General features: G+C 46.8%; 1 protein-coding gene across 1 annotated transcript; it reads left to right on the top strand.

Moving 5' to 3' along the window:
• The first annotated feature begins 31,675 nt into the window (after positions 1–31,675).
• Positions 31,676–67,960, top strand: LOC140076487 (inter-alpha-trypsin inhibitor-like). Its single transcript, XM_072123014.1, has 4 exons — positions 31,676–31,748; positions 32,289–32,456; positions 60,193–60,366; positions 67,885–67,960. Exons 1-4 carry the CDS (start codon positions 31,676–31,678, stop codon positions 67,890–67,892), a joined length of 423 nt encoding a protein of 140 aa, XP_071979115.1. The 3' UTR covers positions 67,893–67,960.
• The last annotated feature ends 4,129 nt before the right edge of the window (positions 67,961–72,089 follow it).

Here is a 72,089-nt window from a genome sequence, read left to right as displayed (position 1 = left end):
CAGCACATGCCTCTAGTATATATGTATCCAGCATGCTGTTCCCCAATATATAGATAGTCCCCAGCAAATGCCCATAGTATATATGTATCCAGCATGCTGTTCCAATATATATAGATAGTCCCCAGCACATGCCCCTAGTATATATGTATCCAGCATGCTGCTCCCCAATATATATATAGTCCCCAGCACATGCCCCTAGTATATATGTATCCAGCATGCTGTTCCACAATATATCGATAGTCCCCAGCATATGCCCCTAGTATATATGTATCCAGCATGCTGTTCCACAATATATCGATAGTCCCCAGCACATGCCCCTAGTATATATGTATCCAGCATGCTGCTCCCCAATATATATATATATAGTCCCTAGCACATGCCCCTAGTATATATGTATCCAGCATGCTGCTCCCCAATACTTAGATAGTCCCCAGCACATGCCCCTAGTATATATGTATCCAGCATGCTGCTCCCCAATATATAGATAGTCCCCAGCATATGCCCCTAGTATATATGTATCCAGCATGCTGCTCCCCAATATATAGATAGTCCCCAGCACATGCCCCTAGTATATATGTATCCAGCGTGCTGTTCCCCAATATATCGATAGTCCCCAGCACATGCCCCTAGTATATATGTATCCAGTATGCTGCTCCCCAATTGATAGATAGTCCCCAGCACATGCCCCTAGTATATATGTATCCAGTATGCTGCTCCCCAATATATAGATAGTCCCCAGCAAATGCCCCTAGTATATATGTATCCAGCATGCTGCTCCCCAATATATAGATAGTCCCCAGCAAATGCCTCTAGTATATATGTATCCAGCATGCTGTTCCCCAATATATATAGATAGTCCCCAGCACATGCCCCTAGTATATATGTATCCAGCATGCTGCTCCCCAATATATATATATATATATAGTCCCTAGCACATGCCCCTAGTATATATGTATCCAGCATGCTGTTCCACAATATATCGATAGTCCCCAGCACATGCCCCTAGTATATATGTATCCAGCATGCTGTTCCCCAATATATCGATAGTCCCCAGCACATGCCCCTAGTATATATGTATCCAGTATGCTGCTCCCCAATTGATAGATAGTCCCCAGCACATGCCCCTAGTATATATGTATCCAGTATGCTGCTCCCCAATATATAGATAGTCCCCAGCAAATGCCCCTAGTATATATGTATCCAGCATGCTGCTCCCCAATATATAGATAGTCCCCAGCAAATGCCTCTAGTATATATGTATCCAGCATGCTGTTCCCCAATATATAGATAGTCCCCAGCACATGCCCCTAGTATATATGTATCCAGCATGCTGTTCCACAATATATAGATTATCCCCAGCACATGCCCCTAGTATATATGTATCCAGCATGCTGCTCCACAATATATACATAGTCCCCAGCACATGCCTCTAGTATATATGTATCCAGCATGCTGTTCCCCAATATATAGATAGTCCCCAGCACATGCCTCTAGTATATATGTATCCAGCATGCTGTTCCCCAATATATCGATAGTCCCCAGCACATGCCCCTAGTATATATGTATCCAGCATGCTTTTCCACAATATATAGATAGCCCCCAGCACATGCCTCTAGTATATCTGTATCCAGCATGCTGCTCCCCAATATATAGATAGTCCCCAGCACATGCCCCTAGTATATATGTATCCAGCATGCTGCTCCCCAATATATAGATAGTCCCCAGCAAATGCCTCTAGTATATATGTATCCAGCATGCTGTTCCCCAATATATATAGATAGTCCCCAGCACATGCCCCTAGTATATATGTATCCAGCATGCTGTTCCACAAAATATAGATAGTCCCCAGCACATGCCTCTAGTATATATGTATCCAGCATGCTGTTCCCCAATATATAGATAGTCCCCAGCAAATGCCCATAGTATATATGTATCCAGCATGCTGTTCCAATATATATAGATAGTCCCCAGCACATGCCCCTAGTATATATGTATCCAGCATGCTGCTCCCCAATATATATATAGACCCCAGCACATGCCCCTAGTATATATGTATCCAGCATGCTGTTCCACAATATATCGATAGTCCCCAGCATATGCCCCTAGTATATATGTATCCAGCATGCTGTTCCACAATATATCGATAGTCCCCAGCACATGCCCCTAGTATATATGTATCCAGCATGCTGCTCCCCAATATATATATATATAATCCCTAGCACATGCCCCTAGTATATATGTATCCAGCATGCTGCTCCCCAATACTTAGATAGTCCCCAGCACATGCCCCTAGTATATATGTATCCAGCATGCTGCTCCCCAATATATAGATAGTCCCCAGCATATGCCCCTAGTATATATGTATCCAGCATGCTGCTCCCCAATATATAGATAGTCCCCAGCACATGCCCCTAGTATATATGTATCCAGCATGCTGTTCCCCAATATATCGATAGTCCCCAGCACATGCCCCTAGTATATATGTATCCAGTATGCTGCTCCCCAATTGATAGATAGTCCCCAGCACATGCCCCTAGTATATATGTATCCAGTATGCTGCTCCCCAATATATAGATAGTCCCCAGCACATGCCCCTAGTATATATGTATCCAGCATGCTGCTCCCCAATATATAGATAGTCCCCAGCAAATGCCTCTAGTATATATGTATCCAGCATGCTGTTCCCCAATATATATAGATAGTCCCGAGCACATGCCCCTAGTATATATGTATCCAGCATACTGCTCCCCAATATATAGATAGTCCCCAGCACATGCCCCTAGTATATATGTATCCAGCATGCTGCTCCCCAATATATATATATATAGTCCCTAGCACATGCCCCTAGTATATATGTATCCAGCATGCTGTTCCACAATATATCGATAGTCCCCAGCATATGCCCCTAGTATATATGTATCCAGCATGCTGCTCCCCAATATATAGATAGTCCCCAGCACATGCCCCTAGTATATATGTATCCAGCATGCTGTTCCACAATATATAGATAGTCCCCAGCACATGCCTCTAGTATATACGTATCCAGCATGCTGCTCCACAATATATATATAGTCCCCAGCAAATGCCCCTAGTATATATGTATCCAGCATGCTGCTCCCCAATATATAGATAGTCCCCAGCATATGCCCCTAGTATATATGTATCCAGCATGCTGTTCCACAATATATAGATAGTCCCCAGCACATTCCCATAGTATATATGTATCCAGCATGCTGTTCCACAATATATAGATAGTCCCCAGCACATGCCCCTAGTATATATGTATCCAGCATGCTATTCCCCAATATATAGATAGTCCCCAGCAAATGCCCATAGTATATATGTATCCAGCATGCTGTTCCAATATATATAGATAGTCCCCAGCACATGCCCCTAGTATATATGTATCCAGCATGCTGCTCCCCAATATATATATAGTCCCTAGCACATGCCCCTAGTATATATGTATCCAGCATGCTGTTCCACAATATATCGATAGTCCCCAGCATATGCCCCTAGTATATATGTATCCAGCATGCTGTTCCACAATATATCGATAGTCCCCAGCACATGCCCCTAGTATATATGTATCCAGCATGCTGCTCCCCAATATATATATATAGTCTCTAGCACATGCCCCTAGTATATATGTATCCAGCATGCTGTTCCACAATATATCGATAGTCCCCAGCATATGCCCCTAGTATATATGTATCCAGCATGCTGTTCCACAATATATCGATAGTCCCCAGCACATGCCCCTAGTATATATGTATCCAGTATGCTGCTCCCCAATAGATAGATAGTCCCCAGCACATACCCCTAGTATATATGTATCCAGTATGCTGTTCCACAATATATAGATAGTCCCTAGCACATGCCTCTAGTATATATGTATCCAGCATGCTGTTCCCCAATATATAGATAGTCCCCAGCACATGCCCCTAGTATATATGTATCCAGCATGCTGTTCCACAATATATAGATAGTCCCCAGCACATGCCCCTAGTATATATGTATCCAGCATGCTGCTCCACAATATATAGATAGTCCCCAGCACATTCCCCTAGTATATATGTATCCAGGATGCTGTTCCCCAATATATAGATAGTCCCCAGCACATGCCTCTTTTATATATGTATCCAGCATGCTGTTCCACAATATATAGATAGTCCCTAGCACGTGCCCCTAGTATATATGTATCCAGCATGCTGTTCCACAATATATCGATAGTCCCCAGCACATGCCCCTAGTATATATGTATCCAGCATGCTGCTCCCCAATATATAGATAGTCCCTAACACGTGCCCCTAGTATATATGTATCCAGCATGCTGTTCCACAATATATAGATAGTCCCCAGCACATGCCTCTAGTATATACGTATCCAGCATGCTGCTCCACAATATATATATAGTCCCTAGCACATGCCCCTAGTATATATGTATCCAGCATGCTGTTCCCCAATATATAGATAGTCCCCAGCACATGCCCCTAGTATATATGTATCCAGCATGCTGCTCCCCAATATATAGATAGTCCCCAGCATATGCCCCTAGTATATATGTATCCAGCATGCTGCTCCCCAATATATAGATAGTCCCCGGCACATGCCCCTAGTATATATGTATCCAGCATGCTGTTCCACAATATATAGATAGTCCCCAGCACATTCCCATAGTATATATGTATCCAGCATGCTGTTCCACAATATATAGATCGTCCCCAGCACATGCCCCTAGTATATATGTATCCAGCATGCTATTCCCCAATATATAGATAGTCCCCAGCAAATGCCCATAGTATATATGTATCCAGCATGCTGTTCCAATATATATAGATAGTCCCCAGCACATGCCCCTAGTATATATGTATCCAGCATGCTGCTCCCCAATATATATATAGTCCCTAGCACATGCCCCTAGTATATATGTATCCAGCATGCTGTTCCACAATATATCGATAGTCCCCAGCATATGCCCCTAGTATATATGTATCCAGCATGCTGTTCCACAATATATCGATAGTCCCCAGCACATGCCCCTAGTATATATGTATCCAGCATGCTGCTCCCCAATATATATATATAGTCTCTAGCACATGCCCCTAGTATATATGTATCCAGCATGCTGTTCCACAATATATCGATAGTCCCCAGCATATGCCCCTAGTATATATGTATCCAGCATGCTGTTCCCCAATATATCGATAGTCCCCAGCACATGCCCCTAGTATATATGTATCCAGTATGCTGCTCCCCAATTGATAGATAGTCCCCAGCACATGCCCCTAGTATATATGTATCCAGTATGCTGCTCCCCAATATATAGATAGTCCCCAGCACATGCCCCTAGTATATATGTATCCAGTATGCTGCTCCCCAATATATAGATAGTCCCCAGCAAATGCCCCTAGTATATATGTATCCAGCATGCTGCTCCCCAATATATAGATAGTCCCTAGCACATGCCCCTAGTATATATGTATCCAGCATGCTGTTCCACAATATATCGATAGTCCCCAGCATATGCCCCTAGTATATATGTATCCAGTATGCTGCTCCCCAATATATAGATAGTCCCCAGCAAATGCCCCTAGTATATATGTATCCAGCATGCTGCTCCCCAATATATAGATAGTCCCTAGCACATGCCCCTAGTATATATGTATCCAGCATGCTGTTTCACAATATATCGATAGTCCCCAGCATATGCCCCTAGTATATATGTATCAAGCATTCTGCTCCCCAATATATAGATAGTGCCCAGCACATGCCCCTAGTATATATGTATCCAGCATGCTGTTCCCCAATATATCGATAGTCCCCAGCACATGCCCCTAGTATATATGTATCCAGTATGCTGCTCCCCAATGGATAGATAGTCCCCAGCACATGCCCCTAGTATATATGTATCCAGTATGCTGCTCCCCAATATATAGATAGTCCCCAGCAAATGCCCCTAGTATATATGTATCCAGCATGCTGCTCCCCAATATATAGATAGTCCCCAGCAAATGCCTCTAGTATATATGTATCCAGCATGCTGTTCCCCAATATATAGATAGTCCCCAGCACATGCTCCTAGTATATATGTATCCAGCATGCTGCTCCACAATATATAGATAGTCCCCAGCACATGCCTCTAGTATATATGTATCCAGCATGCTGTTCCCCAATATATAGATAGTCCCTAGCACGTGCCCCTAATATATATGTATCCAGCATGCTGTTCCCCAATATATAGATAGTCCCTAGCACGTGCCCCTAGTATATATGTATCCAGCATGCTGCTCCCCAATACTTCGATAGTCCCCAGCACATGCCCCTAGTATATATGTATCCAGCATGCTGCTCCCCAGTATATAGATAGTCCACATCACATGCCCCTAGTATATATGTATCCAGCATGCTGTTCCCCAATATATAGATAGTCCCCAGCACATGCCCCTAGTATATATGTATCCAGCATGCTGCTCCCCAATATATAGATAGTCCCGAGCACATGCCCCTAGTATATATGTATCCAGCATGCTGCTCCCCAATATATAGATAGTCCCCAGCACATGCCCCTAGTATATATGTATCCAGCATGCTGCTCCCCAATATATAGATAGTCCCCAGCACTTGCCCCTAGTATATATGTATCCAGCATGCTGTTCCACAATATATAGATAGTCCCCAGCACATGCCTCTAGTATATATGTATCCAGCATGCTGCTCCCCAATATATAGATAGTCCCCAGCACTTGCCCCTAGTATATATGTATCCAGCATGCTGCTCCCCAATATATAGATAGTCCCCAGCACTTGCCCCTAGTATATATGTATCCAGCATGCTGTTCCCCAATATATAGATAGTCCCCAGCACATGCCTCTAGTATATACGTATCCAGCATGCTGTTCCCCAATATATAGATAGTCCCCAGCACATGCCCCTAGTATATATGTATCCAGCATGCTGCTCCCCAATATATAGATAGTCCCCAGCATATGCCCCTAGTATATATACATCCAGCATGCTGTTCCACAATATATAGATAGTCCCCAGCACATGCCTCTAGTATATATGTATCCAGCATGCTGTTCCCCAATATATAGATAGTCCCCAGCAAATGCCCATAGTATATATGTATCCAGCATGCTGCTCCCCAATATATAGATAGTCCCCAGCACATGCCCCTAGTATATATGTATCCAGCATGCTGCTCCCCAATATATAGATAGTCCCCAGCACATGCCCCTAGTATATATGTATCCAGCATGCTGCTCCCCAATATATAGATAGTCCCCAGCACATGCCCCTAGTATATATGTATCCAGCATGCTGCTCCCCAATATATAGATAGTCCCCAGCACATGCCCCTAGTATATATGTATCCAGCATGCTGCTCCCCAATATATAGATAGTCCCCAGCACATGCCCCTAGTATATATGTATCCAGCATGCTGTTCCACAATATATAGATAGTCCCCAGCACATGCCCCTAGTATATATGTATCCAGCATGCTGCTCCCCAATATACAGATAGTCCCCAGCACATGCCCCTAGTATATATGTATCCAGCATGCTGTTCCCCAATATATAGATAGTCCCCAGCACATGCCCCTAGTATATATGTATCCAGCATGCTGTTCCAATATATATAGATAGTCCCCAGCACATGCCCCTAGTATATATGTATCCAGCATGCTGCTCCCCAATATATATATAGTCCCTAGCACCTACCCCTAGTATATATGTATTCAGCATGCTGTTCCACAATATATCGATAGTCCCCAGCACATGCCCCTAGTATATATGTATCCAGTATGCTGCTCCCCAATAGATAGATAGTCCCCAGCACATACCCCTAGTATATATGTATCCAGTATGCTGTTCCACAATATATAGATAGTCCCTAGCACATGCCTCTAGTATATATGTATCCAGCATGCTGTTCCCCAATATATAGATAGTCCCCAGCACATGCCCCTAGTATATATGTATCCAGCATGCTGTTCCACAATATATAGATAGTCCCCAGCACATGCCCCTAGTATATATGTATCCAGCATGCTGTTCCACAATATATAGATAGTCCCCAGCACATGCCTCTTTTATATATGTATCCAGCATGCTGTTCCACAATATATAGATAGTCCCTAGCACGTGCCCCTAGTATATATGTATCCAGCATGCTGTTCCACAATATATAGATTGTCCCCAGCACATGCCCCTAGTATATATGTATCCAGCATGATGCTCCCCAATATATATATAGTCCCTAGCACATGCCCCTAGTATATATGTATCCAGCATGCTGTTCCACAATATATCGATAGTCCCCAGCATATGCCCCTAGTATATATGTATCCAGCATGCTGTTCCCCAATATATCGATAGTCCCCAGCACATGCCCCTAGTATATATGTATCGAGCATGCTGCTCCCCAATATATAGATAGTCCACATCACATGCCCCTAGTATATATGTATCCAGCATGCTGCTCCCCAATATATAGATAGTCCCCAGCATATGCCCCTAGTATATATGTATCCAGCATGCTGTTCCCCAATATATAGATAGTCCCCAGCACATGCCCCTAGTATATATGTATCCAGCATGCTGCTCCCCAATATATAGATAGTCCACATCACATGCCCCTAGTATATATGCATCCAGCATGCTGTTCCCCAATATATAGATAGTCCCCAGCACATGCTCCTAGTATATATGTATCCAGCATGCTGCTCCACAATATATAGATAGTCCCCAGCACATGCCCCTAGTATATATGTATCCAGCATGCTTTTCCACAATATATAGATAGTCCCCAGCACATGCCTCTAGTATATACGTATCCAGCATGCTTTTCCCCAATATATAGATAGTCCCTAGCACATGCCCCTAGTATATATGTATCCAGCATGCTGTTCCACAATATATAGATAGTCCCCAGCACATGCCCCTAGTATATATGTATCCAGCATGCTGCTCCCCAATATATAGATAGTCCCCAGCACATTCCCATAGTATATATGTATCCAGCATGCTGCTCCCCAATATATAGATAGTCCCTAACACGTGCCCCTAGTATATATGTATCCAGCATGCTGTTCCACAATATATAGATTGTCCCCAGCACATGCCCCTAGTATATATGTATCCAGCATGATGCTCCCCAATATATATATAGTCCCTAGCACATGCCCCTAGTATATATGTATCCAGCATGCTGTTCCCCAATATATCGATAGTCCCCAGCACATGCCCCTAGTATATATGTATCCAGCATGCTGCTCCCCAATATATAGATAGTCCCCAGCATATTCCCCTAGTATATATGTATCCAGCATGCTGCTCCCCAATATATAGATAGTCCCCAGCACATGCCCCTAGTATATATGTATCGAGCATGCTGCTCCCCAATATATAGATAGTCCCCAGCACATGCCCCTAGTATATATGTATCCAGCATGCTGCTCCCCAATATATAGATAGTCCCCAGCATATGCCCCTAGTATATATGTATCCAGCATGCTGCTCTCCAATATATCGATAGTCCCCAGCACATGCCCATAGTATATATGTATCCAGCATGCTGCTCCCCAATATATAGATAGTCCCCAGCATATGCCCCTAGTATATATGTATCCAGCATGCTTTTCCCCAATATATAGATAGTCCCCAGCACATGCCCCTAGTATATATGTACCCAGCATGCTGCTCCCCAATATATTGATAGTCCCCAGCACATGCCCCTAGTATATATGTATCCAGCATGCTGTTCCACAATATATAGATAGTCCCCAGCACATGCCCCTAGTATATATGTATCCAGCATGCTGTTCCACAATATATAGATAGTCCCCAGCACATGCCCCTAGTATATATGTATCCAGCATGCTGCTCCCCAATATATAGATAGTCCCCAGCACATTCCCATAGTATATATGTATCCAGCATGCTGTTCCACAATATATAGATAGTCCCCAGCACATGCCCCTAGTATATATGTATCCAGCATGCTGCTCCCCAATATATAGATAGTCCCTAACACGTGCCCCTAGTATATATGTATCCAGCATGCTGTTCCACAATATATAGATTGTCCCCAGCACATGCCCCTAGTATATATGTATCCAGCATGATGCTCCCCAATATATATATAGTCCCTAGCACATGCCCCTAGTATATATGTATCCAGCATGCTGTTCCACAATATATCGATAGTCCCCAGCATATGCCCCTAGTATATATGTATCCAGCATGCTGTTCCCCAATATATCGATAGTCCCCAGCACATGCCCCTAGTATATATGTATCGAGCATGCTGCTCCCCAATATATAGATAGTCCACATCACATGCCCCTAGTATATATGTATCCAGCATGCTGTTCCCCAATATATAGATAGTCCCCAGCACATGCCCCTAGTATATATGTATCCAGCATGCTGTTCCACAATATATAGATAGTCCCCAGCACATGCCCCTAGTATATATGTATCCAGCATGCTGCTCCCCAATATATAGATAGTCCCCAGCACATGCCCCTAGTATATATGTATCCAGCATGCTGCTCCCCAATATATAGATAGTCCCCAGCATATGCCCCTAGTATATATGTACCCAGCATGCTGCTCCCCAATATATAGATAGTCCCCAGCACATGCCCCTAGTATATATGGATCCAGCATGCTGTTCCACAATATATAGATAGTCCCCAGCACATGCCCATAGTATATATGTATCCAGCATGCTGTTTCCCAATATATAGTGTAGGGATCTTCCCGGGGGATGGTGTGTTAGGACACAGTTCACAGCAGACGTAGATGTATAAAAGATCAACTTGGCGTTTATTTTTAGCATAAACAGTCCAGCAAACATAAATACAGCAACACCGTGCTTTTAAAAGTTCAAACAAAAGACCTACCCGTCTGGGCGCTTACTAACAGGTTGTCTCACCTATCTAACACTCGTAAATACAGCGGCCGCATAGACAGGAAGATGCAGGGCTCCTCCAAACCCACATAGGCTGTTTCCTGGCTGATAGCCCAGACCTGAAAGCTTTGGAAAGCTTTTACCTTCACAGGCTGATTAGGAGCAGAGCTCACCTGATCCAAAACCCGAACTGGATCGAGGGGAGGGAGTGGCAAGTCCCACTACCAAACCTACCTGCCACTCCATGTAAATCCAGGCCCGGCAAGATTAAACAACAACTCAGCAGCATAATACTGCTGAGCAACAGATCAATCCTGGACTTACCATCTCACACTACGTAGCAACCTAGGTGAGATGTACACTCCCTCGAGCACTTCTCCAGTGAGATGTCTACATATCCCCCCCCTCTTTTTCAGACCGGAGGGCTGAGCATTTTGTCCCCACAGACAATGTACCCTTGACAGTGCATCAGCATTCGCCTGTAATTTCCCTGGTCTGTGTTCCACAGTGAAATTGAAATTTTGTAGGGACAGAAACCATCTAGTCACCCTTGCATTTTTCTCCTTGTTTAGTTTCATCCATGTTAGGGGGGCATGGTCTGTCACTAACTTGAATTTCCTGCCTAGCAAGTAATACTTCAGGGATTCTAGGGCCCACTTCACTGCCAGACATTCACGCTCCACAATAGCATAATTCTTCTCGGCCGGGGTTAACTTCCTACTCAAGTACATCACCGGATGCTCCTCACCATTCACCACCTGTGAGAGAACTGCACCTAACCCTGTGTTAGAGGCATCTGTCTGGACCAGAAATTCTCGCCTGAAATCGGGGGTAACTAGCACAGGTTGTTGGCACAGAGAAGACTTAAGGCTTTGGAAAGCCTTCTCGGCCTCTGGAGTCCACGTCACCATTGCTGACTTTCCGCCCTTTGTCAAGTCAGTTAGCGGGGCTGCAATTGAGGCAAAGTTCGGCACAAACCTACGGTAATAGCCCGTAATACCCAGGAAAGCTCTGACCTGTTTCTTTGACAGGGGTCTAGGCCAATTCTGTATTGCCTCAATTTTATTTAACTGTGGCTTAATCAAACCCCTCCCAATAATGTAACCCAGGTACTTGGCCTCTTCTAGGGCTAGTGCACACTTCTCGGCATTTATGGTCAACCCTGCATCACTTATGGCATTCAACACAACCTGTACCTTACAGAGGTGACTTTCCCAATCGGGACTAAAAATGACCACATCATCGAGGTAGGCAGCTGAATAATCACGATGTGGTCGCAGAATCAAGTCCATCAACCTCTGAAAAGTCGCAGGTGCTCCATGTAACCCGAATGGCATCACTACATACTGGAACAACCCCTCAGGGGTGGAGAATGCAGTTTTCTCTTTAGCCTCATCAGTAAGAGGAATCTGCCAGTAGCCCTTTGTGAGATCGAGGGTGGTTATGTACCTGGCATTACCCATCTTTTCAATCAGCTCATCTACCCTGGGCATAGGATAAGCATCGAACTTGGAGATCTCATTCAACCTTCTGAAATCGTTACAGAACCTCCAAGTTCCATTGGGCTTTGGGATTAGCACAATCGGACTGGACCATTCACTCTGTGAAACTTCAATCACTCCTAGGTCAAGCATACGTTTCACCTCAGCAGACACTGCCTCTCTGCGTGCTTCTGGTATCCTATAGGGCTTGAGGTTTACTCTGCTTCTAGGCCCAGTTTCAATGTGATGACGGATGAGGTGTGTACGCCCTGGAAGGTCAGAAAACTTGTCTTTGTTTTTCTGCAAAAACTCCTTAGCCTCCTGTTTCTGTGACCCTGATAGGGTATCACCAACCTTGACCGAAGGGATTGGTTGCGACAAATTATTACCAGGATTTGTTGCCACCAAGGATTCCCTGTCTTTCCAGGATTTGATCAAGTTTATGTGATAAACTTGGAAAGGCTTCCTTCTACCTGGTTGGTGCACCTTATAGTTTACCTCACTGACCTTTTCAACAATTTCATAGGGACCTTGCCACTTCGCTAGGAATTTACTCTCTATAGTGGGAACTAGTATGAGAACCCTGTCACCTGGGTTAAATGTCCTGATTCTCGCAGAACGGTTGTAAATTCTACTTTGGCTCTCTTGCGCCCTCTGGAGGTGTTCCCTTACTAGGGGCATTACAGTAGCTATACGGTCCTGCATTTGTGCTACATGCTCGATAACACTTTTGTATGGGGTGGACTCACTCTCCCATGTCTCCTTTGCAATATCTAATAGACCCCTAGGGTGACGACCATAGACCAACTCAAAGGGAGAGAACCCTGTGGACGCTTGGGGAACTTCCCTCACAGCAAACATCAGGTAAGGTAACAAGTGATCCCAATCACGACCATCTTTTTCTACCACTTTCTTCAACATATGTTTGAGGGTTTTATTAAACCTCTCCACCAATCCGTCTGTCTGGGGGTGATATACAGAGGTGCGTATAGGTGTGATTTTAAATAGCTTACATAGCTCCTTCATCACCTTAGACATAAAGGGCGTACCTTGGTCAGTCAGAATTTCTTTGGGGATCCCAGTCCTAGAGAACATATAAAACAGCTCCCGGGCAATTGTTTTAGATGCAGTGTTTCTTAAGGGCACAGCCTCAGGATAGCGGGTCGCATAGTCTAAGACAACCAAAATGTACTGGTGTCCTCTAGCCGATTTTACAATGGGACCCACTAAATCCATGGCAATACGCTCAAAAGGCACCTCTATAATGGGGAGCGACACCAAAGGACTACGAAAATGTGACACTGGGGCGCTAAGCTGACATGTGGGGCATGACTCGCAGTATTTTTTAATGTCATCATAAATTGCAGGCCAATAAAACCTCTGGAGGACTCTCTCCCGCGTTTTTTCAGTCCCCAAGTGTCCCCCAAGAACATGGTTATGTGCCATGTCAAGCACCTGACGCCGGTACGGCTTAGGGACCAGAAGCTGTTCCACAATTTCATCATTAATTTTAGTGACTCTATAGAAGAAATCATTAGTCACGGAAAAATGTGGAAATTTATTCTCAGCATCTGGTTCCTGAGGTACCCCATTCAAAACAGTAACCTGCTCTCTCGCATTTTTAAGAGTGGGATCCTGCAACTGTGCAGTCCCAAAATTAACCCTAGACACCTCTAAGTCTGGTATATTTTGCTCAGTGGGAGGAGCTTCCTCCTCCTCTCCAGCCAGGACCTGTAAAGGAAAAGCATCACTTTCATCCTGCACAGTTTTATCATTTACAGTGGGTAATGCAACAACCTTAGGGGTATTCTCACTCCTTTCGGGGGTTTTTCTTTTTCCCCATAAAGCCCAGAACAACGGAAAATCTCGTCCCAATATTACATTATGCATGAGGTTTTTAACCACACCCACTTCATACTGTACGGAGCCTAGTTCAGTCCCGACTTTAGCCAGCACTATAGGGTAAACTTTTGTATCACCATGTATGCAAACCACACTCATGTGTTTTTTTTGACCCAAAGTCCCCAGCCACCAGGCTGGCATGCACCAAGGTTACAAGGCTTCCTGAGTCCAGCAACGCCTTAACAGGGAAGTCATTAATGGTAATGTTGCAGACTTGCGGTTCAGTCTCTAGTCCAGGAACTGCAACACAAGATGGTTCCGCAAACAGCGACTGACGCCGGCTAGCGTCACACTCCATTGGCTCAGAGGTAAGGGGGCAATGGGCAGACACGTGTCCCACCTCATGGCATCTCCAGCACTTGATAGGGCCTGGTCTCCCTGGCAGGGAGTCCTTTTTAGGGCCACTTGGCCACCCGGGACCATCGCCAGTCTTTTGCCCCTGAGATACCTCTTGAGCCCTTTTCCCTCGATCAGCACCCCTCCACACTCCCCCAATCGATGGAAGTCTCTTACCAGGTGACGGCACAGACCTGGCACTCCGGGGAGGTGAAGAAGCTGCAGGAACATCACGGAGGTAGTCCTCAGTCGCTTGGAACCTCTCCACAAGGTTGACAAGTTCGTCTGCATTCTTAGGATCACCTTGTCCCACCCAGCGTTGCAGGTCAGCAGGCAGTGCTCGGAGGTAGCGATCCATCACGACCCTCTCTAGGATCTGTGCAGGAGTAGAGGTGTCTGGCTCCAACCACTTTCTTGCCAAATGGATCAGGTCATACATCTGGGACCTCGCAGATTTGTCCAGACTGTAGTTCCAGTTGCGTACCCTCCGGGCACGGACAGCAGCGGTAACTCCTAGTCGGGCAAGTATCTCTGCTTTTAGCCGAGTATAGTCCTTGATCTCCTGCTCACTGAGGTCATAGTAGGCCTTTTGAGGTTCACCTGTTAAATAGGGCGCAATGACCTCTGCCCACTCAGCAGCTGGTAGCTTCTCTCGCTCAGCCACACGCTCAAAGACAGTTAGGTAGGCCTCAACATCGTCCTCAGCAGTCATCTTTTGCAGCGCTCGCTGCACAGCCCGTCTCACATAAAAAGTCTCTGGAGCGGCTGCCACCGCTGGCTGTGGATTAGCCTCTGCAGACGCCTCTTGCTTAGCTATCAGGAGCTCGATGAGTTTCTGTTGTTGAGCCATTGCTTGTTCATGGCGCAGGTTAGCCGCTGTCTGAGCCTGCTGCTGTTGCAAATTCACTTGCATAAACTGCTTCCACATCTCCTCCATGGCGCTTGTCTGTTTTTGGAGTGAAGTAGCAGTCTTCACCCAGGACATAAGCAGCTGTAGCCAAGTTGATACACACCGTTGCCCCTAGCAACCGTTTTTGCCCGCTCCGCAGCACCAATTGTAGGGATCTTCCCGGGGGATGGTGTGTTAGGACACAGTTCACAGCAGACGTAGATGTATAAAAGATCAACTTGGCGTTTATTTTTAGCATAAACAGTCCAGCAAACATAAATACAGCAACACCGTGCTTTTAAAAGTTCAAACAAAAGACCTACCCGTCTGGGCGCTTACTAACAGGTTGTCTCACCTATCTAACACTCGTAAATACAGCGGCCGCATAGACAGGAAGATGCAGGGCTCCTCCAAACCCACATAGGCTGTTTCCTGGCTGATAGCCCAGACCTGAAAGCTTTGGAAAGCTTTTACCTTCACAGGCTGATTAGGAGCAGAGCTCACCTGATCCAAAACCCGAACTGGATCGAGGGGAGGGAGTGGCAAGTCCCACTACCAAACCTACCTGCCACTCCATGTAAATCCAGGCCCGGCAAGATTAAACAACAACTCAGCAGCATAATACTGCTGAGCAACAGATCAATCCTGGACTTACCATCTCACACTACGTAGCAACCTAGGTGAGATGTACACTCCCTCGAGCACTTCTCCAGTGAGATGTCTACAATAGATAGTCCCCAGCACATGCCCCTAGTATATATGTATCCAGCATGCTGTTCCAATATATATAGATAGTCCCCAGCACATGCCCATAGTATATATGTATCCAGCATGCTGTTCCAATATATATAGATAATCCCCAGCACATGCCCCTAGTATATATGTATCCAGCATGCTGTTCCACAATATATAGATAGTCCCCAGCACATGCCCATAGTATATATGTATCCAGCATGCTGTTCCACAATATATAGATAGTCCCCAGCACATGCCCCTAGTATATATGTATCCAGCATGCTGCTCCCCAATATATAGATAGTCCCTAGCACGTGCCCCTAGTATATATGTATCCAGCATGCAGTTCCACAATATATAGATTATCCCCAGCACATGCCCCTAGTATATATATGTATCCAGCATGCTGCTCCCCAATATATATATAGTCCCTATCACATGCCCCTAGTATATATGAATCCAGCATGCTGTTCCACAATATATCGATAGTCCCCAGCATATGCCCCTAGTATATATGTATCCAGCATGCTGTTCCCCAATATATCGATAGTCCCAAGCACATGCCCCTAGTATATATGTATCCAGTATGCTGCTCCCCAATAGATAGATAGTCCCCAGCACATACCCCTAGTATATATGTATCCAGTATGCTGCTCCCCAATATATAGATAGTCCCCAGCAAATGCCCCTAGTATATATGTATCCAGCATGCTGCTTCCCAATATATAGATAGTCCCCAGCACATGCTCCTAGTATATATGTATCCAGCATGCTGCTCCACAATATATAGATAGTCCCCAGCAAATGCCTCTAGTATATATGTATCCAGCATGCTGTTCCCCAATATATAGATAGTCCCCAGCACATGCTCCTAGTATATATGTATCCAGCATGCTGCTCCACAATATATAGATAGTCCCCAGCACATGCCCCTAGTATATATGTATCCAGCATGCTGTTCCCCAATATATCGATAGTCCCCAGCACATGTCCCTAGTATATATGTATCCAGCATGCTGTTCCCCAATATATAGATAGTCCCCAGCACATGCCCCTAGTATATATGTATCCAGCATGCTGTTCCACAATATATAGATAGTCCCCAGCACATGCCTCTTTTATATATGTATCCAGCATACTGTTCCACAATATATAGATAGTCCCTAGCACGTGCCCCTAGTATATATGTATCCAGCATGCTGTTCCCCAATATATAGATAGTCCCCAGCACATGCCCATAGTATATATGTATCCAGCACGCTGTTCCACAATATATAGATAGTCCCCAGCACATGCCCCTAGTATATATGTATCCAGCGTGCTGCTCCCCAATATATAGATAGTCCCTAGCACGTGCCCCTAGTATATATGTATCCAGCATGCTGTTCCACAATATATAGATTGTCCCCAGCACATGCCCCTAGTATATATGTATCCAGCATGATGCTCCCCAATATATATATAGTCCCTAGCACATGCTCCTAGTATATATGTATCCAGCATGCTGTTCCACAATATATCGATAGTCCCCAGCATATGCCCCTAGTATATATGTATCCAGCATGCTGTTCCCCAATATATCGATAGTCCCCAGCACATGCCCCTAGTATATATGTATCCAGCATGCTGCTCCCCAATATATAGATAGTCCCCAGCATATTCCCCTAGTATATATGTATCGAGCATGCTGCTCCCCAATATATAGATAGTCCACATCACATGCCCCTAGTATATATGTATCCAGCATGCTGTTCCCCAATATATAGATAGTCCCCAGCACATGCCCCTAGTATATATGTATCCAGCATGCTATTCCCCAATATATAGATAGTCCCCAGCACATGCCCCTAGTATATATGTATCCAGCATGCTGTTCCACAATATATAGATAGTCCCCAGCACATGCCTCTAGTACAGTGGTTCTCAACCTTTCTAATGCTGTGACCCCGCAATAGAGTTCCTCATGTTGTGGTGACCCCAAACCATGCAATTTGCAGTAAAAATACAATAAAATTGCGGCTCCGATGGCTTTAGGCGACCCCCGGTTTTGGTTGATCGACCCCCGCTGGGGTCCCGACCCACAGGTTGAGAACCACTGCTCTAGTATATACGTATCCAGCATGCTGTTCCCCAATATATAGATAGTCCCCAGCACATGCCCCTAGTATATATGTATCCAGCATTCTGTTCCACAATATATATATATAGTCCCCAGCACATGCCCCTAGTATATATGTATCCAGCATGCTGTTCCCCAATATATAGATAGTCCCCAGCATATGCCCCTAGTATACATGTATCCAGCATGCTGTTCCACAATATATAGATAGTCCCCAGCACATGCCCCTAGTATATATGTATCCAGCATGCTGTTCCACAATATATAGATAGTCCCCAGCACATGCCCCTAGTATATATGTATCCAGCATGCTGCTCCCCAATATATAGATAGTCCCCAGCACATGCCCCTAGTATATATGTATCCAGCATGCTGTTCCACAATATATAGATTGTCCCCAGCATATGCCCCTAGTATATATGTATCCATCATGCTGCTCCCCAATGTATAGATAGTCCCTAACACGTGCCCCTAGTATATATGTATCCAGCATGCTGTTCCACAATATATAGATAGTCCCCAGCACATGCTCCTAGTATATGTGTATCCAGCATGCTGCTCCCCAATATATAGATAGTCCCCAGCACATGCCCCTAGTATATATGTATCCAGCATGCTGCTCCCCAATATATAGATAGTCCCCAGCACATGCCTCTAGTATACATGTATCCAGCATGCTGCTCCCCAATATATAGATAGTCCCTAGCACGTGCCCCTAGTATATATGTATCCAGCATGTTGTTCCCCAATATATAGATAGTCCCCAGCACACTGCTCTCCGGTGAATAGGTAGCGCCAGCACACTGCTAGCTGGCATATAGGTAGCCCCAGAACACTGCTTTCTGGGTTATTGGTAGTCCTCGCACTCTGCTCTCTGGTGTATATCTATCCCCAGCACACTGATCTTTAGCCTATAGGTAGCCACAGCACACTGCTCTCTAGCGTATAGGTAGCCCCTGCACACTGCTCTCCAGGGTATAGGTAGCCCCAGCAAACTGCTCTACAGCATATAAGCAGCCCCTGCACACTGCTCTCCAGCATATAGCTAGCCCCTGCATTCTGCTCTCCAGCGTATAGCTAGCCCCTGCATACTGCTCTCCAGCGTATAGCTAGCCCCTGCATACTGCTCTCCTGCGTATAGCTAGCTCCTGCATACTGCTCTCCAGCGTATAGCTAGCTCCTGCATACTGCTCTCCAGCGTAAAGGTAGCCCCAGCACACTGCTGTCCAGCGTAAATGGAGCCACAGTACAATGCTCTCCAGCATATAGGTAGCCCCAGCGCACTGCTCTCCAGCGTATAGGTAGCCCCAGCGCACTGCTCTCCAGCTAGTCCCTAGCACGTGCCCCTAGTATATATGTATCCAGCATGTTGTTCCCCAATATATAGATAGTCCCCAGCACACTGCTCTCCGGTGAATAGGTAGCGCCAGCACACTGCTAGCTGGCATATAGGTAGCCCCAGAACACTGCTTTCTGGGTTATTGGTAGTCCTCGCACTCTGCTCTCTGGTGTATATCTATCCCCAGCACACTGATCTTTAGCCTATAGGTAGCCACAGCACACTGCTCTCTAGCGTATAGGTAGCCCCTGCACACTGCTCTCCAAGGTATAGGTAGCCCCAGCAAACTGCTCTACAGCATATAAGCAGCCCCTGCACACTGCTCTCCAGCATATAGCTAGCCCCTGCATTCTGCTCTCCAGCGTATAGCTAGCCCCTGCATACTGCTCTCCAGCGTATAGCTAGCCCCTGCATACTGCTCTCCTGCGTATAGCTAGCTCCTGCATACTGCTCTCCAGCGTATAGCTAGCTCCTGCATACTGCTCTCCAGCGTAAAGGTAGCCCCAGCACACTGCTGTCCAGCGTAAATGGAGCCACAGTACAATGCTCTCCAGCATATAGGTAGCCCCAGCGCACTGCTCTCCAGCGTATAGGTAGCCCCAGCGCACTGCTCTCCAGCGTATAGTTAGCCCCAGCACACTGCTCTCCAGCGTATAGGTAGCCCCAGCACACTGCTCTCCAACGTATAGGTAGCCCCAGCACAATACTCTCCAGAGTATAGGTAGCCCCAGCACACTGCTACTCGGTGTATAGCGAAGCCCCAGCACACTGCTCTGCAGCGAATAGGGAGCCACAGCACACTACTCTCCAGAGTATAGGTAGCCCCAGCGCACTGCTCTCCAGCATATAGGTTGCCCCAGCCCACTACTCAATGGAGCATAGGTTGCCCCAGCACACTACTCTATAGAATATAGGTAGCCCCAACACAATACTCTCCAGAGTATAAGTAGTGCCAGCACACTGCTCCCCAGCCTATAGCAAGCCCCTGCATACTGCTCTCCAGCGTAAAGGTAGCCCTAGCACACAGCTGTCCAGCATAAATGTAGCCACAGCACAATGCTCTCCAGCATATAGGTAGCTCCAGCACACTGCTCTCCTTCATATAGGTAGCCCCAGCACACTGCTCTCCAACATATAGGTAGCCCCAGCACACTACTCTCCAGAGTATAGGTGGCCCCAGCACACTATTCTCCAGCATATAGGTGGCCCCAGCACACTACTCTCCAGCATATAGGTGGCCCCAGCACACTACTCTCTAGAATATAGGTAGCCCCAAGACAATACTCTCCAGAGTATAAGTAGCGCCAGCACACTGCTCTCCAGCGTATAGCTAGCCACAGCATACTCCTCTCCAGTGTAAAGGTAGCCCTAGCACACAGCTGTCCAGCATAAGTGTAGCCACAGCACAATGCTCTCCAGCATATAGGTAGCCCCAGCACACTTCTCTCCATCATATAGTTAGCCCCAGCACACTGCTCTCCAACGTATAGGTAGCCGCAGCACACTACTCTTCAGAGTATAGGTGGCCCTGGCACACTACTCTCCAGCATATAAGTTGCCCCAGCACACTACTCTATATAGCATAGGTAGCCCCAGCACACTAATCTCTTGAATATAGGTAGCCCCAACACAATACTCTCCAGAGTATAAGTAGCGCCAGCACACTGCTCTCCAGCGTATAGGTAGCCCCACCACAGTGTTATCCGGTGTTATCCGGGTATCTGCAGTACACTGCTCTCCAGCGTATAGGTAGCCGTAGCACACTGCTCTCCAGCGTATAGGTAGCCGCAGCACACTGCTCTTCAGCGTATAGGTAGCCCCAGCACACTGCTCTCCAGCATATAGGTAGCCGTAGCACACTGCTCTCCAGCGTATAGGTAGCCGCAGCACACTGCTCTTCAGAGTATAGGTAGCCGCAGCACACTGCTCTCCAGTGTATAGGTAGCCGCAGCACACTGCTCTACAGCGTATAGGTAGCCGCAGCACACTGCTCTCCAGCATATATGTAGCCCCAACACACTGCTCTACAGAATATAGATAGCCCCAGCACACTGCTCTACAGCATATAGGTAGCCCCAGCACACTGCTATCCGGCGTATAGCTAGCCCCAGCACACTGCTCTCCAGCGAATAGGTAGCCCAGCACACTACTCTCCAGTGTATAGGTGGCCCCAGCACACTACTCTTGAGGGTATAGGTAGCCCCAGCACACTACTCTCCAGCATATAGGTAGCCCAGCACACTACTCTCCAGTGTATAGGTGGCCCTAGCGCACTACTCTCGAGGGTATAGGTAGCCCCAGCACACTACTCTCCAGCATATAGGTAGCCCAGCACACTACTCTCCAGTGTATAGGTGGCCCCAGCACACTACTCTCGAGGGTAAAGGTAGCCCCAGCACACTACTCTCCAGCGAATAGGTAGCCCAGCACACTACTCTCCAGTGTATAGGTAGCCCCAGCACACTACTCTCGAGGGTATAGGTAGCCCCAGCACACTACTCTCCAGCGAATAGGTAGCCCAGCACACTACTCTCCAGTGTATAGGTAGCCCCAGCACACTACTCTCCAGTGTATAGGTGGCCCCAGCACACTGCTCTCCAGTGTATAGTTGGCCCCAGCACACTGCTCTTCGGCGTATAGGTAGCCCCAGCACACTACTCTCCAGATTGTAGGTACCCCCAGCACCCTGCTCTCCAGTATAATAAATGCATTACTCACCTTCCAGGGCTCCTCTTCTTCTGCAGTAGCAAAGCCAGAGCCAGATTCTTGGCCTGCGCATACACTATGACATCATGAGGTGACCCACTTGGCTCTGCCTGCACTACTGATCCTCACTCCTTAGTGATCCTCCCTATATTCCTCATCTCTCTTCCAGCTTCCTGCCGCTTCCCTATAGACCAAGGTCCCTGCAAGAGGAGTGACCCTCGCTGGGCATTTGATCCCACTGAAGGGAAATGTATCACCTTCCAATATGGCGGCTGCAAAGGAAACCCTAACAACTTCTACACAGAGAAGGAATGTAACGATTACTGTGGAGAACCTACAAATGGTGAGTGCTGCTCCGCATATCCATCCGCTCCATGTCATTAAGCCATGAGATCCTGAACAGGTGTCACAATCTTCTATTCTTACTGCTTTTACATTACAGATTGGTAAGATGTGAGCGGAGGGATGTGGAAGGTGCTGCACATGGAAGATCTCATTCTCTATCATGAAATACGCCTCGAACTCTAATAAAAGTGTCTGTGAAATAACCACAGAGAAGTCACATGTTGTTTGGGCACTTATTAGACTTTTTCAACTTCTTTATTTGGGATCAAAATCATAATAAACAATGGGCACTCACTCATAGATCCAGGCACCGGGACTATGGGATCTTCTTATACTGAATTTCTGGTAATGAGCCTGAAGGGCTCTTGGGGGTGTTATCAGAGCCCCTCTTCTCCTGCTTCCTCAACAGTCCCCCTTCCCTCTGCCTGCTGTAATCTTACAAAGGGGGAAAAGTGAAGTATTCCTGCACAGTGTAACAGCCTGTGAAGATTCCCACAGTCAGGATGCCAGGACCGCCCGACAGAGAAAAATAAATGACCTCTATGTTATAGATGGGGTCATATGAGGAAGGTGGAGACTGAAAAATTAGGAGGAGCCGAGTCCACACTAGTGCTGTTGTAACCACTGCTCGGGACACGGAGAGGCCGCAGGTCGGGGCTCCCGCACTGCACTGCTGCAGCATGTGGATCACAGCGGGACACTGAATTGTGTATAGTAACAAGAACCTCAGCAAATACCTACAGAGGGGCATCCAGCACCCGAATCCATATCCGGGGAACAGCATCACATAAAGTGCAAGTGCCCCCTATCTACCATATTCTGTGTCAGCACTAAAGGTGTGCTCCACACTCTCTCTCCACACTCTCTCTCTCTTCACTCAGACCATGTGGTCTGGACTGCTGACAGGTGCAATATCCCTGCCAATGCATGGGCAGAGGAGTAGTTGCGAATAAGCCCCTTGTACCATCCAGTACACGTAGAGGTAATTGTGCAGCGGTAGATACTGCCTGGATAGGCAAGGGTTAATATTTGTTAATGTTTATCATCCAATGATGCTCCCTCTTTGTAACTGGAGTGTGATTGGAGAGTGAGATCACCTGATCAGGGATTAACTAAATCCTTAGTCAGTGTGGAGAGTTCCAGAACCTCCTGACAGGAGGAGGCGAGAGCTCTGTGTAGAGAGTACACCTGCTACTAGCCTAAAGTGAGAGACCTGGTATCAGTCCACCTTCAGGGCTGATGCTGAACAATACCCAGGACTAAAGCTGAAGCTTCCAACATTGGACACAGCTACATCCCAGCCTGCCCCTGCATCCAGGCCGGTGACCAAACTCCTGGGGTTCACTCTCCAAGAGCACTCCCAGTATCCGACATCTGTAAGGAATCGTTTGGCACGTTGCCTGTTGCTGTTGGTTCGAATAAAGAACTGTAAGTTATTTTTCCACAACGTTGCCTCCGTCTGGTCCCTGCTACGGTATTATCACCATCAAGGGCGCCCCATCTATCATCCAGGGACTCATACTACAGACACTCAGAGGTTGCCCCAGGGAGAACCAGTACATCAGCCTCACCCTCATCTAATTTCTTGCACACACCACCTGCTGGAGACCTGCCAGGCTGTAGGTCCCCATACCAAGCACCGTGACCACAGTGTGCCTAGGCCGCAACCGCCAGCCACTCCAGTATTCTGGGCCCTGGATGCCTCCAGGCACCGAGAAAAGGCTAGGCCCCGGTGGGGATGTTGCAAGTGGCGTCACGAACAGGATTTCTACTTCTGTGCCTTATGCTGGCACGATAGGCTGTCCTTTATTGAAAAACTACTGTGCTGCCTAACCCTGCTGCCATCCGGGTTTAGGACCAAGTGACTTTGTGCTTTTCAAACATTGACTGTGTTACATTGCTGCCACGTGCTGTCGAGCTCCACTCCAGCACTCCAGAGGTTAATCTCCGCAACAGAACTTTACAAGCTCTGCTACATCCGGCGCTGCAGCGCCTGAAGCGTTTACCTCAGGAGATTGTGGCGCAGCAAGTAATTCTAGCCCGCCAAAACCCACACTGGCGGGAAGTCAAGATGACTCAACAGGCTCCACCCCTGCAGATATGGGGCGAAACCTGCCTCAGAGCGCTGTGGCACAGGAGAAAATTCAGCCCACCACAGCTCCTGGCGGGAATTAATTAAACCCCGCCCTCTGGCGCGAGAGTTTCCCGCTCCACCTCAGCGCAGGAAGTGAACCGCTGACCGCCTCATGGACGCAGCCACCACCATAGCGAGACCGAGGCTTTTACGTCTCATTGAGGAACCGGAGTTCTCTGAGGTCTTTGAGACTCTGATCATCGTGGCAGCGGATCCCATCCGGAGGCCATTTGCGGCGCACCGGCTGCATCGAGGTATGACTCGGGCTTCCTTTATGGACACTTACTGGGACAGAGTGTGGCTCTCTACCTGCACTGAATACTTCCGATGCCGGACTTCTCTGCACCGGGTCCAGAATGGCGGACCATCCCCAGCAGACATCTTCTCCGGCGGGGGAATACGATTCCACCCCTACGGAGGACCCTCTCTACTATCGGTGTACTGGTTCAGTACGCTCCGGAGGGTTTCCGTTATTGTTTGGGGAATCTGCCGCAGCCAGCCAAAACGGCAGGGAACTCACTGGTATTCCCCTGGGCTCCCTCCTCCCTGGAAGCTATCTTAAAAGAGCCCAACACTCCTGTAGCCATTGCTGACCGTCCTGCGGAGTATCCAGGACCACCTGCTGAGAGGCTCAGGCTGTCCGGTGAGAATGTCCTGCTAGTTACAGAGGTCACCACCGGCACCGCAACAGCGCCCCCAACAGCTACAGGTCAGTCCAGGAACAACAATCCTTCAGCTGTCAGCAATGGAGAAGTTTATCATCCAATGATGTTCCCTCTTAACTAAACCCTTAGTCAGGGAGTAGTTAGAACACAGTGTGGAGAGTTCCAGAACCTCCTGACATGAGGAGGCGAGAGCTCTGTGTAGAGAGCACACCTGCTACTAGCCTAAAGTGAGAGACCTGGTATCAGTCCACCTTCAGGGCTGATACTGAACAATACCCAGGACTAAAGCTGAAGCTTCCAACATTGGACACAGCTACATCCCAGCCTGCCCCTGCATCCAGGCCGGTGACCAAACTCCTGGGGTTCACTCTCCAAGAGCACTCCTAGTATCCGACATCTGTAAGGAATCGTTTGGCATGTTGCCTGTTGGTTCGAATAAAGAACTGTAAGTTATTTTTCCACAACGTTGCCTCCGTTTGGTCCCTGCTACGGTATTATCACCATCAAGGGCGCCCCATCTATCATCCAGGGACTCATACTACAGACACTCAGAGGTTGCCCCAGGGAGAACCAGTACATCAGCCTCACCCTCATCTAATTTCTTGCCCACACCACCTGCTGGAGACCTGCCAGGCTGTAGGTCAGCCCTCCGGTCCCCATACCAAGCACCGTGAACACAGCATGCCCAGGCCGCAACCGCCAGCCACTCCAGTATTCTGGGCCTCCAGGCCCCAAGAAAAGGCCCCGGTGGGGGATGTTGCACAGGCAAAGACAGACTCTCTGCTCTGTGGAAAGACCATGAGGTCTGGACCATTTGCTCCCCCGGCACAGGGGTTTTATACTCCTGCAATGACATAATCTCACTAGAGACTTACTAGAGCAGTGGTGGCAAACCTATGACACGGGTGCCAGAGGTGGCACTCAGAGTGCTCTCTGTGGGCACTCAAGCTACCACCCTAGCACAGAGTTTACCAGACAGGACTCACAGAATCTAAATTGCAGTCCCAGGCAAGTCCAGATTTACTAATCTCAGTGCTATTTTAACCCTTGAGTTGCCAAGGCCATATCTCATTTGTCCCCACAGGAGGCACCTCAGTGGCCAAGACTGCATGAGATATGTCCTGGAATATAGGAGCCATAAATTTGGATCCCTGGCACCTAGAATCTCTTGGCTGCTTGGGACTGAAGGAAAAGCGTGAAAGTGTGGAGACGACCGGATAATCTTTGAAGGTTTTCCTGTTGGCCCCATGACTGTACACCCATGGGGCCCGTACAGCAGGACCCTGGAGAGAAGCTACAGCGATAGTCCGAATTTGCCTTCCTAATTTCAGTTACATCAGTGTCCTCAGGTGGCTGGTATGATTGAAAGGAAAACAAAAAAAAAAATTACAGCTTATATTGGCACTTTGTGATAAATGAGTGTATTTTGGTTGTAGTCTGGGCACTCAGTCTCTAAAAGGTTCGCCATCACTGTACTAGAGGGTTCATGACTCCCTCCGACAGCTCCTAACCTGGAGAGGGCGCTATTCGCAACTACCAGCGTACCCATGTATTGGCAGGAGTGTTGCACATCAGTGTAGCTACAGGTTCATAATGCATCAAATAAAATGGTACATTTCCTTTAAGTAAAACCTAAAATTAGACCACAGTCACAGAATGTAAACAGAACCTAAAATAATAACACAATGGGGCACATTTACTTACCCGGTCCCTGCGCGATCCCCAAGGTCAGTTGTGATTCACTAAGATCATGGGGCACATTTACTTACCCGGTCCATTTGCGTTCCAGCGGCGGCTTCTCTGACGAGCGTTCGGGTTTTCCGGCGATTCATGAAGGTCCTGCGCCCGATGTCCACCAGGTGGCGCTGCTGCGCCGAAGTCCGCCGAGGTGCCCTGGAGTTCATCGTCTTCATCGTGGTGCATGTGAGTATGGCCCGTGCAACCATTTTTTTTTTTTTAATGCTGCGGTTTTTCCGAATACGCCGGGTTTTCGTTCGGCCACACCCCCCGATTTCCGTCGCGTGCATGCCAGCGCCGATGCGCCACAATCCGATCACGTGCGCCAAAATCCCGGGGCAATTCAGGGAAAATCGGCGCAAATCGGAAATTTTCGGGTAACACGTTGGGAAAATGCGAATCGGGCCCTTAGTAAATGACCCCCATGTGTCCATTTTCCTGCATCTGACACTTCCCGCTCAGGTCCCCGGAGTTCACCTTCTTCTTCCAGGTGCATGTGAGTGCATTGTCTTGCGACACAATTTAAATTTGAAATCCCGCGCTCAGTCCGAATCAGTCGGGTTGTCCGACGGCCCGCCCCCCCGGCGATTGCGCCAAAATCCGATTGCGTACGACAAAAACCCATGTTAAATGCGGCACAAAACAGAAATAGTCGGGAAACCTGACGGAAATGCGGTCTGCAGTATTATACATTGGGGCAGATTTACACGGTCCCTACGTGATTCCAGAGTCGCTTCCCCGCTCAGGTCCCCTGGAGTTCACCATCTTCTTCCCGGTGCATGTAATTGTTTGGCTTGCGACGCAAATTTAAATGTTAAATCCTGTGCGTTGACCCAATCAGTCGGATCGTCCAACCGCCACTTCCCCGATTTGTGTCGTGTGAAAGCCGGCGCGATTACGACACAATTCCATCGTGTGCGACATAATTCCCGGCGCGATCCCCAAAAAGTCAGGAAACCAGATGAAAGTGAGGCCGCAGGACCCTTAGTAAATAAGCCCCAATGTGTATGTTTCCCTATCTAGACCTCAATCTGTACCTATTGTACTTTACTCATTACCAGGACTGTGTCATCTATATCCGGGGACAATCCTCTCCTTGTATGGAGACAATTGTTCCCATGTTTGTCTTTGTTTGTCATTCAGGTTCGTTCTGCCCCATCTCCCTGCTCCACTGTATTTCCATGTAAAGCAGAATCACAAGTCTAAAGCCCCTCACACAAGAGCGAATGAAGGCACTCTCCTGTGTGGGGTGATGTGTTTTCTAGATGACAGTATTGAGATTATAATCCACATTAAGACCGATTCGCGTTTTCCCGACGTGTTGCCCGAATATTTCCGATTTGCGCTGATTTTCCCTGTATTGCCCTGGGATTTTGGTGCACGCGATCGGATTGTGACGCATCGGCACTGGCATGCACGCGATGGAAATCGAGGGGCGTGGCTGAACGATAACCCGACGGATTTGGAAAAACCGCCGCATTTTAAAAACAAAAAAGTGACGCTGGACTCGCGCTTACCTTCACCAGGAATAGGGTGGTGAACTTCAGTGCATTCCGACGGGCCTCGGGGAACTTCAGCGCAGCAGCGCCACCTGGTGGATGTCGGAGGAACTACCTTAGTGAATCCCGGCCGGACCCGAATCCACCGTAGAGAACGCCGCTGGATCGCGAATGGACCGGGTAGGTAAATCTGCCCCAATGTCTAGATACTGGGAGGTCTTTCCTTTTTTGCAGATGGTGTATCTGTGTTGTGTGAATCGGATCCTAAAAATCCAATGTAGTTTCACCAACATACGCCGACCCGCATGGACATCTCAATCCATAGATAACATGATCGCTGTCGTGGGCATTTTTTAAAGCTTTTTTTCTGACTTGTGAATTCAGTGGGAGGAATATAGCAGGGGGTCAGGGGTGGGGTGCTGGGAGGCTGTACATATATATATTTATATCAATTAAATTCTAGATTCTGCATAAATCCATAAATACTGAATGTAATGGTTCATAAAATAGTCTTATTTTGGTGCCTCATTTTTAGTTTTCCCCAAGTCCCCACTTTGTCTACGACAGTCCCTGGTGCCATCTGTACAGTCACAGTGTAGTGTAGCATGACGGACACTGATTTATAACTGTCCCTGTGTGATAGGGTGTATAATCCAGCATCAGGCACCTCCGCTCCTCCCTGCACCCGCTGACGCCCTATTCCCAGCCTCTACTGGTCACTCATATTCTGAGGAGCAGCTGAAAACCTCCCATCCAGCTGCAGGGAATCAGACTCAGGTGAGTTCTCAATGTTCCTGTCCCCCCAGCAGGCCAGGAGGTCCCTCTTCTATCCAGGAACCTGCAGCACAATCTTAGAGAGTCTGCTTTTATTTAGGCGCCGGATACATTTACTAAGGTGCTTGCGCCAGGTTTCTGATGGACTTTGCACGTTCTGCTTGTGAATTTAAGAAGTGTCTGCCCCGCATATGTATCACACACAAGCCTTTTATGGAGCTGCACTAATTATCATGCGACACAAATTACAGCACTGAAGGAGGCGTCCGCTGCTCAGTCAGACCGTGCGCCACATTTATTATGCAGAGTCCCCCAGAATTGTGTTGCACTCCCCATGTTAAAGGTGCACCAAAAAAAAGAATGGTGCCCTCAGTGGGAGCAGTGCAGGACACTCAGCACTATACACAGGACACTGAACATTGGGGGTCATTTACTAAGGGCCCTTTTCGCATTTTCCCGACGTGTTACCCGAATATTTCCGATTTGCGCCGATTTTCCCTGAATTGCCCCGGGATTTCGGCGCATGCGATCGGATTGTGGCTCATCGGCACCGGCATGCACGCAACGGAAATCGGGGGGCGTGGCCGAATGAAAACCCGACGTATTCGGAAAAACCGGCGCATTTAAAAATTTAAAATGTGTCGCAGAGCCTGCACTTACCTTCACTCAGCCCGGCTCGGTGAACTCCAGCGCGTTCCGATGCTTTTTAGCGCAGCAGCGCCACCTGGTGGACGGCGGAGGAACTACCTTAATGAATCCCAGCCGGACCCGAATCCAGCGCAGAGAACGCGCTGCTGGATCGCGAATGGACTGGGTAAGTAAATCTGCCCCATAGTACACACCCTGCACCTGGTACACAGTGCGCTGTTCTTAGTAAATGTGGGCAGTGTGTAAGATTCCAGCGATTTGAGGAAGCCTTTGCTGTGTTACCCTTTGTCACTGCACTATTTTTTTTCAATGCCCTTCTTCCAGAACTTTTGGTATATTTTTGATTCCAAAACTGAATGAGACTTGTTTTATGTGGCATAAATTGTCAGTGTGTCCCTGTCCAGTCCCCCCAAGTGTCAGCGTGTCTCTGTCCTGTCCCCCAAGTGTCAGCGTGTCCCTGTCCTGTCCCCCCAAGTGTCAGCGTGTCCCTGTCCTGTCCCCCCAAGTGTCAGCGTGTCCCTGTCCTGTCCCCCCAAGTGTCAGCGTGTCCCTGTCCTGTCCCCAAGTGTCAGCGTGTCCCTGTCCCCCAAGTGTCAGCGTGTCCCTGCCCTGTCCCCCCAAGTGTCAGCGTGTCCCTGTCCTGTCCCCCCAAGTGTCAGCGTGTCCCTGTCCTGTCCCCCCAAGTGTCAGCGTGTCCCTGTCCTGTCCCCCCAAGTGTCAGCGTGTCCCTGTCCCCTGTACCCCAAGTGTCAGCGTGTCCCTGTCCCCTGTACCCCAAGTGTCAGCGTGTCCCTGTCCTGTCCCCCAAGTGTCAGCGTGTCCCTGTCCTGTCCCCCCAAGTGTCAGCGTGTCCCTGTCCCCTGTACCCCAAGTGTCAGTGTGTCCCTGTCCTGTCCCCAAGTGTCAGCGTGTCCCTGTCCTGTCCCCCCAAGTGTCAGCGTGTCCCTGTCCTGTCCCCCAAGTGTCAGCGTGTCCCTGTCCTGTCCCCCGAGTGTCAGCGTGTCCCTGTCCTGTCCCCCCAAGTGTCAGTGTGTCCCTGTCCTGTCCCCCCAAGTGTCAGCGTGTCCCTGTCCTTTCCCCCAAGTGTCAGCGTGTCCCTGTCCTGTCCCCCCAAGTGTCAGTGTGTCCCTGTCCTGTCCCCCCAAGTGTCAGCGTGTCCCTGTCCTGTCCCCCCAAGTGTCAGCGTGTCCCTGTCCTGTCCCCCAAGTGTCAGCGTGTCCCTGTCCTGTCCCCCCAAGTGTCAGCGTGTCCCTGTCCTGTCCCCCCAAGTGTCAGCGTGTCCCTGTCCTGCCCCCCAAGTGTCAGTGTGTCCCTGTACCCCAAGTGTCAGTTATAAAATTGCCATGACATTGATTAGATTTGTCACCTCACAGGTCCCTTCCTCCGCTGACACATTACACATTTGGGAGGTGACAGAGGCGGCAGTGTATCCCGGACCATCAGGATGAAGCTTTATCTGTGTCTCCTGCCGCCCCTCCTGCTCTTACTGACTGTGACCCCCATCCTGAGTGAGGCCGGTGAGTGCGATCATCTCCATCATATCAGATAAAAAATACAACTTTGCTTGCATTGATTGAAGGAATCCATATTTGCCTCCAAAATCTGAAAGTGAAACATGTAGCTGTGGTTTATTCCAGATGTAAAGTCAGGGCAGAAGCGGAGTCCCGGAGCTTGTAGCGCAGGCCCGCCGAGTTGAGGGTGACCGGCGGCGATAGGGGTTAATTCATCGGTCTCGCACTTTAAAAAGGAGCTAGGGCCGGCCGCTCTTCCTCTCGCGGGGACATCAGTGAAGGACACCCGTCACGCAGCCTGCAGCAGGGTCTAAGAGGGCCGGTGGGTGGTGAAGCGTTTTAGAAGAAGTAGTAATTTGGGTCGGAATAAGATTGTTGGTCACCCCCTGTGGTGGGACCCAGAAGTACAGCATAGAGTGTCCGTGACCCTTTTGTCAGCCCACGGGCCGGAGCGGTGCACCATCGGGAATCTCTGCGGATACTCTTACTATGATCACATGTATTATGAAGACCAGTAAATAACTGATCTGTTCTCTACCTCCCCAGATTATTGCCTCAAGGGCCCGGACACTGGTCCGTGTGATGAGCGGATTTACCTCTATTATTACGACGCCTCCTGGGCTATCTGTAAGCCATTCGTATATGGCGGCTGTGGTGGAAACATGAACCGGTTTAGAACGCAACGAGAATGTATTGTGACCTGCAGGACAAAAGGTGAGAGGACCTATGGGAGCCATGACCCTGCCAGGCCTGGGGTGTACAGGAACAGCGCCCCCACCATGATACAGGGGGCTTTTATACACAAAGCGCTCGCTGCAAGCTAGAAACGTGTTGTGTTTTTACGATAATAAATCAGAATGAATTTTCATCTACACATTGCGGCACATTTACTAAGAACAATGCAGTGTGTACTATGTGCAGGGTGTACTATGTGCAGGGTGTACTATGTGCAGTGTCCTGTGTACTATGTGCAGTGTGTACTATGTGCAGTGTGTACTATGTACTATGTGTAGTGTGTACTATGTACGGTGTGTACTATGTGTAGTGTGTACTATGCGCAGTGTGTACTATGTGCAGGGTGTGTACTATGTGCAGGGTGTGTACTATGTGTACGATGTGCAGTGTGTACTATGTTCAGTGTGTACTATGTGCAGTGTGTACTATGTACGGTGTGTACTATGTACGGTGTGTACTATGTGTAGTGTGTACTATGTACAGTGTGTACTATGTGCAGGGTGTGTACTATGTGCATGGTGTGTACTATGTGCAGGGTGTGTACTATGTGCAGGGTGTACTATGTGCGGTGTGTACTATGTGCAGGGTGTGTACTATGTGCAGGGTGTGTACTATGTGCAGAGTGTGTACTATGTGCGGTGTGTACTATGTGCGGTGTGTACTATGTGCAGTGTGTACTATGTGCAGGGTGTGTACTATGTGCAGGGTGTGTACTATGTGCAGGGTGTGTACTATGTGTAGTGTGTACTATGTACGGTGTGAACTATGTGTGGTGTGTACTATGTTTGGTGTGTACTATGTGCGGTGTGTAGTGTGTACTATGTACGGTGTGAACTATGTGTGGTGTGTACTATGTGCAGTGTGTACTATGTGCAGTGTGTACTATGTGCAGTGTGTACTATGTGCGGTGTGTACTATGTGCAGTGTGTACTATGTGCAGTGTGTACTATGTGCTATGTGCGGTGTGTACTATGTGCGGTGTGTGTACTATGTGCGGTGTGTGTACTATGTGCAGTGTGTACTATGTGCAGTGTGTACTATGTGCTATGTGCGGTGTGTACTATGTGCGGTGTGTGTACTATGTGCGGTGTGTGTACTATGTGCAGTGTGTGTACTATGTGCAGTGTGTGTACTATGTGCAGTGTGTATTGTGCACTATGTACGGTGTGTACTATGTGCAGGGTGTGTGTTATGTGCGGTGTGTGTTATGTGCAGTGTGTACTATGTGCAGGGTGTGTGTTATGTGCGGTGTATGTTATGTGCAGTGTGTGTACTATGTGCAGGGTGTGTACTATGTGCAGGGTGTGTACTATGTGCAGTGTGTGTACTATGTGCAGGGTGTGTACTATGTGCACTGTGTGCACTATGTGCACTATGGGGGTCATTTACTAAGGGCCCGATTCGCGTTTTCCCGACGCGTTACCCGAATATTTCCGTTTTGCGCCGATTGTACCTGAATTGCCCCGGGTTTTTGGCGCACGCGATCGGAATTTGGCGCATCGGTGCCGGCATGCGCGCGACCGAAATCGGGGGGCGTGGCCGAACGAAAACCCGACGTATTCGGAAAAACCGCCGCATTTAAAAAAAAAATTGTGTCGCGAAAATTTCACTCACCTTCATCCTGGGTAGGCCGGTGTATTTCGAGGCATTCCAGCGGACTTCAGCGCAGCAGCGCCACCTGGTGGACGGCGGAGGAACTGCATTGATGAATCCTTGCCGGACCCGAATCCAGCGCAGAGAACGCGCCGCTGGATCGCGAACGGACCAGGTAAGTAAATGTGCCCCTATGTGTACTATGTGCACTATGGGGCAAATTTACTTACCCGGCCCATTCGCGATCCAGCGGCGCGTTCTCTGCTCTGGATTCGGGTCCGGCCGGGATTCATGAAGGCAGTTCCTCCGCCGTCCACCAGGTGGCGCTGCTGCACTGAAAATCATCTCCACGCGCCGGAATGCACCACCTCGGACCAGGTGAAGGTAAGCGGTCCCCAAGCGACACTTTTTCGGTTTTTAAATGCGGCGGTTTTTCCGAATACGTCGGGTTTTCGTTCGGCCACGCCCCCCGATTTCCGCCGCGCGCATGCCGGCGCCGATGCGCCACAATCCGATCGCGTGCGACACAATCCCGGGGCAATTCAGGTACAATCGGCGCAAATCGGAAATATTCGGGTAACACGTCGGGAAAACGCGATTCGGGCCCTTAGTAAATGACCCCCTATGTGTACTATGTGCACTGTGTGTAGTATGTGCAGGGTGTGTACTATGTGCAGAGTGTGTACTATGTGTAGGGTGTGTACTATGTGCACTGTGTGTACTATGTGCACTGTGTGTACTATGTGCAGGGTGTACTACGTGCAGGGTGTACTACGTGCAGGGTGTGTACTACGTGCAGGGTGTGTACTATGTGCACTGTGTGTACTATGTGCAGGGTGTGTACTATGTGCAGGGTGTGTACTACTATGTGCAGGGTGTGTACTACTATGTGTAGGGTGTACTACTATCTGCAGGGTGTACTACTATGTGCAGGATGTGTACTACTATGTGCAGGGTGTGTACTATGTGCAGTGTGTGTGTACTATTTGCGGTGTGTACTATGTGCGGTGTGTACTATGTGCAGGGTGTACTATGTGCCGGGTGTGTACTATGTGCAGGGTGTACTATGTGCCGGGTGTAATATGTGCATGGTGTGTGTTATGTGCGGTGTGTATTATGTGCAGGATGTGTACTGTGCAGGATGTGTACTATGTGCAGGGTGTGTGTTACGTGCAGTGTGTACTATGTGCAGGGTGTGCACTATGTGCGGTGTGTACTATGTACAGTTATCTGTGTATAGTGCAGGGGGTGCCAGATTCAGGTTGGATTTCTGCCCCACTTTCTTCATGAATCTGGTGACTACACCCCCCCTCCCGCATTGCCCCGACAGAGCGCACCAACTTTTTTTTGCTGCACCTTTAACACAGGGCGTGCGACAAAAGGGTCTTGTCTGCCACATATGTAGCCCGTACACTTCCTAAATACCTGTGCAAGGAGTTTGCACTAGACAATCTGCGCGATAATCTGGTTGATCCAGCGCCGTGGACGTCTCCAAATTCTATGAACCGTTATTCATGTATAAGAAGACCCCCGGCCACAACCTCCCAATATCCACACCTGGGCAGGTGCTACTTTGTACAAGGAAAGCCTCAAAAAATTGCCCCCCTCCCCCGGGGTCATAAACCCCTTAAAGCCACATCCTTTTTTTCATTTTTGTGTTTCCTACCTCAGAAATCCATAACTTTTGTATTTCTCCGTGTTCAGAGCTTGTCTTTCCTAGTGATGGTGTTTGATATTCCTTGCACTGGAAAGCTGGAAATAAAGTCCAAATGTGGTAACGTTGCCAAAAAAACACATTTGCACCATTTTGTGGGCTATGTTTTTTTTACTTTCACTGGCGCTTCAGATGATACCTCAAATTTAATGGGGCTCATTTACTACGGGTCCGAACGCCGAACTTTTGTCGGGTTTCCCAAACATTTCAGTTTTCCGACGAATTGCCCCGGGATTTTGGTGCAAGCGATCGGTTTTTGGCGCATCGGCGACGGCTTACACGAGACCTCAGAATTTAAAAAAGGATTTGTGTCGCAAGATCAAGCACTCACATGCACCGGGACAAAGAAAAAATGTGGCAGTTTCTCCGAATCCGTCGGGTTTCGTTCGGCCACGCCCCCCAATTTCCGATTGCGTGCGCCAAAAACCTGGGGCAATTCAGGGAAAATCGGCGCAAATTGGAAATATTCGGGTACCACGTCGGGAAAACGCGAATCGGGCCCTATGTAAATGACTCCCAATATGTTTAAATAGATTTTACAAAATTAAAACTTTTTGCACAAAACAAAAAAAATCTTGATATTGCCCAATTATTTGGGGTATGGAGTTGTGTGAGGTGTCGTTTTTTGCGCAACGTGATGACGTTTTCATCGCTACCAGATCACTTTTCATTCAAATTTTTATATGAAAAAATTATGATTCTGACATTTGGGCGCTATTTTCCATTAAGGGTTTTACCACCTGGTAATTTTATTTTTATATCAGTGCTAGGGAGAGGGGGGTGGTTTGAAATTTTTTATTAAGTTTTTCTTATTTTTAAATTTTCTTTTATTACTCAATTTTTAGACCCCAAGGGTACTTTTACCCTAGGGGGTCTAATAACTTCCAAGCCCAACGCCGTAACAAAGCACCTCCCCCCCCCGCTGCCAACATTTAAATGCAACCTGCACTTTTGCCTGCATTTAAACGATAGTTACCAACCCACGAATGGTGCCCCTCTCTATTAGCTTTATATACTATGCCTCCTCTATTAGCTATATATCATGTACACTCCTCTATTGGATGTACATATTATGCCCCCCTGTGTTAGATATATACTGTGTCTCCTCTGTTATATATTATATACTATGCTCCCTTTATTAGTTAAATATACGATGCCCTCTATTACATATTTCCTGTACCCACCAGTGCACACTGACCCACAGTATATAGGTAGCCCTGCACACTGCTCCCTAGTATAAAAGCAGACTCAGCAAACTGGCCCTCAGTATATAGGTATCCCCAGCAAACTGACCTCCAATATATAGGCCCAGCACAATATATAAGTAGCCCCAGCACATGCCCTAGTATATATGTATCCAGCATGCTGTTCCCCAATATATAGATAGTCCCCAGCACATGCCCCTAGTATATATGTATCCAGCATGCTGCTCCCTGATATATAGATAGTCCCCAGCACATGCCCCTAGTGTATATGTATCCAGCATGCTGTTCCACAATATATAGATAGTCCCGAGCACATGCCCCTAGTGTATATGTATCCAGCATGCTGTTCCCCAATATATAGATAGTCCCCAGCACATGCCCCTAGTATATATGTATCCAGCATGCTGCTACCTGATATATAGATAGTCCCCAGCACATGCCCCTAGTGTATATGTATCCAGCATGCTGTTCCACAATATATAGATAGTCCCGAGCACATGCCCCTAGTATATATGTATCCAGCATGCTATTCCCCAATATATAGATAGTCCCGAGCACATGCCCCTAGTATATATGTATCCAGCATGCTATTCCCCAATATATAGATAGTCCCCAGCACATGCCCCTAGTATATATGTATCCAGCATGATGTTCCCCAATATATAGATAGTCCCCAGCACATGCCCCTAGTATATATGTATCCAGCATGCTGCTCCCCAATATATAGATAGTGCCCAGCACATGCCCCTAGTATATATGTATCCAGCATACTGCTCCCCAATATATAGATAGTCCCCAGCACATGCCCCTAGTATATATGTATCCAGCATGATGTTCCCCAATATATGGATAGTCCCAAGCACATGCCCCTAGTATATATGTATCCAGCATGCTGCTCCCCAATATATAGATAGTCCCCAGCACAGTCCCCTAATATATATGTATCCAGCATGCTATTCCCCAATATATAGATAGTCCCGAGCACATGCCCCTAGTATATATGTATCCAGCATGATGTTCCCCAATATATAGATAGTCCCCAGCACATGCCCCTAGTATATATGTATCCAGCATGCTGTTCCCCAATATATAGATAGTCCCCAGCACATGCCCCTAGTATATATGTATCCAGCATGATGTTCCCCAATATATAGATAGTCCCCAGCACATGCCCCTAGTATATATGTATCCAGCATGCTGCTCCACAATATATAGATAGTCCCCAGCACATGCCCCTAGTATATATGTATCCAGCATGCTGTTCCCCAATATATAGATAGTCCCCAGCACATGCCCCTAGTATATATGTATCCAGCATGATGTTCCCCAATATATAGATAGTCCCCAGCACATGCCCATAGTATATATGTATCCAGCATGATGTTCCCCAATATATAGATAGTCCCCAGCACATGCCCATAGTATATATGTATCCAGCATGCTGTTCCACAATATATAGATAGTCCCGAGCACATGCCCCTAGTATATATGTACCCAGCATGCTGTTCCCCAATATATAGATAGTCCCCAGCATATGCCCCTAGTGTATATGTATCCAGCATGCTGTTCCCCAATATATAGATAGTCCCCAGCACATGCCCCTAGTATATATGTATCCAGCATGCTGCTCCCCAATATATAGATAGTCCCCAGCACATGCCCCTAGTATATATGTATCCAGCATGCTGTTCCCCAATATATAGATAGTCCCCAGCACATGCCCCTAGTATATATGTATCCAGCATGATGTTCCCTAATATATAGATAGTCCCCAGCACATGCCCCTAGTATATATGTATCCAGCATGCTGCTCCCCAATATATAGATAGTGCCCAGCACATGCCCCTAGTATATATGTATCCAGCATACTGCTCCCCAATATATAGATAGTCCCCAGCACATGCCCCTAGTATATATGTATCCAGCATACTGCTCCCCAATATATAGATAGTCCCCAGCACATGCCCCTAGTATATATGTATCCAGCATACTGCTCCCCAATATATAGATAGTCCCCAGCACATGCCCCTAGTATATATGTATCCAGCATGCTATTCCCCAATATATAGATAGTCCCGAGCACATGCCGCTAGTATATATGTATCTAGCATGCTGCTCCCCAATATATAGATAGTCCCCAGCACATGCCCCTAGTATATATGTATCCAGCATGCTGTTCCCCAATATATAGATAGTCCCCAGCACATGCCCCTAGTATATATGTATCCAGCATGATGTTTCCCAATATATAGATAGTTCCCAGCACAGTCCCCTAATATATATGTATCCAGCATGCTGCTCCCCAATATATAGATAGCCCCAAGCACATTCCCCTAGTATATATGTATCCAGCATGCTGCTCCCCAATATATAGATAGTCCCCAGCACATGCCCCTAGTATATATGTATCCAGCATGCTATTCCCCAATATATAGATAGCCCCCAGCACATGCCCCTAGTATATATGTATCCAGCATGCTGCTCCCCAATATATAGATAGTCCCCAGCACATGCCCCTTGTATATATGTATCCAGCATGCTGTTCCCCAATATATAGATAGTCCCCAGCACATGCCCCTAGTATATATGTATCCAGCATGCTGTTCCCCAATATATAGATAGTCCCCAGCACATGGACCTAGTATACATGTATCCAGCATGCTATTCCCCAATATATAGATAGTCCCCAGCACATGCCCCTAGTGTATATGTATCCAGCATGCTGTTCCCCAATATATAGATAGTCCCCAGCACATGCCCCTAGTATATATGTATCCAGCATGATGTTCCCCAATATATAGATAGTCCCCAGCACATGCCCCTAGTATATATGTATCCAGCATGCTGCTCCCCAATATATAGATAGTGCCCAGCACATGCCCCTAGTGTATATGTATCCAGCATACTGCTCCCCAATATATAGATAGTCCCCAGCACATGCCCCTAGTATATATGTATCCAGCATACTGCTCCCCAATATATAGATAGTCCCCAGCACATGCCCCTAGTATATATGTATCCAGCATGCTATTCCCCAATATATAGATAGTCCCGAGCACATGCCCCTAGTATATATGTATCCAGCATGCTATTCCCTGATATATAAATTGTCCCGAGCACATGCCCCTAGTATATATGTATCCAGCATGCTGCTCCCCAATATATAGATAGTGCCCAGCACATGCCCCTAGTATATATGTAACCAGCATGATGTTCCCCAATATATGGATAGTCCCCAGCACATGCCCCTAGTATATATGTATCCAGCATGCTGCTCCCCAATATATAGATAGTCCCCAGCAAAGTCCCCTAATATATATGTATCCAGCATGCTATTCCCCAATATATAGATAGTCCCGAGCACATGCCCCTAGTATATATGTATCCAGCATGATGTTCCCCAATATATAGATAGTCCCCAGCACATGCCCCTAGTATATATGTATCCAGCATGCTGTTCCACAATATATAGATAGTCCCCAGCACATACCCCTAGTATATATGTATCAAGCATGCTGCTCCCCAATATATAGATAGTCCCCAGCACATGCCCCTAGTATATATGTATCAAGCATGCTGCTCCCCAATATATAGATGGTCCCCAGCACAGTTCCCTAATATATATGTATCCAGCATGCTGCTCCACAATATATAGATAGTCGTAAGCACATGCCCCTAGTATATATGTATCCAGCATGTTGTTCCCCAATATATAGATAGTCCCCAGCACATGCCCCTAATATATATGTATCCAGCATGCTGCTCCACAATATATAGATAGTCCCCAGCACATGCCCCTAGTATATATGTATCCAGCATGATGTTCCCCAATATATAGATAGTCCCCAGCACATGCCCCTAGTATATATGTATCCAGCATGCTGTTCCCCAATATATAGATAGTCCCCAGCACATGCCCCTAGTATATATGTATCCAGCATGCTGCTCCCCAATATACAGATAGTGCCCAGCACATGCCCCTAGTATATATGTATCCAGCATGCTGCTCCCCAATATATAGATAGTGCCCAGCACATGCCCCTAGTATATATGTATCCAGCATGCTGTTCCCCAATATATAGATAGTCCCCAGCACATGCCCCTAGTATATATGTATCCAGCATGCTGCTCCCCAATATATAGATAGCCCCAAGCACATGCCCCTAGTATATATGTATCCAGCATGCTGCTCCCCAATATATGGATAGTCCCCAGCACATGCCTCTAGTATATATGTATCCAGCATGCTGCTCCCCAATATATAGATCGTCCCCAGCACATGCCCCTAGTATATATGTATCCAGCATGCTGTTCCCCAATATATAGATAGTCCCCAGCTTATTCCCCTAGTATATATGTATCCAGCATGCTGCTCCCCAATATATAGATAGTGCCCAGCACATGCCCCTAGTATATATGTATCCAGCATGCTGTTCCACAATATATAGATAGTCCCCAGCACATGCCGCTAGAATATATGTATCCAGCATGCTGCTCCCCAATATATAGATAGTCCCCAGCACATGGCCCTGGTATACATGTATCCAGCATGCTATTCCCCAATATATAGATAGTCCCCAGCACATTCCCCTAGTATATATGTATCCAGCATGCTGCTCCACAATATATAGATAGTCCCCAGCACATGCCCCTAGTATATATGTATCCAGCATGCTGCTCCCCAATATATAGATAGTCCCCAGCACATGCCCCTAGTATATATGTATCCAGCATGCTGTTCCTCAATATATAGATAGTCCCCAGCACATGCCGCTAGTATATATGTATCCAGCATGCTGCTCCCCAATATATAGATAGTCCCCAGCACATGCCCCTAGTATATATGTATCCAGCATGCTATTCCCCAATATATAGATAGTCCCCAGCACATGCCCCTAGTATATATGTATCCAGCATGCTATTCCCCAATATATAGATAGTCCCCAGCACATTCCCCTAGTATATATGTATCCAGCATGCTGTTCCACAATATATAGATAGTCCCCAGCACATGCCCCTAGTATACATGTATCCAGCATGCTGCTCCCCAATATATAGATAGTCCCCAGCACATGTCCCTAGTATATATGTATCCAGCATGCTGTTCCACAATATATAGATAGTCCCCAGCACATGCCCCTAGTATATATGTATCCAGCATGCTGTTCCCCAATATATAGATAGTCCCCAGCACATGCCGCTAGTATATATGTATTTAGCATGCTGCTCCCCAATATATAGATAGTCCCCAGCACATGCCCCTAGTATATATGTATCCAGCATGCTGTTCCCCAATATATAGATAGTCCCCAGCACATGCCCCTAGTATATATGTATCCAGCATGATGTTCCCCAATATATAGATAGTTCCCAGCACAGTCCCCTAATATATATGTATCCAGCATGCTGCTCCCCAATATATAGATAGCCCCAAGCACATGCCCCTAGTATATATGTATCCAGCATGCTGCTCCCCAATATATAGATAGTCCCCAGCACATGCCCCTTGTATATATGTATCCAGCATGCTGTTCCCCAATATATAGATAGTCCCCAGCACATGGCCCTAGTATACATGTATCCAGCATGCTATTCCCCAATATATAGATAGTCCCCAGCACATTCCCCTAGTATATATGTATCCAGCATGCTGTTCCCCAATATATAGATAGTCCCCAGCACATGCCGCTAGTATATATGTATCCAGCATGCTGTTCCCCAATATATAGATAGCCCCTAGTATATATGTATCCAGCATGCTGTTCCCCAATATATAGATAGTCCCCAGCTCATGCCCCTAGTATATATGTATCCAGCATGCTGCTCCCCAATATATAGATAGTCCCCAGCACATGCCCCTAGTATATATGTATCCAGCATGCTATTCCCCAATATATAGATAGTCCCCAGCACATGCCCCTAGTATATATGTATCCAGCATGCTATTCCCCAATATATAGATAGTCCCCAGCACATTCCCCTAGTATATATGTATCCAGCATGCTGTTCCCCAATATATAGATAGTCCCCAGCACATGCCCCTAGTATACATGTATCCAGCATGCTGCTCCCCAATATATAGATAGTCCCCAGCACATGCCCCTAGTATATATGTATCCAGCATGCTGTTCCACTATATATAGATAGTCCCCAGCACATACCCCTAGTATATATGTATCCAGCATGCTGTTCCCCAATATATAGATAGTCCCCAGCACATGCCGCTAGTATATATGTAACTAGCATGCTGCTCCCCAATATATAGATAGTCCCCAGCACATGCCCCTAGTATATATATATCCAGCATGCTGTTCCACAATATATAGATAGTCCCCAGCACATGCCCCTAGTATACATGTATCCAGCATGCTGCTCCCCAATATATAGATAGTCCCCAGCACATGCCCCTAGTATATATGTATCCAGCATGCTGTTCCATTATATATAGATAGTCCCCAGCACATACCCCCAGTATATATGTATCCAGCATGCTGTTCCCCAATATATAGATAGTCCCCAGCACATGCCGCTAGTATATATGTAACTAGCATGCTGCTCCTTAATATATAGATAGTCCCCAGCACATGCCCCTAGTATATATGTATCCAGCATGCTGTTCCCCAATATATAGATAGTCCCCAGCACATGCCCCTAGTATATATGTATCCAGCATGATGTTCCCCAATATATAGATAGTCCCCAGCACATGCCCCTAATATATATGTATCCAGCATGCTGCTCCCCAATATATAGATAGCCCCAAGCACATGCCCCTAGTATATATGTATCCAGCATGCTGCTCCCCAATATATAGATAGTCCCCAGCACATGCCTCTAGTATATATGTATCCAGCATGCTGCTCCCCAATATATAGATAGCCCCCAGCACATGCCCCTAGTATATATGTATCCAGCATGCTGCTCCCCAATATATAGATAGTCCCCAGCACATGCCCCTAGTATATATGTATCCAGCATGCTGTTCCATTATATATAGATAGTCCCCAGCACATACCCCTAGTATATATGTATCCAGCATGCTGTTCCCCAATATATAGATAGTCCCCAGCACATGCCGCTAGTATATATGTAACTAGCATGCTGCTCCCCAATATATAGATAGTCCCCAGCACATGCCCCTAGTATATATGTATCCAGCATGCTGTTCCCCAATATATAGATAGTCCCCAGCACATGCCCCTAGTATATATGTATCCAGCATGATGTTCCCCAATATATAGATAGTCCCCAGCACATGCCCCTAATATATATGTATCCAGCATGCTGCTCCCCAATATATAGATAGCCCCAAGCACATGCCCCTAGTATATATGTATCCAGCATGCTGCTCCCCAATATATAGATAGTCCCCAGCACATGCCTCTAGTATATATGTATCCAGCATGCTGCTCCCCAATATATAGATAGCCCCCAGCACATGCCCCTAGTATATATGTATCCAGCATGCTGCTCCCCAATATATAGATAGTCCCCAGCACATGCCCCTTGTATATATGTATCCAGCATGCTGTTCCCCAATATATAGATAGTCCCCAGCACATGCCCCTAGTATACATGTATCCAGCATGCTGCTCCCCAATATATAGATAGTCCCCAGCACATGCCCCTAGTATATATGTATCCAGCATGCTGTTCCACTATATATAGATAGTCCCCAGCACATACCCCTAGTATATATGTATCCAGCATGCTGTTCCCCAATATATAGATAGTCCCCAGCACATGCCGCTAGTATATATGTAACTAGCATGCTGCTCCCCAATATATAGATAGTCCCCAGCACATGCCCCTAGTATATATGTATCCAGCATGCTGTTCCCCAATATATAGATAGTCCCCAGCACATGCCCCTAGTATATATGTATCCAGCATGCTATTCCCCAATATTTAGACAGTCCCCAGCACATTCCCCTAGTATATATGTATCCAGCATGCTGTTCCCCAATTTATAGATAGTCCCCAGCACATGCCGCTAGTATATATGTATCCAGCATGCTGTTCCCCAATATATAGATAGCCCCTAGTATATATGTATCCAGCATGCTGTTCCCCAATATATAGATAGTCCCCAGCACATGCCCCTAGTATATATGTATCCAGCATGCTGCTCCCCAATATATAGATAGTCCCCAGCACATGCCCCTAGTATATATGTATCCAGCATGCTGTTCCCCAATATATAGAAAGTCCCCAGCACATGCCCCTAGTATATATGTATCCAGCATGATGTTCCCCAATATATAGATAGTTCCCAGCACAGTCCCCTAATATATATGTATCCAGCATGCTATTCCCCAATATATAGATAGTCCCGAGCACATGCCCCTAGTATATATGTATCCAGCATGCTATTCCCTGATATATAGGTTGTCCCGAGCACATGCCCCTAGTATATATGTATCCAGCATGCTGCTCCCCAATATATAGATAGTGCCCAGCACATTCCCCTAGTATATATGTATCCAGCATGATGTTCCCCAATATATGGATAGTCTCCAGCACATGCCCCTAGTATATATGTATCCAGCATGCTGCTCCCCAATATATAGATAGTCCCCAGCACAGTCCCCTAATATATATGTATCCAGCATGCTATTCCCCAATATATAGATAGTCCCGAGCACATGCCCCTAGTATATATGTATCCAGCATGATGTTCCCAAATATATAGATAGTCCCCAGCACATGCCCCTAGTATATATGTATCCAGCATGCTGCTCCACAATATATAGATAGTCCCCAGCACATGCCCCTAGTATATATGTATCCAGCATGCTGTTCCCCAATATATAGATAGTCCCCAGCATATGCCCCTAGTATATATGTATCCAGCATGCTGTTCCACAATATATAGATAGTCCCCAGCACATGCCCCTAGTATATATGTATCAAGCATGCTGCTCCCCAATATATAGATAGTCCCCAGCACATGCCCCTAGTATATATGTATCAAGCATGCTGTTCCACAATATATAGATAGTCCCAAGCACATGCCCCTAGTATATATGTATCCAGCATGTTGTTCCCCAATATATAGATAGTCCCCAGCACAGTCCCCTAATATATATGTATCCAGCATGCTGCTCCACACTATATAGATAGTCCCCAGCACATGCCCCTAGTATATATGTATCCAGCATGATGTTCCCCAATATATAGATAGTCCCCAGCACATGCCCCTAGTATATATGTATCCAGCATGCTGTTCCACAATATATAGATAGTCCCGAGCACATGCCCCTAGTGTATATGTATCCAGCATGCTGTTCCCCAATATATAGATAGTCCCCAGCACATGCCCCTAGTATATATGTATCCAGCATGATGTTCCCCAATATATAGATAGTCCCCAGCACATGCCCCTAGTATATATGTATCCAGCATGCTGCTCCCCAATATATAGATAGTGCCCAGCACATGCCCCTAGTATATATGTATCCAGCATACTGCTCCCCAATATATAGATAGTCCCCAGCACATGCCCCTAGTATATATGTATCCAGCATGATGTTCCCCAATATATAGATAGTTCCCAGCACAGTCCCCTAATATATATGTATCCAGCATGCTATTCCCCAATATATAGATAGTCCCGAGCACATGCTTCTAGTATATATGTATCCAGCATGCTATTCCCTGATATATAGATTGTCCCGAGCACATGCCCCTAGTATATATGTATCCAGCATGCTGCTCCCCAATATATAGATAGTGCCCAGCACATTCCCCTAGTATATATGTATCCAGCATGATGTCCCCCAATATATGGATAGTCTCCAGCACATGCCCCTAGTATATATGTATCCAGCATGCTGCTCCCCAATATATAGATAGTCCCCAGCACAGTCCCCTAATATATATGTATCCAGCATGCTATTCCCCAATATATAGATAGTCCCGAGCACATGCCCCTAGTATATATGTATCCAGCATGATGTTCCCCAATATATAGATAGCCCCCAGCACATGCCCCTAGTATATATGTATCCAGCATGCTGCTCCCCAATATATAGATAGTCCCCAGCACATGCCCCTTGTATATATGTATCCAGCATGCTGTTCCCCAATATATAGATAGTCCCCAGCACATGCCCCTAGTATACATGTATCCAGCATGCTGCTCCCCAATATATAGATAGTCCCCAGCACATGCCCCTAGTATATATGTATCCAGCATGCTGTTCCACTATATATAGATAGTCCCCAGCACATACCCCTAGTATATATGTATCCAGCATGCTGTTCCCCAATATATAGATAGTCCCCAGCACATGCCGCTAGTATATATGTAACTAGCATGCTGCTCCCCAATATATAGATAGTCCCCAGCACATGCCCCTAGTATATATGTATCCAGCATGCTGTTCCCCAATATATAGATAGTCCCCAGCACATGCCCCTAGTATATATGTATCCAGCATGATGTTCCCCAATATATAGATAGTCCCCAGCACATGCCCCTAATATATATGTATCCAGCATGCTGCTCCCCAATATATAGATAGCCCCAAGCACATGCCCCTAGTATATATGTATCCAGCATGCTGCTCCCCAATATATAGATAGTCCCCAGCACATGCCTCTAGTATATATGTATCCAGCATGCTGCTCCCCAATATATAGATAGCCCCCAGCACATGCCCCTAGTATATATGTATCCAGCATGCTGCTCCCCAATATATAGATAGTCCCCAGCACATGCCCCTTGTATATATGTATCCAGCATGCTGTTCCCCAATATATAGATAGTCCCCAGCACATGCCCCTAGTATACATGTATCCAGCATGCTGCTCCCCAATATATAGATAGTCCCCAGCACATGCCCCTAGTATATATGTATCCAGCATGCTGTTCCACTATATATAGATAGTCCCCAGCACATACCCCTAGTATATATGTATCCAGCATGCTGTTCCCCAATATATAGATAGTCCCCAGCACATGCCGCTAGTATATATGTAACTAGCATGCTGCTCCCCAATATATAGATAGTCCCCAGCACATGCCCCTAGTATATATGTATCCAGCATGCTATTCCCCAATATATAGATAGTCCCCAGCACATGCCCCTAGTATATATGTATCCAGCATGCTATTCCCCAATATTTAGACAGTCCCCAGCACATTCCCCTAGTATATATGTATCCAGCATGCTGTTCCCCAATTTATAGATAGTCCCCAGCACATGCCGCTAGTATATATGTATCCAGCATGCTGTTCCCCAATATATAGATAGCCCCTAGTATATATGTATCCAGCATACTGCTCCCCAATATATAGATAGTCCCCAGCACATGCCCCTAGTATATATGTATCCAGCATGATGTTCCCCAATATATAGATAGTTCCCAGCACAGTCCCCTAATATATATGTATCCAGCATGCTATTCCCCAATATATAGATAGTGCCCAGCACATGCCCCTAGTATATATGTATCCAGCATGATGTTCCCCAATATATGGATAGTCCCCAGCACATGCCCCTAGTATATATGTATCCAGCATGCTGTTCCCCAATATATAGATAGTCCCCAGCATATGCCCCTAGTATATATGTATCCAGCATGCTGTTCCACAATATATAGATAGTCCCGAGCACATGCCCCTAGTATATATGTTTCCAGCATGATGTTCCCCAATATATAGATAGTCCCCAGCACATGCCCCTAGTATATATGTATCCAGCATGCTGCTCCACAATATATAGATAGTCCCCAGCACATGCCCCTAGTATATATGTATCCAGCATGCTGTTCCCCAATATATAGATAGTCCCCAGCACATGCCCCTAGTATATATGTATCCAGCATGCTGTTCCACAATATATAGATAGTCCCCAGCACATGCCCCTAGTATAAATGTATCAAGCATGCTGCTCCCCAATATATAGATAGTCCCCAGCACATGCCCCTAGTATATATGTATCAAGCATGCTGCTCCCCAATATATAGATAGTCCCCAGCACAGTCCCCTAATATATATGTATCCAGCATGCTGCTCCACAATATATAGATAGTCCCAAGCACATGCCCCTAGTATATATGTATCCAGCATGTTGTTCCCCAATATATAGATAGTCCCCAGCACATGCCCCTAATATATATGTATCAAGCATGCTGCTCCACAATATATAGATAGTCCCCAGCACATGCCCCTAGTATATATGTATCCAGCATGATGTTCCCCAATATATAGATAGTCCCCAGCACATGCCCCTAGTATATATGTATCCAGCATGCTGTTCCCCAATATATAGATAGTCCCCAGCACATGCCCCTAGTATATATGTATCCAGCATGCTGCTCCCCAATATATAGATAGTCCCCAGCACATGCCCCTAGTATATATGTATCCAGCATGCTGCTCCCCAATATATAGATAGTCCCCAGCACATGCCCCTAGTATATATGTATCCAGCATGCTGTTCCCCAATATATAGATAGTCCCCAGCACATGCCCCTAGTATATATGTATCCAGCATGCTGTTCCCCAATATATAGATAGTCCCCAGCACATTCCCCTAGTATATATGTATCCAGCATGCTGTTCCCCAATATATAGATAGCCCCCAGCACATGCCCCTAGTATATATGTATCCAGCATGCTGCTCCCCAATATATAGATAGTGCCCAGCACATGCCCCTAGTATATATGTATCCAGCATGCTGCTCCCCATTATATAGATAGTGCCCAGCACATGCCCCTAGTATATATGTATCCAGCATGCTGTTCCCCAATATATAGATAGTCCCCAGCACATGCCCCTAGTATATATGTATCCAGCATGCTGCTCCCCAATATATAGATAGCCCCAAGCACATGCCCCTAGTATATATGTATCCAGCATGCTGCTCCCCAATATATGGATAGTCCCCAGCACATGCCTCTAGTATATATGTATCCAGCATGCTGCTCCCCAATATATAGATAGTGCCCAGCACATGCCCCTAGTATATATGTATCCAGCATGCTGTTCCCCAATATATAGATAGTCCCCAGCACATTCCCCTAGTATATATGTATCCAGCATGCTGTTTCACAATATATAGATAGTCCCCAGCACATGCCGCTAGAATATATGTATCCAGCATGCTGCTCCCCAATATATAGATAGTCCCCAGCACATGCCCCTGGTATACATGTATCCAGCATGCTATTCTCCAATATATAGATAGTCCCCAGCACATTCCCCTAGTATATATGTATCCAGCATGCTGCTCCACAATATATAGATAGTCCCCAGCACATGCCCCTAGTATATATGTATCCAGCATGCTGCTCCCCAATATATAGATAGTCCCCAGCACATGCCCCTAGTATATATGTATCCAGCATGCTGCTCCCCAATATATAGATAGTCCCCAGCACATGCTATATGTATCCAGCATGCTGTTCCTCAATATATAGATAGTCCCCAGCACATGCCGCTAGTATATATGTATCCAGCATGCTGCTCCCCAATATATAGATAGTGCCCAGCACATGCCCCTAGTATATATGTATCCAGCATGCTATTCCCCAATATATAGATAGTCCCCAGCACATGCCCCTAGTATATATGTATCCAGCATGCTATTCCCCAATATATAGATAGTCCCCAGCACATTCCCCTAGTATATATGTATCCAGCATGCTGTTCCACAATATATAGATAGTCCCCAGCACATGCCCCTAGTATACATGTATCCAGCATGCTGCTCCCCAATATATAGATAGTCCCCAGCACATGCCCCTAGTATATATGTATCCAGCATGCTGTTCCACAATATATAGATAGTCCCCAGCACATGCCCCTAGTATATATGTATCCAGCATGATGTTCCCCAATATATAGATAGTTCCCAGCACAGTCCCCTAATATATATGTATCCAGCATGCTGCTCCCCAATATATAGATAGCCCCAAGCACATGCCCCTAGTATATATGTATCCAGCATGCTGCTCCCCAATATATAGATAGTCCCCAGCACATGCCCCTAGTATATATGTATCCAGCATGCTATTCCCCAATATATAGATAGCCCCCAGCACATTCCCCTAGTATATATGTATCCAGCATGCTGCTCCCCAATATATAGATAGTCCCCAGCACATGCCCCTTGTATATATGTATCCAGCATGCTGTTCCCCAATATATAGATAGTCCCCAGCACATGCCCCTAGTATATATGTATCCAGCATGCTGTTCCCCAATATATAGATAGTCCCCAGCACATGGCCCTAGTATACATGTATCCAGCATGCTATTCCCCAATATATAGATAGTCCCCAGCACATTCCCCTAGTATATATGTATTCAGCATGCTGTTCCCCAATATATAGATAGTCCCCAGCACATGCCGCTAGTATATATGTATCCAGCATAGTGTTCCCCAATATATAGATAGCCCCTAGTATATATGTATCCAGCATGCTGTTCCCCAATATATAGATAGTCCCCAGCACATTCCCCTAGTATATATGTATCCAGCATGCTGTTCCACAATATATAGATAGTCCCCAGCACATGCCCCTAGTATATATGTATCCAGCATGCTGCTCCCCAATATATAGATAGTCCCCAGCACATGCCCCTAGTATATATGTATCCAGCATGCTGTTCCCCAATATATAGATAGTCCCCAGCACATGCCCCTAGTATATATGTATCCAGCATGATGTTCCCCAATATATAGATAGTTCCCAGCACATGCCCCTAGTATATATGTATCCAGCATGCTATTCCCCAATATATAGATAGTCCCCAGCACATGCCCCTAGTATATATGTATCCAGCATGCTATTCCCCAATATATAGATAGTCCCCAGCACATTCCCCTAGTATATATGTATCCAACATGCTGTTCCCCAATATATAGATAGTCCCCAGCACATGCCCCTAGTATATATGTATCCAGCATGCTGTTCCACAATATATAGATAGTCCCCAGCACATGCCCCTAGTATATATGTATCCAGCATGCTGTTCCACAATATATAGATAGTCCCCAGCACATGCCCCTAGTATATATGTATCCAGCATGCTGTTCCACAATATATAGATAGTCCCCAGCACATGCCCCTAGTATATATGTATCCAGCATGCTGCTCCCCAATATATAGATAGTCCCCAGCACATGCCCCTAGTATATATGTATCCAGCATGCTGTTCCACAATATATAGATAGTCCCCAGCACATGCCCCTAGTATATATGTATCCAGCATGCTGTTCCCCAATATATAGATAGTCCCCAGCACATGCCGCTAGTATATATGTATCTAGCATGCTGCTCCCCAATATATAGATAGTCCCCAGCACATGCCCCTAGTATATATGTATCCAGCATGCTGTTCCCCAATATATAGATAGTCCCCAGCACATGCCCCTAGTATATATGTATCCAGCATGATGTTCCCCAATATATAGATAGTTCCCAGCACAGTCCCCTAATATATATGTATCCAGCATGCTGCTCCCCAATATATAGATAGCCCCAAGCACATGCCCCTAGTATATATGTATCCAGCATGCTGCTCCCCAATATATAGATAGTCCCCAGCACATGCCCCTAGTATATATGTATCCAGCATGCTATTCCCCAATATATAGATAGCCCCTAGCACATGCCCCTAGTATATATGTATCCAGCATGCTGCTCCCCAATATATAGATAATCCCCAGCACATGCCCCTTGTATATATGTATCCAGCATGCTGTTCCCCAATATATAGATAGTCCCCAGCACATTCCCCTAGTATATATGTATCCAGCATGCTGTTCCCCAATATATAGATAGTCCCCAGCACATGCCCCTAGTATACATGTATCCAGCATGCTATTCCCCAATATATAGACAGTCCCCAGCACATGCCGCTAGTATATATGTATCCAGCATGCTGTTCCCCAATATATAGATAGTCCCCAGCACATTCCCCTAGTATATATGTATCCAGCATGCTGTTCCCCAATATATAGATAGTCCCCAGCACATGCCCCTAGTATATATGTATCCAGCATGCTGCTCCCCAATATATAGATAGTCCCCAGCACATGCCCCTAGTATATATGTATCCAGCATGCTGTTCCCCAATATATAGATAGTCCCCAGCACATGCCCCTAGTATATATGTATCCAGCATGATGTTCCCCAATATATAGATAGTTCCCAGCACAGTCCCCTAATATATATGTATCCAGCATGCTATTCTCCAATATATAGATAGTCCCCAGCACATGCCACTAGTATATATGTATCCAGCATGCTGCTCCCCAATATATAGATAGTCCCCAGCACATGCCCCTAGTATATATGTATCCAGCATGCGGTTCCCCAATATATAGATAGTCCCCAGCACATGCCCCTAGTATATATGTATCCAGCATGCTGCTCCACAATATATAGATAGTCCCCAGCACATGCCCCTTGTATATATGTATCCAGCATGCTGTTCCCCAATATATATATAGTCCCCGGCACATGCCCCTAGTATATATGTATCCAGCATGCTGTTCCCCAATATATAGATAGTCCCCAGCACATGCCCCTAGTATATATGTATCCAGCATGCTGTTCCCCAATATATAGATAGTCCCCAGCACATGCCCCTAGTATATATGTATCCAGCATGCTGTTCCCCAATATATAGATAGTTCCCAGCACAGTCCCCTAATATATATGTATCCAGCATGCTATTCCCCAATATATAGATAGTCCCCAGCACATGCGGCTAGTATATATGTATCCAGCATGCTGCTCCCCAATATATAGATATTCCCCAGCACATGCCCCTAGTATATATGTATCCAGCATGCTGCTCCCCAATATATAGATAGTCCCCAGCACATGCCCCTAGTATATATGTATCCAGCATGCTGCTCCCCAATATATAGATAGTCCCCAGCACATGCCCCTAGTATATATGTATCCAGCATGCTGTTCCCCAATATATAGATAGTCCCCAGCACATGTCCCTAGTATATATGTATCCAGCATGCTGTTCCCCAATATATAGATAGTTCCCAGCACAGTCCCCTAATATATATGTATCCAGCATGCTGCTCCCCAATATATAGATAGTCCCGAGCACATGCCCCTAGTATATATGTATCCAGCATGCTATTCCCCAATATATAGATAGTTCCCAGCACAGTCCCCTAATATATATGAATCCAGCATGCTGTTCCCCAATATATAATCCCCAGCACATGCCCCTAGTATATATGTATCCAGCATGCTGTTCCCCAATATATAGATAGTCCCCAGCACATGCCCCTAGTATATATGTATCCAGCATGCTGCTCCACAATATATAGATAGTCCCCAGCACATGCCCCTAGTATATATGTATCCAGCATGCTGTTCCCCAATATATAGATAGTCCCCAGCACATGGCCCTAGTATACATGTATCCAGCATGCTATTCCCCAATATATAGATAGTCCCCAGCACATTCCCCTAGTATATATGTATTCAGCATGCTGTTCCCCAATATATAGATAGTCCCCAGCACATGCCGCTAGTATATATGTATCCAGCATAGTGTTCCCCAATATATAGATAGCCCCTAGTATATATGTATCCAGCATGCTGTTCCCCAATATATAGATAGTCCCCAGCACATTCCCCTAGTATATATGTATCAAGCATGCTGTTCCACAATATATAGATAGTCCCCAGCACATGCCCCTAGTATATATGTATCCAGCATGCTGCTCCCCAATATATAGATAGTCCCCAGCACATGCCCCTAGTATATATGTATCCAGCATGCTGTTCCCCAATATATAGATAGTCCCCAGCACATGCCCCTAGTATATATGTATCCAGCATGATGTTCCCCAATATATAGATAGTTCCCAGCACATGCCCCTAGTATATATGTATCCAGCATGCTATTCCCCAATATATAGATAGTCCCCAGCACATGCCCCTAGTATATATGTATCCAGCATGCTATTCCCCAATATATAGATAGTCCCCAGCACATTCCCCTAGTATATATGTATCCAACATGCTGTTCCCCAATATATAGATAGTCCCCAGCACATGCCCCTAGTATATATGTATCCAGCATGCTGTTCCACAATATATAGATAGTCCCCAGCACATGCCCCTAGTATATATGTATCCAGCATGCTGCTCCCCAATATATAGATAGTCCCCAGCACATGCCCCTAGTATATATGTATCCAGCATGCTGTTCCACAATATATAGATAGTCCCCAGCACATGCCCCTAGTATATATGTATCCAGCATGCTGTTCCCCAATATATAGATAGTCCCCAGCACATGCCGCTAGTATATATGTATCTAGCATGCTGCTCCCCAATATATAGATAGTCCCCAGCACATGCCCCTAGTATATATGTATCCAGCATGCTGTTCCCCAATATATAGATAGTCCCCAGCACATGCCCCTAGTATATATGTATCCAGCATGATGTTCCCCAATATATAGATAGTTCCCAGCACAGTCCCCTAATATATATGTATCCAGCATGCTGCTCCCCAATATATAGATAGCCCCAAGCACATGCCCCTAGTATATATGTATCCAGCATGCTGCTCCCCAATATATAGATAGTCCCCAGCACATGCCCCTTGTATATATGTATCCAGCATGCTGTTCCCCAATATATAGATAGTCCCCAGCACATTCCCCTAGTATATATGTATCCAGCATGCTGTTCCCCAATATATAGATAGTCCCCAGCACATGCCCCTAGTATACATGTATCCAGCATGCTATTCCCCAATATATAGACAGTTCCCAGCACAGTCCCCTAATATATATGTATACAGCATGCTGCTCCCCAATATATAGATAGCCCCAAGCACATGCCCCTAGTATATATGTATCCAGCATGCTGCTCCCCAATATATAGATAGTCCCCAGCACATGCCCCTAGTATATATGTATCCAGCATGCTATTCCCCAATATATAGATAGCCCCCAGCACATGCCCCTAGTATATATGTATCCAGCATGCTGCTCCCCAATATATAGATAATCCCCAGCACATGCCCCTTGTATATATGTATCCAGCATGCTGTTCCCCAATATATAGATAGTCCCCAGCACATTCCCCTAGTATATATGTATCCAGCATGCTGTTCCCCAATATATAGATAGTCCCCAGCACATGCCCCTAGTATACATGTATCCAGCATGCAATTCCCCAATATATAGACAGTCCCCAGCACATGCCGCTAGTATATATGTATCCAGCATGCTGCTCCACAATATATAGATAGTCCCCAGCACATTCCCCTAGTATATATGTATCCAGCATGCTGTTCCCCAATATATAGATAGTCCCCAGCACATTCCCCTAGTATATATGTATCCAGCATGCTGTTCCCCAATATATAGATAGTCCCCAGCACATGCCCCTAGTATATATGTATCCAGCATGCTGCTCCCCAATATATAGATAGTCCCCAGCACATGCCCCTAGTATATATGTATCCAGCATGCTGTTCCCCAATATATAGATAGTCCCCAGCACATGCCCCTAGTATATATGTATCCAGCATGATGTTCCCCAATATATAGATAGTTCCCAGCACAGTCCCCTAGTATATATGTATCCAGCATGCTATTCCCCAATATATAGATAGTCCCCAGCACATGCCCCTAGTATATATGTATCCAGCATGCTATTCCCCAATATATAGATAGTCCCCAGCACATTCCCCTAGTATATATGTATCCAACATGCTGTTCCCCAATATATAGATAGTCCCCAGCACATGCCCCTAGTATATATGTATCCAGCATGCTGTTCCACAATATATAGATAGTCCCCAGCACATGCCCCTAGTATATATGTATCCAGCATGCTGCTCCCCAATATATAGATAGTCCCCAGCACATGCCCCTAGTATATATGTATCCAGCATGCTGTTCCACAATATATAGATAGTCCCCAGCACATGCCCCTAGTATATATGTATCCAGCATGCTGTTCCCCAATATATAGATAGTCCCCAGCACATGCCGCTAGTATATATGTATCTAGCATGCTGCTCCCCAATATATAGATAGTCCCCAGCACATGCCCCTAGTATATATGTATCCAGCATGCTGTTCCCCAATATATAGATAGTCCCCAGCACATGCCCCTAGTATATATGTATCCAGCATGATGTTCCCCAATATATAGATAGTTCCCAGCACAGTCCCCTAATATATATGTATCCAGCATGCTGCTCCCCAATATATAGATAGCCCCAAGCACATGCCCCTAGTATATATGTATCCAGCATGCTGCTCCCCAATATATAGATAGTCCCCAGCACATGCCCCTAGTATATATGTATCCAGCATGCTATTCCCCAATATATAGATAGCCCCCAGCACATGCCCCTAGTATATATGTATCCAGCATGCTGCTCCCCAATATATAGATAATCCCCAGCACATGCCCCTTGTATATATGTATCCAGCATGCTGTTCCCCAATATATAGATAGTCCCCAGCACATTCCCCTAGTATATATGTATCCAGCATGCTATTCCCCAATATATAGATAGTCCCCAGCACATGCCCCTAGTATACATGTATCCAGCATGCTATTCCCCAATATATAGACAGTCCCCAGCACATGCCGCTAGTATATATGTATCCAGCATGCTGCTCCACAATATATAGATAGTCCCCAGCACATTCCCCTAGTATATATGTATCCAGCATGCTGTTCCCCAATATATAGATAGTCCCCAGCACATTCCCCTAGTATATATGTATCCAGCATGCTGTTCCCCAATATATAGATAGTCCCCAGCACATGCCCCTAGTATATATGTATCCAGCATGCTGCTCCCCAATATATAGATAGTCCCCAGCACATGCCCCTAGTATATATGTATCCAGCATGCTGTTCCCCAATATATAGATAGTCCCCAGCACATGCCCCTAGTATATATGTATCCAGCATGATGTTCCCCAATATATAGATAGTTCCCAGCACAGTCCCCTAATATATATGTATCCAGCATGCTATTCTCCAATATATAGATAGTCCCCAGCACATGCCACTAGTATATATGTATCCAGCATGCTGCTCCCCAATATATAGATAGTCCCCAGCACATGCCCCTAGTATATATGTATCCAGCATGCGGTTCCCCAATATATAGATAGTCCCCAGCACATGCCCCTAGTATATATGTATCCAGCATGCTGCTCCACAATATATAGATAGTCCCCAGCATATGCCCCTTGTATATATGTATCCAGCATGCTGTTCCCCAATATATATATATAGTCCCCGGCACATGCCCCTAGTATATATGTATCCAGCATGCTGTTCCCCAATATATAGATAGTCCCCAGCACATGCCCCTAGTATATATGTATCCAGCATGCTGTTCCCCAATATATAGATAGTCCCCAGCACATGCCCCTAGTATATATGTATCCAGCATGCTGTTCCCCAATATATAGATAGTTCCCAGCACAGTCCCCTAATATATATGTATCCAGCATGCTATTCCCCAATATATAGATAGTCCCCAGCACATGCGGCTAGTATATATGTATCCAGCATGCTGCTCCCCAATATATAGATATTCCCCAGCACATGCCCCTAGTATATATGTATCCAGCATGCTGCTCCCCAATATATAGATAGTCCCCAGCACATGCCCCTAGTATATATGTATCCAGCATGCTGCTCCCCAATATATAGATAGTCCCCAGCACATGCCCCTAGTATATATGTATCCAGCATGCTGTTCCCCAATATATAGATAGTTCCCAGCACAGTCCCCTAATATATATGTATCCAGCATGCTGCTCCCCAATATATAGATAGTCCCGAGCACATGCCCCTAGTATATATGTATCCAGCATGCTATTCCCCAATATATAGATAGTTCCCAGCACAGTCCCCTAATATATATGAATCCAGCATGCTGTTCCCCAATATATAATCCCCAGCACATGCCCCTAGTATATATGTATCCAGCATGCTGTTCCCCAATATATAGATAGTCCCCAGCACATGCCCCTAGTATATATGTATCCAGCATGCTGCTCCACAATATATAGATAGTCCCCAGCACATGCCCCTAGTATATATGTATCCAGCATGCTGTTCCCCAATATATAGATAGTCCCCAGCACATGCCCCTAGTATATATGTATCCAGCATGCTGTTCCACAATATATAGATAGTCCCCAGCACATGCCCCTAGTATATATGTATCCAGCATGCTGTTCCACAATATATAGATAGTCCCCAGCACATGCCCCTAGTATATATGTATCCAGCATGCTGTTCCACAATATATAGATAGTCCCCAGATTTATTCACCCAAGGGAAAGATGCAACATTGCTTTAAACATATTCACAGTGCTGTTCCACTAATTGTTTTTCTGCCTCTAGAATATAAGTGATGCCCAGCACACTGCCTCCACAGCAAATAGGTAGCTCCAGCACACTGCTCCCAAGTATATACTGTAGGTATCCAACACACTGCTCTCCAGAGTATAGGTAGCCCCAGCACACTGCTCTTCGGTGTATAGGTAACCACAGCACCCAAAAACATTGCTCTTCGGTGTATAGGTAACCACAGCACCCTGCTCTCCAGCATATAGGTAGCCCCAGCACACCGCTTCTTAGTATGTAAGTAGCCCCAGTACACTCCTCTCCAGTGTAGAGGTAGCACCAACACACTGCTCTCCAGCGTATAGGTAGCACCAACACACTGCTCTCCAGCGTATAGGTAGCCCCAGCACACTACTCTCCAGAGTATAGGAAGCCACAGCACACTACTCTCCAGAGTATAGGTAGCCCCAGCACACCGCTTCTTAGTATGTAAGTAGCCCCAGTACACTCCTCTCCAGTGTAGAGGTAGCACCAACACACTGCTCTCCAGCGTATAGGTAGCACCAACACACTGCTCTCTAGCGTATAGGTAGCCCCAGCACACTACTCTCCAGAGTATAGGAAGCCGCAGCACACTACTCTCCAGAGTATAGGTAGCCCCAGCACACTGCTCTCCAGGGAATAGGTAGCCCTGGTACACCACTCTCCAGCATATAGGTAGCCCCAACACACTGTTCATCAGTGTATAGGTAGCCCCAGCACACTTGCGCACACACTATGACATCATGAGGTGACCTGGCTCTGCCTGCACTACTGATCCTCACTCCTTAGTGATCCCCCCTATATTCCTCATCTCTCTTCCAGTGACCTGCCGCTTACCCATAGCCCGAGGTCCCTGTAGGTGGGGTGAACCTCGCTGGGCATTTGATCTCACTGAAGGAAAGTGCATCACCTTCCAATATGGCGGCTGCAAAGGAAACGCCAACAACTTCCACACAGAGAAGGAATGTAACGATTACTGTGGAGAACCTTCAAATGGTGAGTGCTGCTCCGCATATCCATCCGCTCCATGTCATTAACCCATGAGATTAGAGATGGGCGAATCGATTCTAACAATTCTAACTTCGGTTAGAATTTCAGGAAAAATTCAATTTGTCACAAAGGCGAAGTTTACGGTGATTCGTGGGAACAAAGTTTTTTTTTTCCTCCTTTATTACCAAAATGGGCGCGAGAACAACGTTTTACATGGGGCAGAGAACTCAGGGAAGGAGAAAGGAACACCCTCCATCACATGTGCAGACCTGTAAGCCAATCAATGATCGGCAGGCTTATGTGATGTCACACAGCCCTATAAAACCAGCCATTTTTAATCTCGGCACTTCACACTGCATGTGCTGTCTGTAGCGTCCAGGTGGTATTACTGTACTGTGCTGTAGCGATTTTTGCTCCACGGGTGTCCATTTCGGGGGATCAATAAAAAAGAAGAAATCGGTGTGATATCCACATATTTTCTGTACTCATTTCTGCTCCAATCCCAGGGTGCCCGTTTTGGGGGATCGGTATAACGCAAATTCCAATACTTTTTTGTTACTAAAGTTGAGAGCAACAAATAAGTGTCAAATCCACGTAGTTGATTATCCACTATGTCAGACAGAAAGGTGGCAGGTGGAGCAGGCAGAGGTCGTAGCACAGTAAGGGGACGTCGCAGCACAGTAAGCACAGGCTGTGAGGCCAGAACTGGCATTGTCATCTAGCAACCCGAAGGTTGCTGAGTGGATGGCTAGGTCACCCAATTCCTTAAATATAACATTTGACAACCCCAGCCAAGAGTCTGTGGGCTCCTGCTGCTGATGCCACCTCCACACTATATCATTGTGACACTCTGTGGGCTCCTGCTACTGACGCCACCTCCACACTATATCATTGTGCCACTCTGTGGGCTCCTGCTGCTGCTGATGCCACCTCCACACTATATCATTGTCCCACTCTGTGGGCTCCTGCTGCTGCTGACGCCACCTCCACACTATATCATTGTGCCACTCTGCGGGCTCCTGCTGCTACTGATGCCACCAACGCACTATATCATTGTGCCACTCTGTGGGCTCCTGCTGCTGATGCCACCTTCACACTATATCATTGTGCCATCTGTGGGCTCCTGCTGCTGCTGACGCCACCTCCACACTACATCATTGTGCCACTCTGTGGGCTCCTGCTGCTGCTGATACCACCTTTACACTATTTCATTGTGCCACGCTGTGGGCTCCTGCTGCTGCTGATGCCACCTCCGCACTATATCATTGTGCCACTCTGTGGGCTCCTGCTGCTGCTGTCGCCACCTCCACACTATATCATTGTGCCACTCTGTGGACTCCTGCTGCTGCTGATGCCACCTCCACACTATATCATTGTGCCACTCTGTGGGCTCCTGCTGCTGCTGATGCCACCTCCACACTATATCATTGTGACACTCTGTGGGCTTCTGCTGCTGCTACTGACGCCACCTCCACACTATATCATTGTGCCACTCTGTGGGCTCCTGCTGCTGCTGATGCCACCTCCACACTATATCATTGTGCCACTATGTGGGCTCCTGCTGCTGATGCCACCTCCACACTACATCATTGTGCCATCTGTGGGCTCCTGCTGCTGCTGATGCCACCTCCACACTATATCATTGTGCCACTATGTGGGCTCCTGCTGCTGATGCCACCTCCACACTATATCATTGTGACACTCTGTGGGCTCCTGCTGCTGCTGACGACCCCTCCACACTATATCATTGTGCCACTCTGTGGGCTCCTGCTGCTGCTGATACCACCTTTACACTATATCATTGTGCCACTCTGTGGGCTCCTGCTGCTGCTGATGCCACCTCCGCACTATATCATTGTGCCACTCTGTGGGCTCCTGCTGCTGATGCCACCTCCATACTATATCATTGTGCCATCTGTGGGCTCCTGCTGCTGCTGACGCCACCTCCACACTATATCATTGTGCCACTCTGTGGGCTCCTGCTGCTGCTGATGCCACCTCCGCACTATATCATTGTGCCACTCTGTGGGCTCCTGCTGCTGATGCCACCTCCACACTACATCATTGTGCTACTCTGTGGGTTCCTGCTGCTGCTGACGCCACCTCCACACTACATCATTGTGCTACTCTGTGGGTTCCTGCTGCTGCTGACGCCACCTCCACACTATTTCATTGTGCCACGCTGTGGGCTCCTGCTGCTGATGTCACCTTCACACTATATCATTGTGCCATCTGTGGGCTCCTGCTGCTGCTGACGCCACCTCCACACTACATCATTGTGCCACTCTGTGGGCTCCTGCTGCTGCTGATACCACCTTTACACTATTTCATTGTGCCACGCTGTGGGCTCCTGCTGCTGCTGATGCCACCTCCGCACTATATCATTGTGCCACTCTGTGGGCTCCTGCTGCTGCTGACACCACCTTTACACTATTTCATTGTGCCACGCTGTGGGCTCCTGCTGCTGCTGATGCCACCTCCGCACTATATCATTGTGCCACTCTGTGGGCTCCTGCTGCTGCTGTCGCCACCTCCACACTGTATCATTGTGCCACTCTGTGGACTCCTGCTGCTGCTGATGCCACCTCCACACTATATCATTGTGCCACTCTGTGGGCTCCTGCTGCTGATGCCACCTCCACACTATATCATTGTGACACTCTGTGGGCTTCTGCTGCTGCTACTGACGCCACCTCCACACTATATCATTGTGCCACTCTGTGGGCTCCTGCTGCTGCTGATGCCACCTCCACACTATATCATTGTGCCACTATGTGGGCTCCTGCTGCTGATGCCACCTCCACACTACATCATTGTGCCATCTGTGGGCTCCTGCTGCTGCTGACGCCACCTCCACACTACATTATTGTGCCACTCTGTGGGTTCCTGCTGCTGCTGACGCCACCTCCACACTATATCATTGTGACACTCTGTGGGCTCCTGCTGCTGCTGACGCCCCCTCCACACTATATCATTGTGCCACTCTGTGGGCTCCTGCTGCTGCTGATACCACCTTTACACTATATCATTGTGCCACTCTGTGGGCTCCTGCTGCTGCTGATGCCACCTCCGCACTATATCATTGTGCCACTCTGTGGGCTCCTGCTGCTGATGCCACCTCCACACTATATCATTGTGCCATCTGTGGGCTCCTGCTGCTGTTGACGCCACCTCCACACTACATCATTGTGCCACTCTGTGGGCTCCTGCTGCTGCTGATGCCACCTCCACACTATATCATTGTGCCACTCTGTGGGCTCCTGCTGCTGATGCCACCTCCACACTACATCATTGTGCTACTCTGTGGGTTCCTGCTGCTGCTGACGCCACCTCCACACTACATCATTGTGCTACTCTGTGGGTTCCTGCTGCTGCTGACGCCACCTCCACACTATATCATTGTGACACTCTGTGGGCTCCTGCTGCTGCTGACGCCCCCTCCACACTATATCATTGTGCCACTCTGTGGGCTCCTGCTGCTGCTGATACCACCTTTACACTATATCATTGTGCCACTCTGTGGGCTCCTGCTGCTGCTGACGCCACCTCCACACTATATCATTGTGCCACTCTGCGGGCTCCTGCTGCTACTGATGCCACCAACGCACTATATCATTGTGCCACTCTGTGGGCTCCTGCTTCTGATGCCACCTCCACACTATATCATTGTGCCATCTGTGGGCTCCTGCTGCTGCTGACGCCACCTCCACACTACATCATTGTGCCACTCTGTGGGCTCCTGCTGCTGCTGATACCACCTTTACACTATTTCATTGTGCCACGCTGTGGGCTCCTGCTGCTGCTGATGCCACCTCCGCACTATATCATTGTGCCACTCTGTGGGCTCCTGCTGCTGCTTATACCACCTTTACACTATATCATTGTGCCACTCTGTGGGCTCCTGCTGCTGCTGAAGCCACCTCCACACTATATCATTGTGCCACTCTGCGGGCTCCTGCTGCTACTGATGCCACCAACGCACTATATCATTGTGCCACTCTGTGGGCTCCTGCTGCTGATGCCACCTCCACACTATATCATTGTGCCATCTGTGGGCTCCTGCTGCTGCTGACGCCACCTCCACACTACATCATTGTGCCACTCTGTGGGCTCCTGCTGCTGATACCACCTTTACACTATTTCATTGTGCCACGCTGTGGGCTCCTGCTGCTGCTGATGCCACCTCCGCACTATATCATTGTGCCACTCTGTGGGCTCCTGCTGCTGCTGACGCCACCTCCACACTATATCATTGTGCCACTCTGTGGGCTCCTGCTGCTGCTGATGCCACCTCCACACTATATCATTGTGCCACTCTGTGGGCTCCTGCTGCTGCCACCTCCACACTATATCATTGTGACACTCTGTGAGCTCCTGCTGCTGCTGATGCCACCTCCACACTATATCATTGTGCCACTCTGTGGGCTCCTGCTGCTGATGCCACCTCCACACTATATCATTGTGCCATCTGTGGGCTCCTGCTGCTGCTGACGCCACCTCCACACTACAATATTGTGCCACTCTGTGGGTTCCTGCTGCTGCTGACGCCACCTCCACACTATATCATTGTGACACTCTGTGGGCTCCTGCTGCTGCTGACGCCCCCTCCACACTATATCATTGTGCCACTCTGTGGGCTCCTGCTGCTGCTGATACCACCTTTACACTATATCATTGTGCCACTCTGTGGGCTCCTGCTGCTGCTGATGCCACCTCCGCACTATATCATTGTGCCACTCTGTGGGCTCCTGCTGCTGATGCCACCTCCACACTATATCATTGTGCCATCTGTGGGCTCCTGCTGCTGCTGATGCCACCTCCGCACTATATCATTGTGCCACTCTGTGGGCTCCTGCTGCTGATGCCACCTCCACACTATATCATTGTGCCACTCTGTGGGCTCCTGCTGCTGCTGATGCCACCTCCACACTATATCACTGTGCCACTCTGTGGGCTCCTGCTGCTGATGCCACCTCCCCACTATATCATTGTGCCATCTGTGGGCTCCTGCTGCTGCTGACGCCACCTTTACACTATATCATTGTGCCACTCTGTGGGCTCCTGCTGCTGCTGATGCCACCTCCACACTATATCATTGTGACACTCTGTGGGCTTCTGCTGCTGCTACTGACGCCACCTCCACACTATATCATTGTGCCACTCTGTGGGCTCCTGCTGCTGCTGATGCCACCTCCACACTAAATCATTGTGCCACTCTGTGGGCTCCTGCTGCTGCTGATGCCACCTCCACACTATATCATTGTGCCACTCTGTGGGCTCCTGCTGCTGATGCCACCTCCACACTATATCATTGTGCCATCTGTGGGCTCCTGCTGCTGCTGACGCCACCTCCACACTATATCATTGTGACACTCTGTGGGCTCCTGCTGCTGCTGACGCCCCCTCCCCACTATATCATTGTGCCACTCTGTGGGCTCCTGCTGCTGCTGATACCACCTTTACACTATATCATTGTGCCACTCTGTGGGCTCCTGTTGCTGCTGATGCCACCTCCGCACTATATCATTGTGCCACTCTGTGGGCTCCTGCTGTTGCTGCTGATGCCACCTCCACACTATATCATTGTGCCACTCTGTGGGATCCTGCTGCTGCTGCTCACACCACTCCACACTATATCATTGTGCCACTCTGTGGGCTCCTGCTGCTGCTGAAGCCACCTTCACACTATATCATTGTGCCACTCTGTGGGCTCCTGCTTCTGCTGATGCCACCTCCACGCTATATCATTGTGCCACTCTATGGGCTCCTGCTGCTGCTGATGCCACCTCCACACTATATCATTGTGCCACTCTGTGGGCTCCTGCTTCTGCTGATGCCACCTCCACGCTATATCATTGTGCCACTCTATGGGCTCCTGCTGCTGCTGAAGCCACCTCCACACTATATCATTGTCCCACTCTGTGGGCTCCTGCTGCTGCTGACGCCACCTCCACACTATATCATTGGGCCACTCTGTGGGCTCCTGCTACTGCTGATGCCCCCTCCACAATATGTAATTGTGCCACACTGTGGGCTCCTGCTGCTGACACCTCCAACCTATATCATTGTGCCACTCTGTGGGCTCCTGCTGCTGCAGACGCCACCTCCACACTATATCATTGTGCCACTCTGCGGGCTCCTGCTGCTGCTGACTATATCATTGGGCCACTCTGTGGCCTACCATGTTGCCGCCACCTCCACACGTCTGACCTCATGCTGCTGCTGCTGCCGCCTTTTTAATTCTTTTTTGGCAAAGACCTGATATTTTCAGGAAAACTGTAATGTATTATGGATGTGGTGTCTCTAATCTTCAAATTTAAATGGAAAATTTCAACTTCGAATTCATTTCAAACTTCGGCATTCTGTCACAAAGTGGCCTCCTCTGCTGTGGGCTATCTGGGCTCCTGCTGCTGCCGCTGCCACCTCCACACTCTATCATTGGGCCACTCTGTGGCTTTCCATGTTGCTGCCACCTGTGGGCTCCTGCTGCTGCTTCTGCTGCTGCCACCTCCACACTCTTATCATTGTGCCACTTTGTGGCCTCCTTCTGCTGCCACCTCCACATTCTATCATTATGCCATTTTGTGGCTTTCCCTGTTGCTGCCACCTGTGGCCTGCTGCTGCTGCCGCCGCCCCCTCCACGCTCAGTGTGTCATTTTGTGGCCTACCATGTTTCCGCCACCTCCATAATTTGTCATTGTGCCACTCTGCAGCCTACTCATGCTGCTGCCAACTGACCGCTGTCTCCCTGGAACACCCTGTGACTCCACCGCTCTATGACGTTGCCACTATGTTTAGTTTCCACCTTCATTTCATGGAGTGCATGCAGAACACAGAGGACATGCAAATATACCATTTACTGGTCATCTCTGCTTTGGATCCACTCCTGTTTCTTTTTGGCTTTAGCAATACTGATGGATTATTGACCGGTTGAAAGCAGACATTGATGGACGAAATGAAGGGCAAAATGATCAGTGACGTCAATGCAGAATTACTTCTGACACCCTCGGCTCTCTTTAGGGGGGTTTCTATATGTATCTGCGTTTAACAGAACAGGTTCTGTCGTAATCTATGGAATCATCTGATGTCAGTGTAAAAAGAGTGCACTCTGTGATGTTATAGTGGGATCTTGGCCCTCAGCTCTGTCTTTCGAGCTGGCACAGACGTTACCTTGTCAGGCTGCGTTCCCGCTTTGCTTATTTGGTGAAGTTGGCCTCTGTAAGTGCACATGGAAGTGATCAGTGAAGCGATTCTAAGAGCGGCGGCTGTCATGTGCATGTCATACTAAAACCACGCTCACTATACATATTTAAGCATGCCACAACGTTCTACAACACCCTACAGGCTCTCTGCAGCCAGGAAATACCTGTTTTGTAACGTGATCCGTCATGATTCGGTCAAATCGATTTTTTTGAAAAAATTCGGCGAAACGGGATAAACAGAATTTTAACAAATTCGCCCATCAGTACATGAGATCCTGAACAGGTGACATAATCATCTATTCTTACTGCTTTTACATTACAGATTGGTAAGATGTGAGCGGAGGGATGTGGAAGGTGCTGCACACGGAAGATCTCATTCTCTATCATGAAATACGCCTCGAACTCTAATAAAAGTGTCTGTGAAATCACCACAGAGAAGTCACATGTTGTTTGGGATCAAAATCCATCATAATAAACAATGGGCACTAACTCATAGATCCAGGCACCGGGACTGTGGTATCTTCTTATATTGAATTTCCATGGCCTCCCGCCTTCTAAAATCAACCTTTACAATTCTGGTAATGAGTCTGAAGGGCTCCTGGGGGTGTTATCAGAGCCCCTCTCCCCCTGCTCCCTCAACACTCCTCCTTCCCTCTGCCTGCTCACAAAGTTAGAAAAGTGAAGTATTCCTGCACACTGTAACAGCCTGTGAAGCTGTAGCGTGGAGGGGCTTTGGCCCAGGAGGCCCTTCAGGCTCATTAGTAAAATTTAAAAGTTGATTTTAATAGGAAGGAGGCCGTGGATAACAAATAGATTCCCACAGTCATGATGCCAGGACCGACAGAGAAAAATGACCTCTATGTCATAGACGGGGTCATATGAGGAAGGTGGGTTCTCCAAGATTAGGAGGATCTAGATCTAGAGTCCACAGTAGTGGTGACGTAACTCTGAACAGGGAGAGGCCGCCGGTCGGGGCTCCCGCACTGCACTGCTGCAGCATGTGGATCACAGCGGGGCACTGAATTGTGTATAGTAACGAGAACCTCAGCAAATACCTAAAGAGGGGCATCCAGCACCCGAATCCATATCCGGGGAACAGCATCACATAAAGTGCAAGTGCCCCCTCTCTACCATATTCTGTTCCTCAGGCTAGAGAATCCGGAACACATTTCCACAAGGTTATCACACTATACAACCATCTCTTCTAGTCACCGCGGGTCATTATACATTGGGGCCGATTTACTTACTTGGTCCTGTCGCGATCCCCGGGCTGCGTTCCCAGACGAGAATGAAGTCCGGCACGATTCTTCAAGATCGTGCGTCAATTTTCCGACCTCGCTTCCCCGCTGAGGTCTGCCGGGGTTCACCTTCTTCTTCCCGATGCTTGTGAGTGCATTGGGAGTCATTTACTAAGGGCCCGATTCGCGTTTTCCCGACGTGTTACCCGAATATTTCCGATTTGCGCCGATTTCCCCTGTATTGCCCTGGGATTTTGGCGCACGCGATCGGATTTTGGTGCATCGGCGCCAGCATGCACACGATGGTAATCGGGGGGTGTGGCCGAACGAAAACCCGACGGATTCGGAAAAAACGCCGGATCTAAAAAAAAAAAAAATGTGTCACGAAAATTGCACTGACCTTCACCAAGTATAGGCCGGTGAATTTCAGGGCATGCCAGCGGACCTCGGCGGACTTCAGCGCAGCAGCGACATCTGGTGGACGTCGGAGGAACTACCTTAGTGAATCCCGGCCGCACCCGAATCCACCGCAGAGAACGCGCCGCTGGATCGCGAACGGACCGGGTAAGTAAATCTGCCCCGTTGTCTTGCGACACAATTTGATTTGTAAATCCCGCGCTCAGTCCGAATCAGTCGGGTTGTCCGTTGGCCACGCCAACCCAATTTGTGTCGCATGCAAGTCGGCGCGATTTCGTCAAAATTAGATCATGCGCGCCAAAAAGTCGGAGATAGTCAGGAAACCCAACAAAAATGCGCCGCACGGACCCTTAGGAAAAGTGACCCATTGGGGCACATTTACTAAGGATCCGAATCGTTTTTTTCCACCAGGGTTCCCAACTAGTTCCGACATACGCCGAATTGGCCCGGGATTTTGACGCACGCGATTGTGGCGCCGGCTTTCAAGCGACAGAAATCGGTGTGGGGGGGGGGGGGCAGCATGGCCGTCAGAAAACCCGACAGATTCGGAAACACCGTGGAATTTAAAAAACGAATTGTGTCGCAATATCAAGCACCGGGAATAGGTTGGTGAACTCCAGCGGACCTCGGCACAGCAGTGACACCTGGTGGACATCGGGCGCACTTCCTTAGTGAATCCCGGCAGACCCGAATCCTCGTTGGAGAACGCGCCGCTGGGTTGCGACTGGACCGGTTAAGTAAATGTGCCCCATTGTATTTATTTTATTGTAAGATGTAATTGAGTGATGTAATCTACCAGTGATAACACCGATATGATCACTCTTCTTCATCCTTCCTCATAAGCAATGGTGTATCAGCTTGTATTCAGTTTTACCTACTATAATACTGCCCCCTATGTACAGGAATATAACTACTATAATACTGCCCCCTATGTACAAGAATATAACTACTATAATACTGCCCCCTATGTACAAGAATATAACTACTATAGTACTGCCCCCTATGCACAAGAATATAACTACTATAATACTGCCTCCTATGTACAGGAATATAACTACTATAATACTGCCCCCTATGTACAAGAATATAACTACTATAATACTGCCCCCTATGTACAAGAATATAACTACTATAATACTGCTCCCTATGTACAGGAATATAACTACTATAATACTGCCTCCTATGTACAGGAATATAACTACTATAATACTGCCCCTATGTACAAGAATATAACTACTATAATACTGCCTCCTATGTACAGGAATATAACTACTATAATACTGCCCCCTATGTACAAGAATATAACTACTATAATACTGCCCCCTATGTACAAGACTATAACTACTATAATACTGCCCCCTATGTACAAGAATATAACTACTATAATACTGCCCCCTATGTACAGGAATATAACTACTATAATACTGCCCCTCTGTACAGGAATATAACTACTATAATACTGCCCCCTATGTACAGGGATATAACTACTATAATACTGCCCCCGATGTACAAGAATATAACTACTATAATACTGCCCCCTATGTACAGGAATATAACTACTATAATACTGCCCCCTATGTACAGGAATATAACTACTATAATACTCCCCCCTATGTACAGAAATATAACTACTATAATACTGCCCCCTATGTACAGAAATATAACTACTATAATACTGCCCCCTATGTACAAGAATATAACTACTATAATACTGCCCCCTATGTACAAGAATATAACTACTATAATACTGCCCCCTATGTACAGGAATATAACTACTATAATACTGCCCCCTATGTACAGGACTATAACTACTATAATACTGCCCCCTATGTACAAGAATATAACTACTATAATACTGCCTCCTATGTACAGGAATATAACTACTATAATACTGCCCCTATGTACAAGAATATAACTACTATAATACTGCCTCCTATGTACAGGAATATAACTACTATAATACTGCCCCCTATGTACAAGAATATAACTACTATAATACTGCCCCCTATGTACAAGACTATAACTACTATAATACTGCCCCCTATGTACAAGAATATAACTACTATAATACTGCCCCCTATGTAAATGAATATAACTACTATAATACTGCCCCTCTGTACAGGAATATAACTACTATAATACTGCCCCCTATGTACAGGGATATAACTACTATAATACTGCCCCCGATGTACAAGAATATAACTACTATAATACTGCCCCCTATGTACAGGAATATAACTACTATAATACTGCCCCCTATGTACAAGAATATAACTACTATAATACTGCCCCCTATGTACAAGAATATAACTACTATAATACTGCCCCCTATGTACAGGAATATAACTACTATAATACTGCCCCCTATGTACAGGACTATAACTACTATAATACTGCCCCCTATGTACAAGAATATAACTACTATAATACTGCCTCCTATGTACAGGAATATAACTACTATAATACTGCCCCTATGTACAAGAATATAACTACTATAATACTGCCTCCTATGTACAGGAATATAACTACTATAATACTGCCCCCTATGTACAAGAATATAACTACTATAATACTGCCCCCTATGTACAAGACTATAACTACTATAATACTGCCCCCTATGTACAAGAATATAACTACTATAATACTGCCCCCTATGTAAATGAATATAACTACTATAATACTGCCCCTCTGTACAGGAATATAACTACTATAATACTGCCCCCTATGTACAGGGATATAACTACTATAATACTGCCCCCGATGTACAAGAATATAACTACTATAATACTGCCCCCTATGTACAGGAATATAACTACTATAATACTGCCCCCTATGTACAAGAATATAACTACTATAATACTGCCCCCTATGT

The sequence above is a fragment of the Engystomops pustulosus genome, chromosome 9, assembly GCF_040894005.1.
Source record: "Engystomops pustulosus chromosome 9, aEngPut4.maternal, whole genome shotgun sequence".
NCBI lineage: Eukaryota > Metazoa > Chordata > Amphibia > Anura > Leptodactylidae > Engystomops > Engystomops pustulosus.
The sequence above is the reverse complement of the archived record's forward strand: the minus strand, read 5'-3'. Positions and strand labels throughout refer to the sequence as shown.

Excerpts from the sequence above, each read along its gene's own strand:
- LOC140076487 (XM_072123014.1), top strand. The coding sequence starts at position 31,676 with ATGAAGCTTTATCTGTGTCTCCTGCCGCCCCTCCTGCTCTTACTGACT. Across the intron at positions 31,749-32,288 it reads CCCCATCCTGAGTGAGGCCG|ATTATTGCCTCAAGGGCCCG; the intron begins GTGAGTGCGATC and ends CTACCTCCCCAG. Across the intron at positions 32,457-60,192 it reads TGTGACCTGCAGGACAAAAG|TGACCTGCCGCTTACCCATA; the intron begins GTGAGAGGACCT and ends TCTCTCTTCCAG.